At 34.5% G+C, this 72,089-nt stretch overlaps 1 protein-coding gene, 1 long non-coding RNA gene and 1 pseudogene across 2 annotated transcripts; all 3 read left to right on the plus strand.

The window, feature by feature from the left end:
- The first annotated feature begins 4,282 nt into the window (after positions 1 to 4,282).
- On the plus strand, positions 4,283 to 5,778 carry LOC125498380 (uncharacterized). Its single transcript, XR_007275365.2, has 3 exons — positions 4,283 to 4,398; positions 4,830 to 4,897; positions 5,084 to 5,778. It is a non-coding gene; the product is annotated as an uncharacterized LOC125498380 (long non-coding RNA).
- A 13,228-nt stretch (positions 5,779 to 19,006) lies between these two features.
- On the plus strand, positions 19,007 to 25,070 carry LOC125498646 (uncharacterized; annotated as a pseudogene).
- Positions 25,071 to 27,946: 2,876 nt separating this feature from the next.
- Positions 27,947 to 29,590, plus strand: LOC104896854 (uncharacterized). Its single transcript, XM_010683644.2, has 2 exons — positions 27,947 to 28,469; positions 29,241 to 29,590. Exons 1-2 carry the CDS (start codon positions 27,947 to 27,949, stop codon positions 29,588 to 29,590), a joined length of 873 nt encoding a protein of 290 aa, XP_010681946.2.
- Positions 29,591 to 72,089: the final 42,499 nt, after the last annotated feature.

Consider the following 72,089-nt stretch of genomic DNA (forward strand, 5'->3'; position numbering starts at 1 on the left):
CAAATAGTCCTTACAACCTACTTATTTGGAGTGGGTTTCAAGGTGTGAGAGGATCTTTGAACTTAAGGAGTATGATGATGCTAAGGCTTTCAAGGTTGCTGTAGCTAAACTAAAGGGGTATGCATCCCTTTGGTGGGAAAATGTTGTATTAGCTAGAACTAGAAAACAAAAGCCTAAAATCAAGAGTTGGAGTAAGCTAAAAAAGAAAATGAGGGAGAAGTTTTTACCATCTACTTACACCCTTGATTTGTATAACCAATTGGCCGAAATTTCTCAAGACCATAAAGGGGTAGAACATTACATCCATGAGTTTGAAAAGTTGTTAATGAAGTTAGATGTACAAGAAAGAGAAGAGCAAACAATGTCTAGATTTCTAGGAGGCTTAGAAAAGGACATTAAGAGGAAGGTGGAGTTACACCCTTATTCTACCTTAGATGAACTCTTTAAGTTAGCTCTTAAAGTTGAAAAACACATTAAGGAGAAGAAGAAGAAACCTTTTGTGAAGGGAACTACCTATTCTAAGGGAGTTTCTAATGTTAAAACACCATACACATCTCCTTACACCCCTAAGAGTGGCGGATTGAAAGTGGTTGATAAAGGGAAGAAAGTGGTGGATGAAACCTCAAAAAAATCTGATGTAAAATGCTTTAAGTGTCATGGTTATGGTCATTATCAAGCTCAATGTCCTAATAAAAGAGTAATGACTTTAATTGACATTAAAAACATTGAAGAATCACTTGAACAGGAGGAAAACCATGAAGAGAAGCTTGAAGAGGAGGCCGAATGTGAAGGAGTTTTAGAGGTTGGAGAGGTGACTCAAGGTGATCATTTAAGCCTTGTTCTAAGGAGGGTTCTTCATGCCAAAGAAGCTGAATTGGTTCCTTCTCAAAGGGATCAAATCTTTCAAACAAAATGCTTGATTGGAGGGAAGATATGTTCGATGATCATTGATGGAGGAAGCTGCACTAATGTCGCCTCATCTTCTATGGTGGACAAGCTCAATCATGCTACTTTCTCACATCCAAAACCATATAAGCTTCATTGGCTTAATGATGGCAATTGTGTGGAGGTAACAAAACAAGCTTTAATTAGCTTTTCTTTTGGAGATTCTTATAAAGATGAAGTTTTATGTGATGTATTACCTATGGATGCTGTCCATGTACTCTTAGGTAGACCTTGGCAATCTGATAAAGAAGCCTTACATAATGGTAGGACTAATACATACACTTTCATGCATAATAAGAGAAAAATTGTGCTTAGTCCTAGTCCATGGTCGAATACTTTAAAACCAAAAACAACACCACCTAAAACACAAAACAAAAAAACCTTAATCCTTTCTAAAACACAACTTGACAAAACTGTAGAAAAGGGGAAGGTTATGGATGAAAATGATGAGAATTTTGATGGAGTGCACGAAATGGTTAAGCTTCTAGTGAAGGAGTTTGGTGATGTCTTTCCAATTGATCTTCCATGTGGTTTGACAAGTACTTTCATGAGACTTATGCACGAGGTACTCAGGCTCTTCATTGGTATCTTTGTTGTTGTTTATTTTGGTGATATTCTTGTGTATAGTCAAAGTGAACAGGAACATCTAGTGTGGTTACATCTAAGGAAGAAAACAAGCTAATGCCACGAAGTGATGAACCTTTCAAAGTGCTAGAGAAGATCAACAGCAATGCATACAATGTTTGTGATTTAGCTCCATATCTTGCTGAAGATTTTGAATTACAAGAAGACCTTTTCGAACCTGAGGAGAATGATGCAGGAGCATCTAGCTTAAACAATCAAGGTCTTCTTCTACATGATCAAAAGGAGAACATGGTAAAGGAGGTTCAATTTCTTAGCCTAACTAGCTCGGTTTATCCTAAAACCTTACTTAAGCAACTTGATTAGGCTAATCCATTGTTAATCTCTACTTAAGCAAGATTAGTTAATACTTAATGACACCTTAATCATCATTATGTATTGGTAATCAAGTTTAGTAAGTGATTAGTAGCCTAATTACATACTTAAGTTAGTTAATCATGCTTTAAGAGCTAAGCTAGTTTAGCTTCATTGTAATCCGGTTTATTAGCTAGTTTAGGAGATGTTTTTGCTGCTTTTGGTTGCCACCTCCACTGAATTGAAGCCTATGGGAAGTGTATGAAGCCACATGAAGTTACATGGCAAGGGAAGCCAAACCAATGAGAGAAGAAGACTTCAAGTGAGGGTATGCTTCTGCCCAGTTCCCAGCGTCCTCCTAGCTTCACTTTGAAGCTTTTGGGCAGCAATCATTTGAGCTGCAAATGGTACAAGCTTTTGAGGAGTTATAGTTTAATATGTTTACTTTAGTATTCCATTGGTAGTTCGTCTGTTTTGTAACTTCCAATAGGGAATTAAGCTAGTTTTTAGAAAGTGTGCTGAACAGTTTGTAATATTTGTGTCTTGTAGTTTATTAGCTTAGTTGGCGTGGCAAATGAAGTCCAAATCAGCTGAAATTTGGACACAAGGTAGACATATAAGTTATCTTTGTACTCTTTTTGGAATTAAGTCATTTGAATGAAAATTGAAGCTTTTATGCTTGAAACACTAAGCTGTGTGCTTATTGTATTTCCGGTCAGTTTAGACCATTCTCAAATCTTTGCTTAATTCTTTCACTTAAACGTTGATTTAGTGAATGAAACTCAAAGTAGATGCAAGTTAGAAGCTTATTGTTATAACTTGATCTTAGATTGGTGGTATTTGGTTAGTGAAAGTGGTGGTTGTTCAATCTTGTTGAACCGGTTTGATACAAACTTTTATGTTCTCTTTCTTTGTTCTTGTTTCTTTCTTTGAATGCTCTTGAATGCTTAATCAATATGTATCAGTAAGTTCCATATCCAAAAAGGTAAGTCATAAGTCCCAAAGTCAGGTTCCATGAAACAGGTCACCCATGAAACGATAATAACTGTAACTAATAATTGGACACACTTTTCCTACTTTCAACTTATTCCAATTACAAACCTAACCAGAATTTTAACTTAAAACAGAACAATAACTTAACTAGTTAAACAATCTAATAAATTTACACAACTTTACTTCCTAATTATTAATTACTAATTACTAAAAATACAACGTACGTAATTATGAAAAACTGTAAATATAAAAATAATTAATAAACTGACATACTAAGTTAAGTACAAAAATAATACCGCTAGAACTCGCCGGCGAAAGAATTTCGGCGACCGAAAACCACACCACACACGCGCACAACACCGAGACCGTCTCACAACCCCTCGTCGCGCACGGACAGCCTCACGCAACCCTCGAAGACCTTCGACGGAAATCGCTCAAAGTTTCGAGCACCACTCCTCTCTTGCGCACAAAACCCTCGAACACCACGACCCTTGTCGCAGCACTCGACCCACTTTTCGCACAAGAGACTCTCGAACACCCTCGTGCTCGACGGAACTCGCACCACCACGAACACCTTCGCACCAACACTCTCGAACACCCTTTTCCGCACACACGAAGCACACACACGCCGCACGAAACCCGCAAACGAAAACCTCGACACACCCGCACGAAACCTTCGACCCTTCGCACCAAACCCTCGCCTGAATTCGCACAACCGCAGGCGACTAGAAGGAGGAAGCGAGAGGAAAATTCAGCGAGAGTTTGAGAGAGAATCCGAGAGAGAAAGAGAGAAGGAAAATTCTGAGAGAGAAGGGGTTGAAATCGGCTGAGAGAGAGGGGGAGGAAAGAGAAAAGTCGGCTGAGGAGAGGGAGAAGAAAGGGTTTAGGGTCTTCTGAAATTCCCTCTCCTTTTCTTTTTATACTCCCCTCAAAAGGTAGTAACCCTAGGTCAAGTGAAGATTAGGTTACTCTTTTAAAACTCCGAAAATGCCTAACAATTTCATATTAATAATAATTTATTCCTATTAATAATCTAAAATACCTTTTTATTAATTCTTTATACTTTCTTAATTAATACGAAATTACTACTAAAATACGGAGTATTACAATAGTTCCATGACTTACTCGGTTTTTCTACCAGTACATGTTCATGTTAGTGGAATTTAAGGAAAATCTGCGAGAAAACACCTTATTTGTTTAACTTTTTGTAAGAAAGCACCTTATATATTTTTTTTTGTGAAAAAAAACCTTATATCTTCTATATTATTAAAACAACCACCTTGCTTCCGGATTCCGGCAAAAAAAAGTCAATTTTCCGGTTTGACCTCATTTTTCTTTCTTCTTTTGAGCGTGTGAACTTCACGCTATACATAAGAAAGTATGAGTTTCTATTTGTCTTTGTTATAATGAGGAGAGAGAAAAATGGGAGAGTAACTAGAAGGTTCCCAGAGTTCACACCATCTCCATTGATAAGCATCTGGAAGGTTGATTCGATTCCGCCATTCCTTCATTGATAAGCATCAGGTATGTGCTCTTCCATTTTCTCTCCCCTTACCTCTTTCAACAATCTTCCCATTTGTTTGTTTGTCTCTTATCTACCTCCCTCACAAATACAAATTGACAGATGCATCTAATTTGATAATTACTAGCTTGTCAAATCTTTCATTTTCTCCGTAATTTCCAATTCAGTGTTTGAGACACTCGATTTTGAGAACAACAACTCAATTTCCAACTCAATTACAAGCTAGTAATGTGCAATGTGTAGTACTGTTGCTCTTCCCACTTTCTTAACTCACTATTTAATTGTTCTTAGTTTAGAAAATAATATTAGTTCCCAATATATGTGCCCCATCAACTTGTGTACTACTCTGCAAGTCTGCACTCTTCCACATTATTGTTGCTGATACTTTTACAATGTTGTGATATTAGTTATTTTTTTATTGATTTTAAAGCAGCAAGTGGAAGCATATAGTGAGGTCTATAGTGGAAGCAAGTGGAAAACCCAACCTTGTATTACTAATAGGTTGGTTGTATTCTATAATTTCTTACTTAATAACTTTGATGTGAAAAATTGCATTGTACAATATGACAGAGTCAATGCTTATACATGGGAGTTTGGCTTTTTGGTAAAGATGTACCATAAAAAACACATCTTTTCTCTTTCACCCTCACTAGGGATTCACTAACTTTTGTTTTCTCTGCTCCTCAGTTGCTAGCAAATAGCAATTACATTCAACAACATGTGAAACTTGTGCACTATATTTCGGTTCTCAAGTACAAGTCATAATGAGGTAAAAAACTACACAGCTTACTTTGTGTTATGTTTGTCTTACTTCTGTAGCTTCTTTCTGGTACATTATGAAGATCTGAGCATTGTACATTTCTACTCTCTTCTGCATTTGTGCTGTTATCTTTGTGCTGCAAACTCAAAGAACCAAAAATAGGAAGACTTCTATACCAGTTGATTTTCTGTTTCTTTTAATTCTTCTTTGAGTCTGATTGTATTATGTTAAATTTCTGGTATATTGCAATTTGAAGCTAAAGGAACTCTTTTTTCAGCCTTCTTGTGGTGGGTAAATTGTTGTTGTTGGGTTACTTGGATATATCAGGTAATGGTAGAAGAAGTTAATCTTTGTTTGCCAGCTTTGATTGAATGTTCATCTTTGACTCATTTTTGGGCTATTGGGAGAACTCAAGTTGGAAGTCGAACTTTTGAGACAATTGGGTGTAACAGTTTGATATCTCTATATGGAGTACTTTGTTGCTACTTAAGAGTTTCTGTTGTTACCTATATGATGTACTCTATGCTTGCAGTGTCTTCCTTTTTCCAAGACTGTTTTCCAACAGGAGTTATTCTATATATGGTGTAATATTTTGTTACATAATAATTTCTATTTGTACCTATTTGATGTACTGTACGCTTGCACTATATTTCTAAAACAAGTCTTTGCATTTTACTCTCAGAGAAGCCACTGAGTTGCAACTCTCAGAGATGATGCAGCTTAGGACAAGGACAGACAAGCAACATCACGGAAAAGCATCCCAAAGCACAACCAAAGTGATGCACTTCCTACCAGCTAACAAGGTATAAAACTAAGCAAAGCAGCGTTATTGATTTTTTGCTTCTGAAAACAAAGCATATCCAATGTAGTTTTATTACATGTCTATCAAAATCATAGAATTAAATCAAAAGAACACCAACTAACTCTCCAAATCAATTGTGTGATGATGGTGGTGTTTGGGATGAACGAAAATTTTGACTTTCAGGCTGATCACCACCATTCTTCGGTGGCCTTCCTCTCTTTGCAGGCGGTTTTGGGGGGGCTTTTGGATTTTTGCATGTTGATTAAATATGCCCATAGTTCCCACAATTCCCACATTTGTTTGGTTTTCTTTTTCTCAAAACCTGAGGTTCTTTTGGAGCCTCCCCTTCACCTTTCTCCTTAATCCTCTTCTTTTTTGATAGTCTTCCTGGCATCTTCTTAAACCCAGGGGGGTTGGGTTGTGGTTCCAGAGTTCTATCCCATTGTTTTATACCAGGCATTGGTTGAAACAAAGGAGAATATGCTAATAAGTAAGCCTCACTACTATAAGCCTTATGTACATATTTTTCTGGGTTGCCTCCGTATTTCATAATACATTTAAAGGCGTGACAACAAGGGATACCAGACAACTCCCATCTGAAGCAACCACAAGTTCTTTGTTTTAGGTCAACCACAAATCTGTCATTATTATGGTCAACCTCAAACAAATCAACATCAGATATAGTTTCAAAGCAATGTTTAGCTATATTAGATGCAATCTCTAGTTGCTTCATAGCGGTTGGCATTATACTTCCCTCAAACTTTATTAGCCCGTCACGCTTTTCAAAATCTCTTTTCATCACATATTGTCGTATACATTCCATCATGGTTAAAATAGGTTTGTCTTTAGCTTCCCTTAAAACATTGTTGAATGATTCACAACAATTATTAAGGAGCATGACAGATTGGGACTTTGGATTAAATGCATGTCTACTCCAATGCTTTGCTGGAATTTTGTCCAAATATTTGAAGGCATCTAATGACAAAAGCTTGATTGATTCCATTCCCTCTTCAAATCGAGCCTTCCATTTAAAACAACAAAGTAAGAAATAGTTAATATAGTTGTTAAAAACACATGTTTAATTGAATAAAGGATTTTGTTTCAAAAAAAAAACCTTTGTCGAAGCTCAATTGCTTTCCAAAAGCTTTGCCTATACGCTTCACCGGCAAAAGCCAACTTAAACTTGTCCCAGATATGCCTGACACAGTATCTAACATCTGCAGTTGGCACAACTCTAGCAAATGCTTCTAATAGACCCTGTATTAAACAATCACCAATGTGAATTTTATAATAATTCGTAAATTTGAATCATAGAAGATAAAAGTTTGGCATTAGGATATACCTTTCGTCGGTCAGACATGAAGGTTAACTCTTCATTCTCATGAACCCAGGTGAGAATCTTCAGTGACTGAACCAAGGTCGTTTATTAAAAAATCAAGAAACCATGTCCAACTGTCTTTATTTTCCACCTCCACCACTGCCCAAGCAACTAGAAACAAGTTGTTATTTCCATCTTTGCCAACAGCTACTAGACATACCCCCGGCCAAATCCCTTTTAAGTGACATCCATCCACCCCTAATATGTGCCAACAACCTTGTATGAAACCTTCCTTACAAGATTGTAAGCAAACATACATTCTTTGAAAGACAATTGGAGGTCATTCTATTCCGGTGACCATGACAAAAGCAAAACTACCGGGGCTGTATTTCCTAATTGCTGCAGCATAATCCCAAACTTTATTATATTGCTCTGTCGCGCTCCCATGAATCAGATACAAAGCCATTAACCTAGCATAATATGCCTTGTAATACTTCACATCAACACCAATATCCCTCAAAATAAGCTTTCTAAAGTACTTCAAACTCAAGTTAGGCTCATCCCTAAAATGGTTCATATATCTTTCCGCTAAGAATTCAGATGTGACCTTAGGGTTGGCATTATGGAAGCCACAAGTATGGTTTAACTGCATGCCTTTGATTTGAAAATTCTCTTCTAATTTTAATTTTTTACAATGAATCTTGAACATGCACTTTCTGGAATCATTACAACCACATTTCACCAACCTACCTGCCTTGAAGGGACATTTACATCTGTACCTACAGTAAACGCTAACTCTTGTAGCATCGTTATGAAGGAAGTAGTAGTCATACCCGTTTAATATCGCATGTTGCCTTAGTGCCTTTCTATAAACATTTGCGGAAGGAAATTTCAAGCCCTTTCTTAGTTCAACGGGATTCTTAAAGTTTACTTCTAGGTTGAATACGGGAGCCTTGTCGTGTTCCTCATCGGATCCAATGTCACTACCTTCCTCGTTAGAGTCTTCATTTAAGTCTTCATCTTCGGGAACATGAACTTCCTCACCTTGTACACTTTATAATCCCAATTGTGATTCACTTGCAATATTTGGTTGACTAAAGCTCACATCAACACTTTCAGTCAAGTCTCTATCAACTCCCTATGCAAAGAGATCATATTATGTTTTATCCTCGTCCACAAACTCATCATACACAACATCATCAACTTCAGGTCCCCTAAGAGATTCGATTTTCCTTCCTGATTTCTTCCTCACATCAAGTTTGGCAGGTTTATTACTAAGACAACCAATATCTCCTCTTCCGTTTGAACCAAAACTCACTTCAGTATCCCAACCGTCATTGGCGGCTAAATCACCCCAGTCATCTAAATTGGCACCACCAAGAATCCAACCTTCATTGTAACCTTCGTCATCACCACTGTCACCATATACTCTATCATTTTCCTCATCTTCATTGTCATACTCTACAAAAATAGTGATATACCCATGCTCATCCTTAGATTCAAACAAATCATATGGGTTTGAATCAATCATAAATTCCATTAGGCCATTAGTTAAACTTCTTCCTTTTTTCCTATACCATATTTTAACTCCATTTTTATCACAAAAGTAGTTTGTTATAATTTGAGCTATAGTAAAGTAACACAATCGAGATATACCTCCTTTAAAAAACATTCTCCCTCCATCATATATCCTTTCTTTTTTTTTCAAATACAAACTTTCAACCATACCATATCTTCAGTTGTACAGTCGTGTTAATCCCGATTTTAGGATTCAATATGGTGTTTGTGGTTTCCATCCTGTCATAAACTATAAATAATGTTATTAGTATATCAAGTACATTTTAAACAAAATTAAAACATGAAAAAGTAGATGACTCAGTTAGCAGTTAGGTGTTAAACTATGAACTTATTCTAGATGCAATATTATATACAACTTTTTGTATGAAAATACCCATAGCTTTTATGTAGCTTTTGCCTTTTTGTATGAATTTGTTTTTGACAGCAGATAGGTGTCAAACTGTGAGAGCACTCATAACTTTTCATATACCTTATCGTGCATCATAGTAGAGTATTGTGTAAGTATTCAATATTAATATAGTAGAAGCAATATATACCTTGGATTTTGATGTAGAGGAGACAAAGCACTGACACAATCTACTTTTCTTTGTGTAGAGGAGCATTAGAGACCAGAGGCAAGCAAGAAGCTTTTGGCAGTATTAGGGCTTAATTAAACGCAACAACCGTTGAACAGAAGAATGAACAAAAAATCTATTTTTTTTTTAATTGTGTGTTTAGTTCAAGCGTAGGGAGAAAGATATAATAGATGGGTCAATGCCGGAAAGTTGACTTGTTGGCTAGATTTCGACATCAAGGTGGCTATTTCAATAAAAAATATTATATAAGGTGTTTTTTCACAAAAAAAAAATATATAAGGTGTTTTCTTACAAAAAGTTAAACAAATAAGGTATTTTCTCGCAAATTTTCCGGAAATTAAATATGATATTTTAGCATAATAGCACTATATTAGGATGGAGATTTTTCTTTACGAACTAAAATATCAGTATGGTTTAGATTTGTTATACTAGAATGGTTTTTAGTCATTACTTTTTTTGGTACTACTGCTAAGAAGGTTTACAAACATATATATTAGTTATAACTTTGTCTTTTATGGCTAAATTTTTATATAAGAATTATTATTATTCCTTCAAAGAAGGATTATTTCCAAAGGAGTGATATGATCTTTTACAATCGCAATTATAAAGATGCAACGACTTGTTATTTATTAGCAAGAACGGTAGGTATTATATTTTACCCATGTACTTTTTGTATAAGTTATGTTGACAAGTTAGTTCCCCTCGTAATAGACTAAGCAAGAAATACTAAATTAGGGGGGTGCGCACACTTTTGGAAAGGTACCTAGGCAAGGAAAGGAGTTTTATCAAAGTTATATACTTTATAATATATAAGTAGTACAAGTATCCAAGGAAGGTTTATGAAAATATTTTGAATGTTTGATAAAGTGTTTTAATATTCCGCATATACATGTACTTACTAATTTTTTTAACTAACACGCTTTTGTTGTGTTTAATAGCTTTGTCCCCATGATGACCCTATTTTGCCGAGCAGAATTTACAAGTTGATATGCTGCATATTTCAAATTGGGGGTGGGGGGTAATGAGGACTCATAATTAATCTAGGAGTTGTTATTTATTTATTTTCTTAATTTCTATTGTCATGGTTGAACAATAAATTTTATTTTATATCAATAATGTGAAGTTATATAAGTTTTTCCGCTGCATTCGTTTGAAACTGAGTGAGTAGTTGGTATTAAAGCTTTTAACGTTATCACTTGGCGGTAATACTCTCAAGTTTCTCAATGAGTTTTATATGAAAATACATTTTTAAAAAGAGTGAAATTTTGAAGTGTTACAAAGTCTGTAATACTCCGTATTTTATTAAGTTAATATTTATATTTTTTAAAAAGGATTTGGTTATTAAAAATACTTTTATTTAATAAAAAATCTTTTAAAGAGGTTTTTATAAAATATTTTGGATATTTAAAATAAATTTTAGCCCAAATGAGTATTGGTCCTTAGTTTAATCACTTTTAAAATCAAGTGTTTTGTGTTAAAAAAAAATAACATTTTAAAGGATTTTACAAAGATTTACAAAAATAAAGAAAAAAAATAGAAAACCCATGGCCGCTAATACGTCACGGAAGTGGGTTACATTTATCAAGTCTTACGTCTTCTTCTTTTATTTCTTATCTTCTTAAATTATTTAACCTTCTAGAATTTTTTGTTAGATAACTTATACCTTTTCCTAATCTTAGTTGGATGATCGTAAATATTAGTTAGATCTTAGTTAAATTTGTTTATCTTTTTCCTTAAACCCTTCTTTTTGTTTCCTAATTCTATTCCGACTTTACTATCAAATAAAGTAGTATAGAGAGGGGTCTTCATTCCTCATATTCTTCACACCGAATTTGATAAATGCATCTCAAGTTTAAATTCTCTCTACCTCTTAGCTTACCCTTTCTCTTCTATCTTAGGAGTTATTAATTTTTAAGGTGCCAGTATATGTATATCTTTAAATATTGTTCTGCATACATAGTATCATGTTTTTACAGTTGATATTTTAGATTGAAATACATGTTTTATGAGTTATTAGGAGCATTATTAACTCTTGTTATTAGTTACATCACTTATTCGGTTTTTCTAGCAGTACATGTTCATGTTAGTGAGAAATCTAATGCTTTAGCATAATAGCACTATATTAGGATGAAGCTTTTTCTTTAAGAATTAAAACCACGATATGGTTTAGATTTGTTATACGAGCATGCTTTTTTGTCGTTACTTTTATTGGTACTATTGCTAAGAAGCTTTACATACATATATATTAATTATTTATACCTTTTTATTTTATGGCTAAATTTTTATATAAGAATTAAAGGATTGCACATGTTTTAGGAAAGGTACCTAGAAAAGGAAAGGAGTTTTATCAAAGTTATATACTTTATATTATATAGGTATTACAAGTATCCACGGAAGGTTTATGAAACTATTTTTAATGTTTAATAAAGTGTTTTAATATTGGGTATATTGCTGCTATTTTTGACCAAAACCGCAGCACTAGGTCATAATACAGCTAAAAAATTTCTTTTTTTTTTTTTGGAATTTTGTAATCAAATTTGAAATATTAAAACTATGCCATCAATCGAAATGACATTTTATACTCAACAACAAATGAGTAGATAACTTATAATCCAAAAAAAATAACTAAAAGATGAAAAAAAACAGACAATGAAATTATATAAACTAACATAGAATTTTTGATACATAGCAACAACAGTGATTCTGTAAAGCGATTCTGTAAAATTACATAGCAATAACATAAAAAAAAAAAGCCATTAAAAAAAACTGCAGAAGGACTAAAAGATCTGATCGCAACAACGAAATACGAAATTACATATACTTTCATACTTCTGTAAAATTTTTTAACAAGAAGATCCGACGATTTTGTGTACTTCTAGTCGTTAATATACTTTCATAGTCGTTCATATACTTTCATTAAAAAAATACAGAAGTATATGAAAAATGAAATTACATAAAAATAAAAGATGTGGCCGCAACAACGACCGACGATGGCGCTGGTACGGTCGACGGTGATGGCGCCGATTTGGTGAATGACGAGAAAAACGTAAAGAAAATCAAATCTGACGTATTTCATATTTTGATGATGCCAAATACTTAGGTTAATTTTACTATATAGTATTTATTTATTTATTCGAAAATTATAAAAACCAAAAAATATTGTAATGTTCCAATTTGAATTTATATCTTGTTGAGAAAGACCTATTATTTAATCTATGTCAAGATATTTATCTTATACTCTTTGAATCTTTATCGTATGGTATAATTAATATTCTAGTAACTTAGAAATCTTTGGGTAAAAGATTCTTTAAGTTGGTAGATATATTGTGGCGGTGATAATGCAAGGAAATAGATGAAATTGCGTGGATAATATCGTGGAGAATATCGTCGAGATGCTTCCTTGTTTCTCTCCAACAAACTCTCAGAGAGTGGCAAATGTTGAGGAGATGATCCCCTGAAACTCTCCAACTACCTCGCCACTAACGGCTAGTGTAAGGAGCTTATTTCCGTTGCAAAGATCGTGGAAGAAGTACAGCGAAAGCAAAGGCCATGATCTCCATCATTCCACTTGCACGAATTGAGGAGAATATGGAGCACATCATGTCCCAATGAAGGAAGTACTTCGACAGCTATTTAAAGAAGAGATTATTTGGAAAAAAAAAAAAAAACTTAAGAACTTTCATGCGACATCAAGTGAATATTTACTTAGAAAGTTTTTCTTAGAGTTTGCTTCTTCATTCAACATACACATTTGTAAGATTCTTAGAATGTAGGTTGAGAGAACAAAATCTTGTAATCAAGAGAGAGAAAGGAGAAAGAGAAAGAGAAGATAGAAAGAGAATACTTCTAGTGAAGTCGAGTGAGGAAAGTCACGTGTTCAGGGGGAACAAGGTGACTGGCAACTGGTTCCTAGAAGAACTAAGTGAGGATTGATTTATAATAAGTTGTAAGAAGTATAATAAATAAAAGAGAAAGGTTTCTTCCTAAAGAATTGAGGAAGAGAACCTTGTTAAAAGGATCTTCGTGTGTTCTTCATTATTATTCTCTTTATTAGCTTTCATTTTAGTTTATCCGCAAAAAATTTAAAAATCTCCCCAACTACAAATCGCCCCCCATCTTTTAGTTGACCTAGTGTTTATACTAGACTAACAATTGGTATCAGAGCAAGTTCCTCCAAAAATCAGCTAACACTGAGGAGCTACACTACTACAAAAAAGGGCAAACATAACTATTAAATAAGGCTTTACATAACAGTTTTGAGGTGTTATCCAAGTCAATGTAATGTAAAGTAAACATAACACCTGATGAAAGTGTTATGTTTGCAAGAGAAAACATAACAGTCATTTATAATACACGTTATGCCACTAGATAACACATTTTGTAAATAAGTGTTATCTTTGCTATTTATATGACAAACTAAAAGAAGGAAAATTTAACACTTATCTTGAATAACTGTTATGTTTTCCTATAATATATATAACATATATAACCTATAACTGTTATCTATGATATTTTTTTTAAAAAATAATCATATTATCATTTCATGCATATATTGGCAATAGGCGTGCAACACGCAGCACAATAATGTCGTATAGTACAATTTCTTTTCTTTTTTTACATGACAGTACAATACCTATATCTGTTGGATAATTAACCCTCAACCCATAAAATCTTACAACCAATAAATTGAATATGATATTCCAAACTTCCAAAATTCTTTATATCATAAAATAATTCAACTAATATTCATAATTCTAAACATCTAAAAAAAACTACTATATATACATATCAATATTAATCTAAATCGTAAACAAGATCAAATATAGCCTATAGCCACATCCACCTGATATCAATATCCAAATGCACAAATATAATGTATGTCCAAAAGTGGATTAAGGTAAAAAAAATTTAGGCGGAAAGTTAGAACTCATTCATCATTTGGGCTTCGTGTTGATCTCCAACGTATGTAATCCACAACTCCCTGAGAATAGGTTTGAGCAATGCCTTGATAGTACTACAATAAAGGTAATCACAAAATAAGTATTCATATATAAAAACTTGAAAAGTAATTAAACTTTATAATTACTCATGCACAAGTTAAAAGGAAACAAATGCAAGTATGTAGTATACCACATTTGTTGGTACATTATAATGATGATACATTCGGACTTATGCCTCTGAAGCAAAAAAAGAAGTTTGGGTATCGCATTCCTGACATAACCAGAATGACAATCTTTTGCTTTCACGGTGACAAACTTATATTCTGGGCCAGTCAAGTGCTATTTCCTTTGTCTGGACCATTGAGGACCTTGCCTGAACAGAACTAATTTTTTGAACTGGCGCGACATTGTTGATCCTAGCAATAGAACAAGATATCTAAGCAGCTATGAAAACTCTCCAGTATTAAACAAGGTATAAACATATTTCTTTCTTTCCATTGTACCTCTATTTACATTGATATATGTATTCTTTCACCTCCTAGGTAAGATATATAAAGCTACCTGCTTGTTAGATGTGCTTTGATATGTCAGTCCTTCAAAAACCTATCGTTACTCATACATATAAGTGCTGGCAGGAACGTATCTCTCGCTTTTAAAATATCGGTAGCTTTAAATTAGCGACTCTACACTTACCCAAGAAAGAACACAGACCACTTTGAATGCTACGTGTACGTGGATGATATTGGGAGAGGTAGTTTTCAAACCAATGAAATGAGGAGCTTTTCTCCTCTAGCACCACTTTCAAGAATTTTTTTTGATTTTTTTAAAGAATAAATATAGGTACACTTACTAGTAGAATATAAAGGCACATAATGGGTTAGGAAGCCACCAGCAGCAATCACCCATCGAGCATGAAAGCGAAGAACAAGCAGCCCCACACTATCAGGTGTGTCAAAATTAATTAGCCCCATTTGCGTTTTAACTGGAGCAAATTCTTCTTCTCGTAAAACCTGAGAATATAAATAAATGAATATCACATTCGCATTTATAGCCAGAGGTCTATTTTAAATAAGGAAGCGGATGAAAACAGATCACCTCAAAGAGTGCAGTAAAAGGAGAATATGCGAAGACATCAAATATAATTACCATGATAACCAGGCACTAGAGGGGCACCAGATGCTTCACCCATTATCCTCTTTGATGCACTATAAGCCAAATGAAAGGCCAATTAATCAAATATTAATAGTCTCCAACTAACAATACAAGCACATCAAGCCACAACAAAATTGTACACATTGACAATTTTAAAGACCTCATTGGGGTCAAAAAATAATTTGGCTATATTTGTAATGTGGTCCCGCTCATAAAAAAACTTATGTAGTAGAAACAAGGCAAATCATACATGAAAGTTGTTTGATATAGTACGTACATAATAGACTACTATGCATGCAAATCAAAGGCTTGAACACATAATAGATCAAGAGATCAGATGCTACTTTTGCCAGGGATATCAACCTCTTCTAAGGTCTTATCAATGAGTTTTCAACCTTTCTTACTGCGAAATGCCACCTTAACAATACCACTTTTTTCCATCTTCATGTAATTACCATACATGCTCTTCTTCTTTTTCGACGATAAAGATGAAGATTACTTAATCTTCTTGAGTGCTTTTACCTTAGACTTCATTGCTCCCACTAAGCTTTCCAATTTATTTCCCATTCTTTATGTATATTTCTCATGCAAATAGGATTATGATGGAGGTTTCATTTTTGGCAGTAGGGTAATTAGCATATTAATTATTGTACATGGGATTACGGTACGGTATGAACAGATTACAGACTGACCTACAACTAGTATATAATCTTACTTCTACTCCACTACTAGTTTTGTTTTCTGATGGTTGGTAGCTAAGTTGCGTTGCTTTTAAGATAAGAGTGGTTAGTATACTGCTATTAACGAGTCATGAAGCTTGTAGAGTTCGTTTCACTAGTCTTCGTATATAGGTCGGTGCAACTTCTGGTTGAAACAATCCCTTTATGAGGTACACTTATAACTCTTGAATATACAAATAAAGTTACATTGGAGAACATGGGAATAAGGCAGCCCTTGTTTTTACCTTTTGTCGCCCATATCCCGTATTGCATATGCTGAACGCCCTACAAAGAAAGACCTTCGTCTTCACACTATTGAGCAAACTCAGCATTTTCTGACAAAAATCCATAACCAGGGTGGATTGCCTACACGCCAATTGGACGACATACGTGTCTCTGACATGAGTACTTGAGTCTTGAGTTAGAATACCCATAGGTTTTACAGCATTTAGGAGCTAATAGATAGAACCATTTTGCAGTTCTTCAAAAAACTAAGTAACTCAATTAAAACTGATAAAAAAAAAAAACTCCCAGCAAAAAAGGCCTCACCTTGAGCAAGCAAAATACTTATGACCAATAAAAGGTTTTTGTCTTTCAGTTTCAAGCCTGATGATGATCAAAATCAAGAAGTATAAAGTGCAACTTGAAAACGATGATCAAGAATCGAAAAAAAAAACCTTCTCCAGTTCACGAGTTCTCTTCAAATCCGCAGCAGCAGGTCCCGCCATAGAAATCGGCTTCGTCACTCCAAACTGCATCACCAATCCCTCCGCAGTCCCGATCTAACTCAACATAAACTCCGTAATTTATTCAGAATCAAGCCGAAATTCACCAAATTAAAGAAGAAAAAAACCCTAATTATGCGATGATAATTGATATATCTAAATTCTATGAATGAATCTGAAATCGAGATCAAAATTGAAATACAAAATCGCGATCAAAGAAAATAAAGTAGAAAAGTGAGAATTGAAAAATCGGGGGTTTAATAATTGGAACCTTAATTTGAGGAATAAAGAAGTAGAAAGAACAACCCTAGAAAAATCGGAAGGAGGGACGAGTTGTAAGGGGGTTCCAATTGATAAAAGGTTTTTGTCCCACAGCCAAATTAACCTACCAAAAAAACCCGACTAGAAAGCTAGAAAATGGGGGAAAAGGGAAACTGATTGTGAAAATTACAACTTGAAGACTAAGAATTACCTGTAATGAAATTGCGAATTGTGATGTAGCAGTCGGTTCTCCCAAAACGATTTGCTAGGTAGATTGAAATTGCGAATTGTGAGGAATTTCCCACGTTGTCGGCTGCAATGGAATTGAGGTGTGGTGGGCGGAACGTCGTCGGAGATGAGAGCCGGAGGTAGTAAGTGATGATGCTCGCTTTCCCGGTGGAATTTTGTCTGCCTGAAATTCCAAGTAATTCAACTTATTCAAGAATCGTTTGTATAAGGAAGAAGAAGGGTTTATGCGTACAACTTAGAACTTGAAAACGGTTATTTAGAGCCAAAATGCAAGTTTTTAGCCATGAAAGTTTTTTTTAATTTGATTATTTTGACAGATTTATTATTTATTAATAATAAAGCAAAGATAACAGTTTTAATATTCTCATAAAAAAAATTAAAGCATCACTCATAATATTTTCATAGCAAAGATAACACATATTAAGATAAGTGTTAAATAATATATTATCAATACAACCTAAGATAACAGTTCTACAGTTAAAACGTTAAATTTAGACTTTACATAACGGTTGCTTAAATAAGAGTTAATTTAGGGGTGTTATGTTTGCCCTTTTTTGTAGTAGTGCTAGTTCCTGGCAAGCATGAACACTACTGGAGAAAGATTGGAAGAAGGTTACTTAACCCAACGTCCGCCTATGTTCAATGGCAAGCACTATCCATACTCGAAGAGTCGTATGGAAATCTTTATCAAGGTTGAAAATTATCAAGTTTGGAGAGTCACTGACATCAGTGACTTTAAAGTCACTGAGAAGGACGAAAAAGGCGAGTCAGTTCCTAAGCCTCTCTCAAAGTAAGACAAAGAGGACTTTGATAAAATGGAGATGAAAAATTTATCCAAGAAGATTCTCCACTGTGGCCTTGGTCCCCATGAACACAATAGAGTCATGAGATGCAAATCATCCAAGCAAATATGGGAACTTCTACAAGTTACTCATGAAGGAATAAGCGAAGTCAAGAGATCAATGATAGACATGCTCATGCATAGGTATGAGTTGTTCCAAATGAAACCTAAAGAGTCAGTTCAATATATGCTCACTAGATTCTCCAATATTATCAATGAGCTTGACTCTCTAGGAAAGACTATCACTCCATAGGAACAGGTTCGAAAAGTCCTAAGGAGTCTCCCACGGGATGACAAATGGATGGAAAAAGTTAGAGCTCTGCAAGAAACCAAGGACTTCACCACATTTAATATCGAGCAACTTGCAGGTTCCTTGTCGACTCATGAGTTGCACCTAGTAACTCATGAGACTGATCCTATTAAACCTAAAGCATTGGCACTTAAATCTGAAGATCAAGAGGACTCAAAAATGGATAATAAGGAAGCAGCACTGATCGTGAAAATATTCAAGAAGTTCTTAATATTTGCTATAAAGGAAAGAACACGAGAAAGCCGACAAAGCTAAGCTGCCATAAATGTGTAAGTCCTGACCACTTTATTAAAGAATGTCCGATTTGGGAAAATGACAAAGGTAAAGAAAAATACAAGGAGAAAAGGAAGGAAATGCAAAAGCCTTTCTCAAAAACAGAAATGAGAAAGGCCATGGTTGCAGCCTGTGGGGAATCCGACTCAGACGAGGAGCAGGAACAGCCTGAAGAAGAAACAGCTCATCTATGTCTCATGGCAAAGACAGATGATGAAGTGGACTTGCCCAAAAACAAGGTATGTATTAATGTTGTTAAAGAAGAGCTATTAGAAATCACAAAGAATCAACTTACAAAATAACTTTTGAAAACTTTGGATGACTACAAGGCAATATGCATAAGAGAGGAGAATATGGAAAATGCCTTGGAAGTCACTAAAGAACATTCAAACTGGTTTAAATCTGTGAATGCAAGTACTGAAGAACGATTCTTTGAAATTTTTGATGGAAACCGACGTATTCAAGAAGCATTTGAAAAGGTTAAAAATGAAACTATTTCTTGAATATCGAGATAGCAAAATTGAAACTATTTGTTCCTAAAGGAACCAGTTCCCCATCAAATACCAAAACAGATTTTGAAAAATTGAAATCGGAATACGATACAGTTTTAAATGAAAACCTAGTACTTAAAGGGAGATTAGAATCTTGAAGAACAAAACTTCCTGATCCAGTAAGCTGGATACAAAAGTATAAAAATGAAGGAATAAATGGATTAGGTTTCAATTATAAGAAGAAAAATAAAGTAAAAAAATATGTTGATCTACCAAGCAAACGAGTATGCTCTTACTGTGGGAAAAGTGGTCACCTAGTGTCTGACTGTTCCTCCAGAGAAGAACATATTGAAAAGAACACTCGATTAGTTAAGCAAGTATGGAAAGATAAAAGAAACTCAAGCTTGACAAAGGAACCCAAGTCAGACTGGGTTCCAACCATAGGATACAGGCTAAAGTGAGGGGGAACAACCTGTGGTACCTCGATAGCAGTTGTTCAAAACACATGACTGGAGATAAAATAAATTTCTCTCACTTTCAGTCTATGAAGGAGAAACTATGACATTTGGAGACAATCTTACAAGTAATATAGTAGTTGTAGGTAAGGTTGGTAAATCTTCGTCACATTCCATAGATAATGTATTTTTGGTCGAGGGTTTGAAACATAATTTACTTAGTATTTCTCAATTTTGTGACAAGGGGAATAATGTGAAGTTTACTGATGAATGTTATGTAGTAAGTGATGTAGGTACAAATACCAAGATTCTGGAAGGAACCAGGAAGGGAAATACTTATGTTGTTGACCTGAATATAGTTCATAGGAACAATCTGACTTGTCTAAGTGCGATTGACAATGAGCCACTCCTTTGGCATAAAAGGTGTAGTCATGCAAGTATGACCTTACTCCATAAGCTAAGTGTTAAGGACTTAGTTGTTGGTCTTCCAATAATCAAGGTCTCAAATCATGAAGTTTGTGGACCATGCGCAAGAGGAAAACAAGTTAGATCCTCGTTCAAACCAAAGAAGATGGTAAGCACACAAAGCCCACTTGAATTGATTTACATGGACTGATGTGGCCCTGTACGTATCCAAAGTAGATCAGGTAAGAGATATGTACTTGTTATGGTTGATGATTATTCAAGATACACTTGGGTTATTTTTCTTCATATCAAAGATGAAACTTTTAATGAATTTGTAATCTTTGCTAAATGAATACAAAGGGTAAGTGGTTTTAAAATGAAACATTTACGTTCTGACCATGGTAAGGAGTTTGAAAACTCCGAGTTTGATGATTTTTTCAGCAATGAAGGACTAGACCACAACTTCTCAGCTCCTAGGACCCCACAACAAAATGGCGTGGTGGAAAGGAAAAATCGTACTCTGGAGGACATGGCAAGAACAATGCTAATAGCCAGCAATCTTCTAAAGAACTTTTGGGCAGAGGTAGTGAACACCGCTTGCTATATCATCAATAGGGTCTTCAAGAGCTTCTCAAAGGAAGAAAACCCAACATCTCTTATTTTAGAGTTTTTGGTTGTAGATATTTTGTACATAACAATGGTAAAGACAATCTAGGAAAATTTGATGCTAGAAGTGATGAGGCAGTTTTTATAGGATATGCGTCAAATAGTAAAGCATATATAGTCTATAACAAAAGAACAATGTGTGTTGAGGAAAGCGTCCATATCATGTTTGATGAAACTAACTCTCTACCGGAACCATGTTATGAAAATGATTTTGAAATCGGATTGACTCGTCCTAAAGAGTCAACCAATGTTGATGAGGAACTAACACCAGCAGGTACTGATAAGAAGCATATTCCTGAAAACAAGATGAATGTTCCTGATCCTATTCCTCAAGAGGAACAGGCAGATGAAGGAACACACGAAGAAGAAATACAACCAGACATTGAAACAACTGGAGAACCTCAAGGCGAAGGAATAGGAGTAAGAGGTTTCGAACCAAGGCCCTGGAGACACCAAAGATCCCATCCACTGGATCTTATTACAAGCGACATTGAGAAGGGAACTCAAACGAGGTCCCAACTCAACAATATTTATGTGCTTTCCAAGTCTTTCTATCCATGACAGAACGTCGAGATCACAATGATGCCCTACTAGATTCTGATTGGATTAATGCTATGCAAGAGGAACTGAATGAGTTCTAGAAGAACAAGGTCTGGCATCTTCAGACCAAGCCTAGAAACCAAAAGGTAATTGGGCAAAGATGGGTCTTCAGGAACAAGTTGGATGAGCATGGAACAATCATAAGGAACAAAGCCTAGTTCAGTTTGATGAATAGAAACTTAGTGAATGGTTCAATGTACCTGCTGCTGGGTACAAGGAGTATGTGAAGGGGAAGGCAACACTCAACGTGGGTAGGGTTAAAAATGAAAAAGTTTTGAAATTTTTTGGTGGACATCCTACTGATTTGTCTATGGATTCAAATGTTTCATATAAGAAGGCCTTTGACTCGGTTCTCTCTTCAGTGATTGTGTGCCTCCGTCCTTTTATGTATGTTTTGCTTGAAAATATCCTTTTAAGTATCAGTGGAATGTTCTTTTGCTGACTTTGCACTTAGCTGGTTGAAGAATGACATTCCTCAGTTGTCAAATAATTGCTTACATAGTATTTATTCTCCATTTCATTGCATATAGTTGTTTTACAATTTTGATTCATTAGACCCCCTAACAAGATATTTAGACCTCCTTGTGTCATATTAACCTTTAATTTTGCTATTGAGGATGTAAATATGTTAAGATATGTTCTACAATTTTTACAGAATATCATTTTAGACCATATAATTATATTAATTTTGGAATGGTGGTAATTAAAGTTTGCGTAATTTGGTGTTTCTAGGAAATGGTATCAAGCTCGCATGTGCTGGCTATGTAGTGATTGGTATGGATTATGAGGGACATGGAAAGTCGAAGGGAGCCCGCTGTTATATTAAGAAGTTTGACAATGTTGTAAATGGCTGTTATGACTTTTTCAAGTCAGTTTCTAGTAGGTTTACCAATCTTTTATGCTGTTGATCCCATGCTCAAGTTAATGTTCACACAATGTCTTTAATCTGTTTCAACGGTTCACATAGCAGGATGAGTATATACATAAACGGAGATTTTTATATGGAGAGTCAATGGGAGGAGTTGTTGCATTGCTACTCCACAGAAAGGACCCCGCCTTTTGGCACGATGCATTCCTTGTTGCACCCATGTATAAGGTAAAAAAAATGCTTGATTGGCATGGATAATTAATTCATATCATTGATGAACTCTGGGTTCAACTTTCACTTAACGCCCTAAATAATAACAATCGCTTGTGTTACCATTTCCGTCATCTTAAAATATTAAGTTCCAAGCTGATCAGGTCTAATAAAGTGTAAACATATAAGGTATAATCAAGGTCCATTAGGTTCAATTAAGTTTAATAATATATTTAGGTGAGGTGAACAAACCTTAATTTGGTCATGCTTATATTCAAACAATAAAAAGTACCTGGTCATAGAATAAACATACTATAGACTTGAAAGAAAAGAAAAAATAGGCCACACTTTCTTGAATGGCTTTTTCTTAATGAGAAATTCAGTAAAAGTTCCCAAATATATTTTTAATTAAACTGTAACATCACATTAGCATTTGCCATGTAAGGGTTTCAAGATTGAGTTTATTTTTTTATGGTTGGGAAGGGGTGTGTGGGGGGGGGGGGGAGGTGTTGTTAGTTACTCACTCCTAGTGGAGTGTGAGAAGTGTGATTTACTATATGTTGGTGATTAACATTGCATTAATTGCTAGATATCAGAAAAGTTGAAGCCTCACCCCGTTGTTATTAATATCTTAACAAAAGTGGAGGAGATTATACCCAAATGGAAGAAAGTTCCCTCGAAAGATGTTATCGATTCGGCATTCAAAGACCCTATCAAGCGCGAAGAAGTTAGCTTCGAATACATAGTATGAGTCATCTATTACTTCCAAATTAGTATTAATGCTACTTGGGAAGTATATTCTATAGGTCTTCATCTTCTCTGCAATCTTTCTCACGATTTCTTTGTTGCCTTTTTTTGTAGGTTAGGAGTAACAAGCTCATATATTAAGAGAAACCCAGGTTGAAAACAGCTTTGGAAATGCTGAGAATGAGCATCAGCCTCGAAGACAACTTAAGTGAGGTTGATATTCTTCTACCTTGGACATATTCTATACTTCAGTTTATGTTTCTGCATTCATCTTCCGCTGTCTGTTATTCATGGGATCTTTTAGCATAAGGCAACGATTTCTTGCCTTTGTGAAGTGATAAAGAACTAGTTGGAATGCGTAGTTAGCGTCTTAGCAATGTAGGCTCTAGAATTGGAAAAGGATCTTTATGGCCCACCTGCAGACTCGCTGTCAGCTGTGAAAATTTTCAGGCCTAGATGGATAGATAAATTATTTTTTTGTAGCATATTTTGCAGCTTGTATGTTTATCTTTTTAATGTTTTATACCTTGCAGTACTTTGACGGAGTTACAACTGAATTTTCTCAAAATAAGCTTGATGAGCTCAGACACTTGTGAATCAAATATGTGGATGAATATAAACAAGTGGATGAAGAAGAATCGGAAGGTAATGACCATTTTAATTAGGATATGTGTATTTTCTTTTTGAGCGGGATTAGGGAGGTGCTTCTCTTTTTGTGCATGTGAATTGGAAGAAACGGGCCTAGGAGCTCTATTATTTTTTTATAACTTAGTTGAATTTTTGGAATCATCTAACATTATATTGATATGCAAGTGATTTTGTAGTGAATGATATTGAATGAATGAAAATGTATTCTAATCTTAAAGTCATCTCCATTATCTCAATACAAGCGCCTAGATGTTCTATATATATGTAAATTACTCGTAGATTATGAAAGGCACCTATGGAACAGGTGAGACAGATTAGAGAAGCGTATAATAATATTAAAATATTGTCATTTTTTTTTTTTTTAAAATAAGTTTAAAGAGACTACCTTTTCCTTTGACGTGGTGTTTTCAGGAGTGATTAAAATAATCGCCTAGATATTAAAAATAATTTCTTTGTAAGATAAAAAAGACCACCTATCTGTAAAATGTGGTGCATTATCCTTTTTCTTTTTTCCTATTTAAATTCATAAATAACCACTTATTTTAAGGAAGTGGTCTCTTCTATCAAATTAAGAAACCACCCACAATAAGTGGTTATTTATCCTGAGAGACCTATGAGCTGAAGACCACCTTTCATATGAGATTTTAGGGGGTCTCTTTAGCTTTTTTGTAGTAGTGGTAGTTCCCCTCATAATAGACTTTATGAAAGGTATGTACCTAGGCAATGAAAGGAGTTTTATCAAAGTTATATACTTTATATTATATAAGTATTACAAGTATTCAATGAAGGTTTATGAAAATATTTTGAATGTTTAATAAAGTGTTTTAATATTTCGCAAATACATGTACTAGTAATTTTTTTTACTAACACACTTTTTTTTATTGTTTTATAGCTTTGTCCTTGTGATGACCCTATTTTGGCACGCAGAATTTACAGGTTGATATGTTACATCCTTCAAATGGGGGAGCTAGTGAGGACTCGTAACTAGTCTAGGATTTGTTATTTATTTATTTTCTTAATTTTTATTGTCATGGTTGAACAATAAATTTTCTTTTATATCAATAAAGAGGAGTTATTTCAATTTTTCAGTTGTATTATTTTAAAGTTCAGTAAGTAGTTGGTATTAAAGCCTTTAACGTTATCACAAGGCAGTAATACTCTCAAGTTTCTCAATAAGTTTCATATTAAAACATGTTTTTAGAAAGAGAGAAGTTTAGAAGTGTTACAAAGTCTATAATACTCCGTATTTTTATTAAGTTAATATTAATATTTTAAAAAAGAATTTGGTTATTAAAAAGACAATTATTTACTAAAAAAGTTTTTAAAGAGGTTTTTATAAAAGATTTTTGGTATTTAAAATAATGTTTAGCCCAAATGAGTATTGGGCCTTAGTTTAATAAATTTTAAAAACAAGTGTTTTGTTTATAAAAAAACATTTTTAAAGATTTTTAGAAAGTTTTACAAAAAAAAAAAAAAAAAAAAAATCCTAGCAAAATATTGTCAGCTAATACCTCACGGCAATGGGTTAAATTCATCAAGTCTTCTATCTTCTTTTTTTTATTACTTATATTCTTAAATTAATTAACCTTCTAGAATTTTATTTTGTGGGATAATTTATATCTTTTCCTAATCTTAGTTCGACGATTGTAAATACTAGTTAAATCTTAGTTAAATTTGTTTATCTTTTTCGTTAAACCCATCTTTTTGTTTCCTAATTCTATTCCGACTCTACCGATCCAACTAGTATAAATAGGGGTCTCCATTTCTCATATTCTTCACACCAAATTTGATAAATGCATCTCTTTCTCAAGTTTAAACTCTCTCTCCCTCTTAGCCTACACTTTCTCTTCTCCCTTAGAAGTTATTAATTGTTAAGGTGCATGTGTATGAAGATCTTTAGATATTGTTTTGCATACATAGTATCATGCTTTTGCAATTGATATTTTAGATTGAAATACATTCTTTATGAGTTTTTTTGAGCTTTATGAGTTTTATTATGAACACTATGAATTTTCATGCGTATGTTAAATTTATGAACCTACCATCACGATATTATTAGTTTATAGCTAATCTTCACTCAGACCTTGATCTATTTGTTGACCGAAACTAGGAGTAGTATTCACTCTTGTTATTAGTTACATACTCAGCTTTCCTGACTACGTGTTTTATCTGTATGTGTTGATCATGGCTTTGCCTTATTGATCCTGTGATGATCCATTCTTGGTGAGCAGTTTCTCTAGTGCATTGACACCTACAGAGGTGCAGATGATGCATCACGGGGTTCGGGAATGGAGAGTTTGTGTAGCATGTTGATTTATTTACTATTTCATAGTTTATACGTTATTATTTAAGTTTGGTTTGAAGTTAACGTTAACAATGTTGTTGATTTTAAAGCGAACTTGGTTATTTATTATATTTCAATTCTAAAGTTTAATTATATGTTGTCCGTTGCAAGATTATGAATAAGTCGATACATTATCAAATGGGGGATAATGCTTTGATGATCCTCTAGTTTTATATTTGAAAAGTATTTTTGGAAAAGAGAGAATGATCGGGGTGTTACAAATTGGTATCAAAGCTTTAGGTTATTTTAAATATTTTAGGCGCCTAATTAGCTAATTATTTTCATGAATTTCTTAGAATCGAGCTCCTACTTATTCATGGTGTTTAACTTAATTTTTGAAACACGTTATTATTTTTAAATTAGCATTCGAAAAATTTTATTCGAAAAAAAAATAAGGCTCGAATTTTTTTTTAAAAGGTTCGAAATTCGAATTTTTTTTTTATGTGTAACATTTTAAAATTTTTATCTAATTATTTGTTGTTTTTGATAATTATACCTGTTATTATTTATTATTTTAATACTTCTAGTTTATTTTATTTTGTTGTATTCTGAAAATGGGTAGTATAAGAAGGACATATAGGATAGAAATATTATATGTCTGCATCAAATAGTTAGTTCAACATGATTATATTTTTCTTCCTTGCTAACTGTTTATATGCTTGTGCCTATGTTGTTGGTGGTAGCTACTGATTATTTATTATTGGGATTTGCATTCAGAGAGAGTACTAAATATATCTATTGGAATATGTTAATTTGTTGTAGATCCCTAAGCATGTCTGCCAGTCGATATAATAGAATAGGAAGCTACAATAATGCCATTATTATAAGTGATGATGAAGGTGGTGGGAATAACTAAACCAACCTAGAATATGTTATGCGTAATATATTAAGAGCATGTATGGAAAGCGATGATGAGCTCATTCTGGAGTTTGACCGTGCGAGAGGCCAAACCAGATCCGATATTTACATGCTGCCTTCAGATTTGAGAGTAATCCAAAATTAGAGGAGGACGAGCCTCGACCTAAAAGAAGATCCACCAGACCGAATATGTCTACTATAACACTGAGGACATAGATGAGTTTTAAGATGAGATTTTCACACCTGAACGGTAAAAAGAATCTAAGGATAAGAATGATAATGTTTCACCTTAGATGATTATTTATGTATTTGTGTTAAAGAAAAAAAAATATATATAATAATGTTGGATAGTTGGTCAACATTGATTAGATTTAATTTATAGTAATTTTTTATTTATATAATGTTATAGTTACAACAATTATATAATTATACCCTTTTGGAGGAATAAAAGTTAAATATTTTAGAGTGAGCAAGAATTTATTTTGGGCACATGGCAATCTTTTTATTATTTAATTTTTATTGTATGATAATATTCCTATTTGTTGTTTTCCATGTGTGTACTTTGATGTGAATATTTTCTTATGCATGATTATGTGGTTGCTAAAGAACATTTTGTGTTGTATTTGGAATTGTTTGAGAATTTGTTTGTTGATGCGATCTTATTCGATCAAATCAAATGTTGCCTTCCTAGTTTGGCATATAAGTTATATTGAAACATAAAATAGAGGTACATTAATTTCAGGTTGCGCAGTAGGATGGCTAACAACAATAACAACCTAGCTGCTACTATTCGCCTCTTGGTGGAAAAACTGACTCAGGAGAGAGCTGAGCGTCCCAATTCTGCTGGGGACATGTTTGAGACATTAGCTAAGGTTAAGCCACCATACTATAAGGGGCAAGCTGATACTACCTTCCTAGAAAACTGGATAAGGGAGTTTGAGAAAATCTTTAGGACTGTGAAATGTCCTGAGGGAATTAGAGTGGGTCAAGATGTGTTATACCTTAACGATGAGGTTGACTTATGGTGGAGAGAAAATGGAGCTAGACTGAGTGTTGTCGAAGGTTTCACCTGGGATGCTTTTGTTATTGCCACGTTTATGAGGAAACAGAAGGTCCAGGAATTCATTAACCTTATGATGGGTAGTATGACCATCTCGGAGTATTACAACAAGTTTATAGCATTGTCGAGGTTTGCACCTAAGGTTGTAGCTACTGAGGAGTTGAAGTCTCAGAGGTTTGAGCAAAGGTTGACTGATGAGATACAACTAGCGTTAGGAGGTGAGACCTTTACATCCCTAGACATTGTGTATGAGAGAGCCACCCACATTAATGGAGTTTAGTCGAGGCGGGATAAAGAGAATGATGTGGTAGGTGAGAAAAGGAAAGATTTTAAATGATGGGGGAAATCATGGGACTTCAAGAGGAACATGAATGTGAATGGAAACTTCCAAGGGAGGAATAACTAGGATAACGGCAACAAGGGTCGAGCTGAGAGAGTGTATCACTGCAAGAAGTGCAGCAACAACCACCCTGGTAGAGACTATAATGGAGAACCAATAACTTGTAACTACTGTCAGAAGAAGGGTCATAGAGAGTATGAGTGATTTATTAAGCAAAAGAAGGAGCAGAATGGCAATGGGAGTGGTAACCAGGTCAGATCGGGGTTCAACCAGCCGGGAAACCAAAGTTCTAAGCCTGTGGGGTCGCAGAACAACCAAGAGAACTATAATAAGCCTACTAGTGAGAATTTCAACCATAATGAGGCTCCAGTTAAACTGTACGTGATGAGTCGCAACGAAGCTGAAAGATCTGTCGACGTAGTTTCTGTTACTTTTTCTATTAACTCCATCCTTGTTAAAACATTGTTTGATTCAGGGGTGAGTTATTCTTTTTGTGTCGTCATCTGTCTTTAAGAGTCTAGGTTAGTGAAATGTGAAGAAATTGACTTACCTATTACTATACCTACTGGAGAGATCATAAGATGTACCAAATTATTTAAAATATTGCCTTTGAAGATAGGAGACTGTGTATTTCCATCCGATCTAATAGAGTTCAATTTGGGAGACCTAGATGTTATTCGTGGGATGAACTGGTTATGTTTCTACAAGGCCAATATAGACAGTAAGGTTCAGAAGGTAGTATTGAGAAACCCTTTGGGAAAATTGACCTTCTATAAACACTTTGGGAAGCCTAAGAACTTTAGGGTTATCTCTGCGATGCAAGTGAGGAAGTTGATGAAGAAGGGGTGTGAGTTATTTTTCTATAGTGTGCAGGATGTGAGTAAGGAAGTTGGGGTCAATATTGAAGATGTCCCAATTTTGAACGAGTTTATGGATGTATTTTCGAGTGAGATTTTGGGTATGCCGCCTCCTACGGCTGTTGAGTTCACCATAGACTAAGTCCTTGGAACTGCACCTATATCAAAAGCACCTTATAGAATGGCACCGCCTGAGATCAGTGAGTTGTAGATGCAATTGCAGGAGTTGCTGGATAAGGGTTATATTAAGCCTAGTGCATCACCCTATGAAGCTCCTGTATTTTTTATGAAGAAGAAGGATGGGAGTATAGGGTTGTGTATTAACTATAGAGAGATAAACAATGTAATCATCAAGAACAAGTATATTTTTGCCTAGAATATATGACCTATCGATTAGTTAAATGGAGCGAGTGTGTTCTCGAAGATTGATTTGCGTTCGGGGTATCAACAGTTGAGGTAGCTGATAAGGATGTACTTAAGACTGCCTTTAGGACGTGTTATGGTCACTACGAGTTCACTATAATGCCATTTGGGTTAATCAATGCTCCTACTATATGTATGGACTTAATGAATAATATTTTCAATGAGTTTCGAGATAAGTTCATTGTGGTTTTCATTGATGATATACTAATATATTCGAGGAACGAAGTAGATCATGTTGAGCACTTAAAAATTATTTTAGAGACGCTTAGGAAGAATCAATTATATGCGATGTTCTCTAAGTGTGAGTTCCGTTTGGAAAAAAGTAGCATTTTTGAGTCACTATGTGTCTAAGGAAGGAGTCTCTGTAGATCTTGCTAAGATTCAAGCTGTGAGTGGGTGACCAACTCCAAAGAATGTATCAGATATTAGAAGTTTCTTAGGTCTAACTGGCTATTATAGGAGATTTGTGAGAGATTTCTCGAAGATAGTGAGGCCCATGACCAATTTGATGAAGAAAGAGTCAAATTTTGAATGGAATGAAAAGTGTGAAAAGCCTTTATGATTTTGAAGGAAGGTTTAACCTCCACACATATTTTGACCCTGCCTGATGGGAATGAGGGATTTGAGGTGTATAGTGATGCTTCAAATAATTATTTGGGATGTGTAGTACAATAGAATAGGAAGGTAATAGCGTATGCGTCGCGTTAGTTAAAACCTTCTGAGGCAATTACCCTACCCACGATCTAGATAGCCGCCATAGTGCTTGCATTAACGATTTGGAGACATTACCTTTATGGGGCAACCTGTAAAATATTTACCAACCATAAGAGTTTGAAGTACATTTTCACCTCGGAAGACCTTAATATGAGGCAGAGAAGATGACTCGAATTGATTAAAGACTATGATTTAGACATCCAATATCATGAGGGGAAAGCAAATGTAGTTGTCGATGCTTTGAGTAGGAAGTCGAGTCATCGCGTGAGTGCCTTGGTAGTCCCCTGAGGAGTTGTGTCGAGATATGCATAAGTTGAGCCTAGAAAATCTAAATCATGGGGAAAGTGAGGCAACACTGAGCACCTTATCTTTAGTGTGTATCAAAAAACTATGAGGACCTTAAGAGACGTCTTATGGATGAAGGGCATAACTGTAACAGCCCGCACTTCCGAGCTGCTAACTAATCACACTTAAGATACACAAAACACAATCAACACTTAACAATCCTCGAATTTACATTTATTCACAGCGGAAACAAAACCTATAAAAACGATCCTGGATCGTGGGTCAGGGGCCCACAACATAACAACTTGAAAATCAAATAACAAATTACAAATAATTCCAAACAAAGCATCGAACTTTAACCTCAGTCCACCATCTCATAACTTAAAAATCTTCTTCTTGATCAATAATCATATTCCAAGTCCCCGACATCAACCCTGCAAAATCACTAACAATGAAACCTGCCCCCACCAGGACAGGTTCCAAGAACAAAATCAGAAAAACTGAGTACACACACTGTCCAACCAGAAATCTTTTAGTGGCTTAAAATATAGTTGTGCGGTTTATTACTCTCAAGTGGAACAATCCCAAACTTCAAAAATACTTAAAATCAAATAGTTAGAAATGTTTTATTACGACACCACAACCCTTAACTAGAAGTCCGATAAAGAGTACTCATACATATACTATAGATAATAAGTTCTTTGCCATAAGGACAAATTTCAACAACAGTTGAATACATAAGCTCATCCCAAAACCTCATTTTTGGTGGCTTAAGACCATTCATATACAATTCATGCTAGAATTCGACATGCTTCACAAGTAAGGTGCTTGCTTAAAAATTTCAGGATTACTATTTTTGCACAATCGCATTAAAGTAAGAATTTTTATCATGAAGATCACCATTAGATCATTCAAAACCCTTTGGGTCTATAGCATTTAATTTCATTGGGTAAAGCAAACACGAATAGAGAGGGGCTCCTTACACAAGGTGCCGACTGTCTCTAAGCTAATGGAGGTCGTCACCCCACCGTTTAAATATTTATGCTTGCAAGCCTTAACCAGGACATGTCCCATTTTTATTATCTGCTGGACTTCACCCACCCAGCGAGGGTTCGGAAGGAGATCACCCATCCTCCAAGGGTTGTTGTTCATACCGTACCTTATTTGGTATCGGCCTTTACCCACTTGTATCCATAGTTTATTTACATAAATAGTTTAAATGCACAGTTTATCAATACCACACGTGTTTCCAAAAACAACATATTATCCATGAAGAGGAAAAAGAATCACACTACTATTGTGTTGCTAATCATTGCAAGACTTGGATCTTCTTTTGAAATCTTTTGTTTTACGTCAACAATTTCACATATTAGTTACGTGTAAAGATATAAGGAAATAATCTTGTAAAAGTCGTATAGGCACTTAGTGTGCTCATTTAAACTTTACCAAAAGGGTTGAGTTAACTGAACATTTGGAACTTTTGTCAAAATAATTACACAAAAATACTGAACTTAAAATGAACATAACTTCCTGCTGGTACTTCGAATTAGGAATTTCCAAAACTTAACCTCAATAACTTTTGGATCATGACTACTCAAAGGAACAATACCGCTCCATAACACATATTGAGCATCTCGCTCCATAAATGTTGTTTATTTCCCCATAAAACAATAACAAATCATAATGCTTATTTCTCAATAACACAAACTTATATCTTTTTCAAAACTTATACTCTTCTTAATTCGTATCGCATACTCAATTCCAAAGTGTATCAACGACTTAAACTTCTCCGTAAATTAATATAAAACAAAAAAAGTTGAAATGTAACTAACATATCCAAAATACCTGAACCTCAATAATCTTATTATAACACAAACTCGAATCTCAAATACTCACTTACCTCAAATATTCTTTTAAAGGAAGTAATATACATAAAACGTATTCGAAATCAAATGTTCTCCGCAGTCGAACCCATAACATAATCAAAGTGTAAATATGTTTCTAAAGACTTATAAGATAACTATATGAGACCCAATTCTAAGCTCGTTGATTAATGTAATGTTACTTGTAGACTATAAGGTATCCTCTAACATGTTTTGGCAATTCCCTTCATCATAATAGTTTCTCTTTGTACTTGGACTTCCGTCTTTAACTTAAGCATCTAAACTATAGCATTCCAAAATTCTCATGATATGAATTTTCCCCTTAAAGTTTTCTTATTCCCAATACATGAACTTTCATTGCCAAATATAACTTATTACATTATCATAAATCACCTACAATTACTATGGCAAGTCAAAATATCTCACTCCATATTTCCCAATACTCACTCGTTGTCCTCATCCTTCTCAAATTTATAATTCACAACCATACGTCCCCATGTATTTGTACTGAAAGCTCATATTACCTTAACACCATACGCTTAGTATTTCATTATATAACTTAATTACCATGCTCTCTATTATCTAGATTTATATTTTTCTTTCCCAAATCCATTTATATAATCTTACTCATTCAATAGACGAAATTATGCTCCAAACTCTTTTACTTGACCCCTTTGCGGATATGATCTTTTATTACATAAGTATTGTAAATTATATCTCTCTAATCGATACTCCTCTAAACCCCACCAAGATTGGATCCTTTATTTCACTGATACACATTCATATCTCAAATCCTACACATCCTCTGAACTCACAATCTCGTAACAATCCATTAACTCATAAATTAATATTTGACCTTTGAAATTCACATCCAAATTTACTATTCCCTAACTATCTAATCTACGTCCAACACATAACATCTTCATTCTTAGTTAGAACCTCCCAACAATTACTTCATTCTTCAACATCACAAATCTTTATTCTTATATAATCAAGCTCCATATGTTTTCGGAGATATCTTCGAGTGATACCATTCGGCCTTGTTTATACGTCATAAGTAAATCTTTGGATATTTGACTACTTCTAATAATATCCTCAAAGCGACAATTGTATTTCTTAAACAGAACTTCACAAGTACCCATCTCACAGCAAACTCATTCTAACTTAGATTCCAAACTCCATATAACATAATTCATCCATGATATTCTGTAAAGATTTAACTTGTTTCACTAGACTTACTGTTTCCAAACTTAAATCGAAAATAATGTTCATTAAATTGACCCAAATTTGAGAGACTTTTTCCTATGAGAACTTCTTCATAAAAATTTAAGTAGGAGTAAAGATATCCCCGTCATTAATAGAACTAGAAAATTCTGATTTATAATTCACAGATCCATATTTGTTCATACTCCAAGTCATAATTTTCAAATTCATGATCATATATAATCAAAATCTCAAACCATAATAAAGAGTTTTTCATACTTTCAAAGTTCCATATAAAACTTATATACAAATATTTTCACAATTGTCTTAAACCTGAAATTTTAACCAACATCCTTGATCAAAATTCCTTTCTTTTTCTCTGAAACTTTCAAATATAACTACATGTTTAAATCGAAAGCGAGTTCATAAAGATATCGAGTCGACGTCCCGGCTTAGTTCGTAAATCGAAGTACTTGTTGTAAAACCACTTATATAGTTAGATATACTAAAGATCCTTGCTTTAATTCTCATAGCTACTTTCATATAAAAGATCAACTTACTAAGCATAAAAGCTTATTATAAATTCGATGTGGAAACAAGTAGGTTAATAATATCACACATCTATATTATTGAAGGATTCAACTACCTCCAATCAGTTCTTCATAAAAATATCACCAGTAAAACTCATCACATATAAGCTTTCGCTCATAGCTTAAAACCAAATATTAGTTAACAACTCTTGTAAACACACGAATAACACTTTGAATAATTTTGTATTTATTAAAAGGCTTATTAAGCTCAGCACATGAAATCACATAAAACACGAATATAGATTCAAAGGTGGAAGGACATGTGTGTACCTTAAACGATTCCCAATAATTCGACATTCTGGATAACCACTATAGCTCGAACTTCATAATTATCTCCATATACATACTCCAACAACGACCTCAAAACAATAACAACAATCATTAACCATCCTCACAACAATTTAGATAAACAAATTGAATTACTCATACTTTCTAAGCTCTTCCATGAACTAACCACCACAACTCTTATATACAACCCATTCTACTAATCCAACTCACAACATCAATTCATCTCTAATTAACATCATTCTGATTTCAAGAGTATTATCAAACAACATAATTTATAAAAATCATTTTTATAAACTTACTTAAGGCTTATTCATATTAGAAGCTTCAATCCAATAAGAAAGATAAAATATTCAATCTTTAAGTTTAACAACTCTTATCATAACTATATTTCTAATCAATAACAATTGAGAACCAAGTTTATTTCTAAAATCAGAATATAAAATCCAATTGCACCACACTTGAATTGGAATCAAAGGAGATGAGAATTAAGAAAAATTAGCTTATACCTTCATATGGAAAGGAATACCAACAATGGCAGCAACAAGGCAACAAGTTAGCAATGACAACATGGGCAAACAAGCCAACCACGACGCAGCGCAACACAAGTAAACAGCAGTGCTGAACTTGTGTGAGCGTAACTCATAGCTCCGAACTCCGAATTGAGCGATTTTTGTGCTCAAATTCATTAGCTCGAAGTGATCTACAACTTTGATTCAGCAACAAAGAGCAAAATTGGATTTTATGTTGTAGATAATTGAGGAAACAGATTGTTGGAATAAAAACAGAGGAGAGAGAAATGAAGATAGGAACACCAAACTTACAAAGACCATAACTCATAGCTCCGAACTCCAAATCAAGTGATTTTTGTGCCGAAATTCATCAGCTCGAAGTTATATACAACTTTGATTCAGCAACAAAGAGCAAAATTGGATTGCATGTTGTAGATAATTGGGGCAACAGATTGTCGGAATAAAAACAGAGGAGAGAGAAATTAAGATAGGAATACCAAACTTACAAAGACCATAACTCATAGCTCCCACTCCAAATCAAGTGATTTTTGGGTCTAAGTTCAATAATTTTCGAGATCTACAACTTTGATTCAATAAGTTTGGCAAATTCCGAATTCAAAATGAGAAATTGAGCATGCACAGTACGGGTATAAAATCAGAGGAGAGAGAAAATTATTGTTTGGGGTTTATATTTTTTTTGGGTTTCTCCCAATTCTCAACACTTGGGAATTAAACTGAAATATTGAAGAGAACATTGATTATGGGAAAATACACTTTGGACTTGATTGAGAAGTTATGAAGAAGAGAGAGTGATTTTAGCATCTAAGTAGATGATCAAGGAGAGATAAATTGTAATTAAAAATGGGTTTCTCTTTATTTCAAAGCTTGAAATCCTTAACTCAATATCTCTATTATATAAATCCATACTAACTTATTTTGTTTGGAACTTACTTTAGACGATAAAAAAATAATTCTCAAAGTAATTTCTTTACTAATATGAACATAGCTAACTTTGACTAAAACGTGTCTGAAAATATAAGCTATTATACTTATCAAATCTCATTTATAAAGTCGTTATCAAACCTGCTTAAAATATAGGCTATTACAATAACACTTCATATTCTGTGCACCCTGGGGGTGACAAATTGTATAAATACCTTAAGGGTGTCTATTGGTGGCCAAACATGAAGTGTGAGGTAGCCGAATATGTGTCTAAGTGCCTAACCTGTCAGAAAGTGAAGATAGATCATAAGAAACCCATGGTGAAGGTTCAATCCTTAGAGGTTCCTGATGGATGAAAGTGGCATTTTATTTCTATGGATTTTGTGACTGCTTTTTCTAGGACAAGGAGTGGCAATGATACCATTTGGGTTATTGTGGATCGAGTGACGAAGTTCGCGTGTTCATACCTGTTGAGGAGACATGAAAAAAGAAGCAACTTGCAAAGACGTACATTAGTCATGTAGTGCCACTGCATGGGGTTCCAAGGGATATTATTTGTGATCGTGATTCGAGATTCCTCTCGAAATTTTGGAAAAAGGTCCAACTAAATCTTGGGACAACATTAAAGATGAGTACAACCTTTCACCTTGCGACTGATGGTCAAACTGAGAGGACTAACCAAATCATGGAGGATATGTAGAGAGCGTGCATTATTGATTTCCAAGGTAGTTGGTAGGACCAATTAGACCTGCTCGAATTTTCCTATAACAATAGCTATTATGCGAGCGTTAAGATGGAACCTTTTGAGGTACTATATGGATGAAAGTGTAGAAGTCCCATTTATTGGAATGACTATAGTGAGAATATAGTCTTGGAGACAGAGTTTATTGAGGAAACTGTCAAAAATGTCAAATTGATTCAAGCTAGAATTGAAGCAACTCAAGATAGGCAAAAGAGTTATGCCGACTTAAAACGATAAGAAGATGAGTTCGCAGTAGGTAATAAAGTATTTTTGAAAGTATCACCAACTAAGGGCTTCATGAGATTTGGGAAAAAAGAGCAAGTTAAGTGCCAAATATGTAGGCTCATATGAGATTCTGGAGAGAATTGGAAAAGTAGCCTATAGGTTGGCATTGCCAATGGAGTTTGAGAAGATGATGATGTGTTCTACATTTCCTAACTGATGCGTATGAGGAGCATCAAGTTCGCAAGACAGTGCCACCAGCCACTGAGCCAGCCACTGTCCAAGAATCCTAGTTCTGTTAGGATTCATACATAGTGTCCTAGTTCTGTTAGGACTCATATCTTTATTGCTTTCCTAGTTATAGTTGTATTAGGAATCATGGTTTTGCCTACGTTCTTAAAACGATGGATTTTACATGATTCAAGGAGTCTAGGGAGTCTAGGACTTAGGGACTTGTCCTAAGCCTATTAGGAGTTGGTTTATGTCTACTAGTAGGAGTAGGATATTTGTTTTCCTACTAGGATTAGGGTAATTAAAGTAGTATAAATATGGAGTCATGTAGTCGAATAATTAACAGATTTATGAGATTAGAGTTTTAATTTTCTTTGTGAAAATTTTCGGACTTCTTTGTGATTTCCAAACCTTGAATCAATTACTTTGTGTTTGAGATTTAAGATTGATTGCTTAATTACTTTGTGTTTGAGAGTGAATCAAGACCCAATTCGTGAATTACTTTGTGTTTGATCGAATTGTTCTATCCTTAATACTTAAAAAAAACCCTAAAGATCCAGTCTTTCTTTCAAGATTCTTTGATTTCCATAAAACTCTACTAAAGTACATACACATTCATATCAAAGTGGTATCAGAGCTGGTCGAAAAAAATTCAAAAAAACTTGCAGTTTGTTCATCCAGATTCAAACAGTCTAGAGGTGCATTTTGTTTATTTTCGTTCTCCTAGTTGGAAACGAATTTTTTGGTGATTCTTAAGCCTAAACTGGACTACTACATGTCTAGTTTACTGTCCTAAAATTTCGTGGGAATTGAAGATTGTTTCGTATAGTTTCGGGACGGTTTTTGTTCATTGGTCTGTTTTCGATTGAATCTGGCACGGTTGTGATAAATCGGTTGTTGTGGTTGATATACTTGGAGTTTTTGAGTGAAATTTTGGTCGAGTGCTAAAAACATATTGGGCTAGATCTTGACATAATTTCATTGAATTTGGAGTTATTTTGATATGCCTGTGATATTTTCCTTGGGGAGCAAGTTTACGGGGCTGTTATTTGCTTTCCTTCAATTTCTTGCTGCATATTTCTTGCGGGGATCGAGATGGCAGGTGGAGAAGATTGGGCTAAGACTCTACGTGATATCAATGCTAATTTTGCTAAGATTGATGCTCGTTTTGATGAACTTACTAAGAGCAATCAAGAGCAAGAAGAGCGTCAGCAACAAGCTGATCAAAGAATCACTATCCTTGCAAACATGGTGCGTCGGAGGAAGGATCCGAATGATGTTTTGTATGAATCTGATCATGATGATCAATCAAAGCATTCGGTTAGACAACCAAGTATGAGAAATAGGGTTTATGAAGAAGATCGAAGTTTGAAACTTGATTTGCCGGAGTTTAGTGGAGATGTTGATCCAGAAATTTTCCAAGATTGGGTTAGAAGGCTTGATCGAGTTTTTGACTACAAGGAGTATGATGATCAAAAAAGGTTCAAGGTGGCTACCTTAAAACTCACAAAGTATGCTTCTTTATGGTTTGAGAGTTTGGTTATGGAACTTCGAAGGGAAGATCAAAGACTCACTTCATGGGAGGACTTGAAGAGAACGATGAAGAAACGGTTCTTACCTAGGTCTTATGAACAAGACCAATACATTAAGCTCACTTGTTTAATGCAAGACAACCTTAGTGTTGCTGAATACACTAGGGAATTCGAAAAACTTTCTATGATTTGTAACATGCAAGAACGAGAGGAGTTGAAAATGCTAGATATATCAAGGGGCTTGCTAAGAACATTGCTGCAAAGGTCGATACTTCTCAATTTTTCACTTTTGATGAAGCTTGCAAACTAGTAGAAAAGTATGAGAAACAAGTGAAGGACGAGAAGCCCAAGCATACTTATAAATCGTTTCAAAGTTCACAGCAATATGGGTTTGAGGAGGGTTCTCAAGGGAGCAATTTCAAGGGTAATTCTAATTCAAATATAGAAAAGAAGAATGGAGATAAACCAAAGGTGTTTTTGCCTAAACAAGAGTACTTAGACAAGAGATTGTGTTATAAGTGCCGAGGAAGAGGACATATTGCGAGTGAGTGTCCCAATAGACACACCTTGACTATCATCCAATACAATGAAGCTACTGCCTTAGAAGAACAGGGAGAGTTGACACCTTTAGAAGATGAAGAAGAGGAGAACGCATATCCTGAAGATGATATAAATTTTGGGAGTAATTAGGAGAGTGCTGCATGTTGAGTCTTCACCAAATCGAGAACAAAGGGAAAATTTGTTTCATACGAGATGTAGGGTGAAGGATAAGACATGTGATATGATCATTGATAGTGGCTCGTGTGCAAATATACTTCATCTGTTATGGTAGATAAGTTGCAATTGCCTACAAGGGAACATCCATGTCCTTACAAGATTAAGTGGTTGAATGATACGGCAGGTTTAAGTGTGAAAAGGCAAGCACTAGTTGCTTTCTGTATTGGTGGCTATTCGGATGAACTATGGTGTGATATACTGCCAATGAGTGCTTCACATATACTCCTTGGTAGGCCATGGCAATTTGATCGCAAGGTTAGTCATGAAGGTGAAAGCAATGTTTATACTGTGCGAGTGGGGAACAAGAAGATTCACTTGGCTCCATTACCTCCAAAGCTTTCGGGTGCTACTAAAGTTAAGGGAAAAGGGTTGAGTAGTACTTCCTCACCAACTAGTTCGTGCTTCATTTCTACTGTTGATTCAAAAGAGATGACAAAGAAGGAGAGAAAGGTTAGAAAGCAAGACCATCTACTACAACTTCGTCGAAAGGCACCATTTAGTGTTGGGGATCATGTATGGCTTTCCCTCGCTGCCCAAAAGCTATATTACGACTCAAAGGGGAAGGAAGAACCGGTGGATGAAGGACCCTTCCAAATTGTGCATCATGAGAATTTCGACACATATCAAGTGCTACTTGGCAAGGGATGTTGTGTTTCACTTAATGTTTGTGATTTGGTCCCATGCATAGATGGAACTTGAGGGCAAGTTCTTCTTAAGAGGGGGAGTATGATGCGTATGAGGAGCATCAAGTTCGCAAGACAGTGCCACCAACCACTGAGCCAGCCACTGTCCAAGAATCCTAGTTGATACATAGTGTCCTAGTTCTGTTAGGACTCATATCTTTATTGCTTTCCTAGTTATAGTTGTATTAGGAATCATGGTTTTGCCTACGTTCTTAAAACGATGGATTTTACATGATTCAAGGAGTCTAGGGAGTCTAGGACTTAGGGACTTGTCCTAAGCCTATTAGGAGTTGGTTTATGTCTACTAGTAGGAGTAGGATATTTGTTTTCCTACTAGGATTAGGGTAATTAAAGTAGTATAAATATGGAGTCAAGTAGTCGAATAATTAACAGATTTATGAGATTAGAGTTTTAATTTTCTTTGTGAAAATTTTCGGACTTCTTTGTGATTTCCAAACCTTGAATCAATTACTTTGTGTTTGAGATTTAAGATTGATTGCTTAATTACTTTGTGTTTGAGAGTGAATCAAGACCCAATTCGTGAATTACTTTGTGTTTGATCGAATTGTTCTATCCTTAATACTTAAAGAAAACCCTAAAGATCCAGTCTTTCTTTCAAGATTCTTTGATTTCCATAAAACTCGACTAAAGTACATACACATTCATATCACTAACTCAAGCGTTATATCCCTGATGAGCGTCATGTTCTGGAGCCTGAGAGGATATAGATTGATAGTAGCCTCACATATGAGGTTATTAGACCTGTGAAGATTCTTGACAGAAAGGTGTGTAGTACACGCAATAAGGATGTCCATATCGTGAAAGTACTTTGGTCTAACCACGAGTCTGAAGAGGCGACGTGGGAAGCCGAAGATGACATGAATAAATATCCAGTATTGCTCCTTGAGGTGAGTAACGAGGCCGTAACTCGTTTTCTTTAATTTAAGGGGGTATAATGCAATAGAATTTCGCACTTTTTACTTATTTTATGAGAATTGTATGCATTTTTATGCTTATTTTCGCGATTTGCACATGTTGGTGCAAAATAAATAGATTCTCCATAGAAAAATGTGTTCAAGAGTAACCTAAGTGAGTTTTAAAGTTGTTAAAGTGTGCACATGAGTAGTACAAATATTTTTCAAATAAAAATTTAGATCGTATTTTTCAAAATATGGGAGCTTTGTGTCAATTTTCGGGACGAAACTTCTTTTAAGAAGGGTAAACTGTAATGTCCCGTAAATTTATGGATTTTATAACTATATTTTAAATATATATATATATATATATATATATATATATATATATATATATATATATATATATTTTAAAAATATAATTGTTTAAAATAATTTATTTCTTTAAAGGTTTACTATTTTGAAAGTGAAAAGAATTATTTTAAGGATTTAATAAAGTTAAAATATTATGTTAAGGCATGTTTTGAAAAACATTTAAAATACTTTTTGTATTTGAAAAAGAATTTTAAATGGGCTTGAAGAATCCAAATACTAATTGGACTAGGTAAAGGGACTTACAGTGATATTAGGAGTTTTATTCATCAATCCTGTTCATCATTCAACTCTACTTAAAACCCAATTGTCATTTTCTAAGCCCAAAAAGAACACATACATATAAATTGCTATTTCACTAGGAACAATACAGGGCGGGGGGTGAACTGTATGTGTAGAAATAGATGTAAATTTTTGCGGAATATTAAACTTAAACAAAGAAACAAGTTAAAGGAACACAAAGGATTTTTACGAGGAAAAACTTCTTGGGCCAACAAGAAGAAACAACCTCGACCACTAGGGATTTTAAACTCAACTCTTTCACTAATTAGACCAAACAACTTTGTTACAACCTAAATCTACTCACGAGCCACACCTTGAGTTCCTAAACTCAAGTTCCTGAACAACTGTTCCTTTAACAGTTGTTCCTCTCAACTCACTCGAAGTTTTCTCACTTTAACTCGCTTTAGTCAAAGCTTCTCTCTTACAGAACTTCACTCAAAGTCCCCTTATCCCAAAAACTAAAATACAATTGATCAAATAAACTTAGTGGAATTAGAGTAAGAAGGCAAAGCAAAAATGGCTTTCATGAGAGAATGAAGGCAATGACACTTACTTAGTTAAACTCACTAAATCTCCTAGTTAGACGCTTAATGGAACTTCATTCGACATTAGTATTTATAGTGGTAATAACTTAGAACGTGGGATTAAAAGATGTAATAGTGGTAGAACCATTATCCCATGATGTTCCTTACCCGGAAGAACATGTTCCTTAATCATCCCATGATCTCCATGATCACTGTTAAACGTGGGACATATTTAAGTTACTACTCTATAATTTTAGCATACACTTTAAGCATTAATTTGAAAATCTGGTTTAGATTAAAAGCATTTTAATTTTTAAAACCGACATAAAATTCTTTTACCAAAAATATTATCTTTAAAATATTTCCTTAAAAACCGAAAAGAATTTTTATTATCTTTGGAAAAATAAAATCTTTTCCTTAAAAAGATTTTCCTTAAAATCATATTTTTCCTTAAACAAAAACGATTATCTAGAATCTAGGCATAATTTACTCAACTGACAATAGTGTACCGTTGTAATGCTTCATCCTAAGTCTAGTTCCTTTTAATTGTTAGTTCCTTTAACTTATAAGTTCAACGCCAGTTCGTCTGTTCCTTACGAAGGAACAAACGATCATTCTCATTCTTAATTGTCATAGTTTCATACCATTCTCACTTGTTCCTTTACAATGGAACTAGAAACAAAAAGCCGCGTTTTAGTCTTCTTGCTCCAATGCTGCTCCAATACTAAATATTGAAACATCTTTACATAGCCTTCGAAATCCAAACTTGATTTCTACCTTGACTCAGTATTCTCTTTGTTCATTCATTGATACCTTGAAATTCACTCACTTAAATAACTTGTAAGTCCATTACTTAGTTTGCATATTTGTTCCTTTGTTATCATCAAAAATAGGGTTCAACAATTTCCCCCTTTTTGATGATGACAACAAAGGTACAAACTAAGGAAATAACAAATAACATAAGAGAATGAAAAAGATAAAATAATAAAAGATAATAAAGACGGGATTAAGGATCTTAATTTTGATTTTTCATTTACCTCTGGTTTTTTTTTTTTTTTTGATTTTTCATTTACTTGTTTATGATTTTATAAACTTTTATTAACTTTTTAGTTTGTTCCGTAATCTTTTCCCCCTTTTTCATCGTAAAAAAAAATTAAACTCTTGGTGATTTCATGAATACGAATCAATACCTTGAGACCATTAACAAGCACCATAAACATGGTTAAGTTAGGATTTTCAAAGGGTAGACTAGCTCAAACATCAATCACATAATACTAGCCATTCCAAGTAAGAAATTATGCATGTAAGTCACAAACTAACGAAGACACATATAGCAAAAGTCATTGATTTATAGCACTTGGTCCTTTAAAGTGAAAAAGAAACAAAATAAAAGAAACAAAAGTTAAGAAGTCTTGTTCCTTGAAGAGAAACAAGAACTAGACATTAGGAAGGGAAGGGGAATGGTTTCCTCAACAACTTCTTCCTCAACCACATCTTCCAACTTCTTCATCACCTCTCCGTGTTTCCCATCAAGTTGCTGCTTCAAACTGTTAATGGCTTGGGCCATCGTCTCCATGGTCTTCTGTTGTTCAATCACGGTACCACCAAGAACTTTCATTAAACCCATCATCTTATCCGTTTTAGCATCTAAAGTCCAGTGAAGGTGATTGTATAACTTAATCATATGTTGAACAGGAAGACATACTTCGTTAACCCAACCACACTCATCTGAAGGAACTTGTTCTTGTCCCTTAAAGCCAGAGGCAGAAGATGGTTTAGGTGGAGGAACTAAGGTGGTTTCTTGTGAAGGACCAACTATTCCTGGAAGAGAAACATACGGGGATGTGGAATGGAAGGAAGAAAAGGTGGTGATGGTGGAAGGCCAGTAGAGGTAGAGGCAAAAGGATTTGTTTCATTCATCTCAACCGTTAATTGTTCAAAGCTGGAAGGAACAGAGAAGGATGAGGGAGAGATGGAAGAGATGTTGGTGAGGGGCACTAGTATTTTTGGTTAAGGTGGAGGAGTTGGTTCCTTAGGTGAGTTATGATCCTGTTCCTCTGCATGAGATAGGACTAAAAAAGAGTCCTTATCTGAAGGAACAGGAACAGTTTGAGCAATTTTGAATCTAGTGTTTTGTCTAACTCTTTTAGGAACAGGAAGGGTAGGCTTTTTAGCAACAGTTTTGCGCCTCTTGTTTATGTTCCTTTGGTTCCGTGGGGGCAGGAACTTGTTTCTCCAGTATAACTTCCACTACCCTAGGAAGTTTTCTCTTGCGAGAGGAACTACTAGCAACCCTCCCTTGAGTTAACACTCCCTCTTGCATAGATAGATCTAAACCATGCAAAGTCTTTTCATTTAAAATATTACCTTGTTTTATTCCCAAGATAGGCCAACTAGTAGTCTTTACTTTAAAGTGAGAAAGAAGAGAAGTGATCAATGCACCATAGCCAACGACACAATGATTTTTAATAAAATGCGTGAGATGTTGGATGAAGAGAGAAGGGAAGTTTATTTGAATGTGATGATCAAGGCAGAACATGTTACACATATATAAGAGACCAACCTCATTCCTCTTCTCAGTTCGAGGAATGAGTTCTCTCCAAAAAAGATTAAACAGATTTTTGTCAACGGGTGAAAGAAGATTGTGGTTTATTTTGTTTTGGCCCGCAATTCTTCCAAAAGATTCAACAAACTTGTCTTGGGGAAAATTGGGAAAGGGACAGTTTCCTTCTCTTAAAATACAAATCAGTTCCTTTGCAAGGAACTTCCCATATTTTTGCTAACGTTTCTTGAGAAAATTTTATTTTCTTCCCCCTAACTTTAGTAGTACATATTCCATCAGTGTTGATGAAATTTGCACAAAATTCATCCATAGCTAAAGGAACTAAGGCATTGTTAAATGCGGTTTCAAACAGGTATTCCATACCCTGTTCCTTTAGTATGTCGGTTAATTCATTGAATTTTACTTTCTTGGCCCACTCCAAATCAACACAAAATCCTAAGACATACCTTGATTCATGTATTTCCATTAGTTTCTTGGAGGAAGAAGCAACAGTTCCTTTGGAAGGAACAGGTGTAGCTTCTTCTTCCCCCTTAACTTGTTCCGGGGATTCTTCTTCATCATCTTTCCAAATTAGTTTTCTTCTTCTCATACTTCTCTAGGTGACTCCAATTTTTTGCTCTTCTACCCCATTGTTGTTTCTTGAGATTTTTCGATTTCTAGGGTTTTGGATGGAGAAAAGGGGTTTTCCATTTGAGAGGTTTGGGAGTTTTTGTGTTTGAAAAAGGTGAATTGAGTGAGGTTTTTGCCATTTGGGGAGAAGTATTCGTGGTTTTATTGTGTGTGAAGTGGTGTGAAGGAGATGAATAATGGTGAAGTTCAAGCGACTAAGGAACACGGTTTTGGATGGAAGGAAAAAGAAGAAGATGCATGTAACAGTAAATGAGGAGTTACACGCGTGAAAATTAAAGGATAAAACAAAATAAAAGATAAAAAAAAAATAAGAGAATCATGACTTGATTAAATTGATTCCTATTTTTTGAGATTTTCGGATTTTTTGATTTTTATGGATTTTTAATTTTTGGAAAGAAAATAAATCTAAGGAACTTGTGCTATAGGAACAACTATGTTAAATATCAACATTCTTCATACCATGCATGTTTCTTTAACTTGGAACAATAAGGGGAGTATTATGTCACACTTGTGAGTTGTTTTATTCCTTTGTATCCAGGTTCATGTTTTTAACATCTTCATCTGCAATGGTCTTAGGCAATCATCAACATACTTAATTCACATAGAGTAAGAAAATCAATTCAGACACAGGGGATTGGAATAGGAACAATTACTTAAGTTTTATTAAACCTAACTCAAGCCTTATTATTTTTCATACCTATCTCTTTGTAGAAGCTTAGTTAGTATATCAGCAATTTGATTTTTAGTTTGACAAAACTCAAGTTTAATCAAACCTTTTTCCACATTTTCTTTTAGAAAGTGATGTCTGATATGTATATGCTTAACTCTTGAATGATGCACTGGATCTTTTGAAATACTAATGGCACTAGTATTATCACAATAAATAGGAACACAATTAAAGTTTATTCCATAGTCACAAAGTTGTTGTTTTATCCAAAGCATTTGAGAGCAACATGCAGCAGCAGCTACATATTCTGCTTCAGCAGTGGATAAAGCAACTGTGTTTTGTTTCTTGGTGCTCCAAGAAACTAAACTATGACTAAGAAATTGAACCATACCTGAGGTGCTTTTCCTATTTACAAGATCCTCAGCATAATTAGCATCAGCATATCCTCTTAACTCAAATGATCACTTCTTGGTATAGATCCAAGATCATCTGTTCCTTTAAGATATATAAGAATTCTCTTCACGAAAGTTCGATGAGATTCGTTGGGATTTGCTTGAAATCTAGCACACAAACCAACACTAAAAGCTATGTCTGGACGACTAGCAGTCATATACAAAAGTGAAACAATCATGCCTCTATATTTGTTTGATCAAACTTGTTCCTATGAATCTTCATCTAATCTAGTTGAAGTTCCCATAGGAGTGTGATTTATTTTGAGTTTTCAGGCCATATTTCTTTAGCAGTTCCTTTATGTATTTTTGTTGGTGAATAATTATTCCTTTTTCAGTTTGCTTAATTGTAACCCAAGAAAGAAATTTAACTCACCCATCATACTCATTTCAAATTCATTACTCATGAGATTTGAGAATTCTATGCATAATGTTTCATTTGTTGCTCCGAAGATAATGTCATCAACATATATTTGAATAAGCAGTATATCAGTTCCTTTCGATTTTAGAAACAAGGTTTCATCCACCTTTCCTCTTAAAGTTGTTTTCTCTCATACCATGACCTAGGCACTTGCTTTAACGCATAAATAGCCTTGTCAAGCTTGTAGACATGGTTTGGGAAATCATTGTTTTCAAATCCAGGGGGTTGTTCAACATATACATCTTCATTTAAATAGCCATTTAGAAATGCACACTTAACATCCATTTGATATAATTTAAATCCCATATAAGCAGCAAATGCAATTAGAATTCTAATGGCTTCTAGTCTAGCAACAGGAGCAAAGGTTTCTTCATAGTCAATTCCTTCTTGTTGATTTAACCTTTTACTACAAGCTAGCTTTGTTCCTACAATTGTTCCATTTCATTATGTTTTTTTAAGCACTCATTTTAAGTCAATGACTTTTTGTTGTTTAGATAAAGGAACTAGATGACATACCTTGTTTCTTTCGAACTCATTTAATTCAGCTTGCATAGCAATGATCCAATTAGAATCAGTTAGGGCTTCTTCATGATTTCGTGGTTCTATCATTGATAAGAACGCATGAAATGCACAAAAATTCCTTAACTGAGATCTAGTTTGCATACCTTTGGATATGTCACTTATTATGAGTTCCACTGGATGTGATTTTTGATGTCTCCAAGGTTCTGGTTGAAACTCCTTCATAGGAACAGGTTGTTCCTCTTTAGTTCCTTGAGTGGATGAGGAGCTTTGATCAGTTGTTCCTCTTTTAGCAATGATTGACTCAGTTCCTTCAACTTCAGGAACATGAACAACTCCATCTTCAGGAACAGGAACATCATTCTTATGAATGTTTTCATTTTCTTCGTTCCTTTCTTCTTTTATTTCTTCTTCCTCAATTAAATATTTATCTTTCTCATTTGGTTGTACCAAGCCAATCTTAAAGTCATGAACCTGTTTGCTTGGATTAAATTTGTCAGATTCATCAAAAATTATGTGGACACTTTCTTCAACACACATAGTTCTTTTATTATAAACTCTAGAAGCCTTACTATGTGATGAATATCCTAAGAATATTGCTTCATCAGTCCTAGCATCAAATTTCCCAAGATTATCTTTCCCATTGCTATGAACAAAAAATTTGCAACCAAATGTTCTGAAATGAGTGATATTGGGTTTCTTTCCAAAATAAATCTCATGAGTTTTATTAATGATAGGTCTCATCATGGCATGATTTATTATGCGACAAGCAGTATTAACACTTCGCCCAAAAGTTCCTTGGAAGTTCACTAGCAATTAGCGGTCTAGCCATTTCTTCCAAAGTTCTATTTTTCTTTCTACAACCCCATTTTGTTTGTGGTGTTCAAAAATTATATCCAGGCCATGTCTCTGCTTAAGTCATCAAATTTATAATTTTCAAATTCTTTACCATGATGATCTAATATGCATTATTTATGACAGCTCAAATGTTGAACTCTTTTAGCAAAGACAAGGAACTCATCATAAGTCTCATCCTTACTAGAGAGAAATATAACCCAAAAATACCTAGAGTAATCATCAACAATAACTAATAAATACCTCTTTCCACTTCTAATTTGAATTCTTATAGGGCCACACAAATCCATATGAATTAATTCTAATGGTTTTGTGGTGCTCAAAACAGTTTTAGATTTAAAAGAGAATCTAATATGCTTTTTTCTGGCACATGCATCACAAACGTGATCAATATGAAATTTTATAGATGGTACTACCAAGACTAGATCTTTTGATCGAAGTTTGTCAAGTAATGAAAAGCTAGCATGTCCGAGACGCTTATGCCATAGGAGTGGATCATCTTCAATAACACTAAGACATGTCAGATTGTTTTCAGGAATAAGATCAAGATCCACAATATATGTATTTCCTTTCCTTATTCCTTCCAAGATGACCTTCTTCGATTTAATGTTAATGATCAAGCACTTTTCATTATTAAATTTGACAACATTTCCCTTATCACGGAATTGGGATATAATTAATAGATTGTGTTTTAAACCTTCAACTAAAAATACATTTTCATGGAATGTGATGGTGACTTACCAACCTTACCCATGGAAACTACGTTACCTTTCTTATTGTCACCAAACGTCACACTTCCACCTTCATAGGTTGAGAGTGGGAGAAACATAGATTTGTCTCTGTCATATGCTTAGAACAACCACTATCAAGATACCATGTTGTTCCCCCTCACTCCAACCTGCAAAAATCAACTAGTTGTTAGTTGTAGGAACCCCTTGTTTCGTGGGTTCTGTTCTTGACTAGGATTGATTTGACAACCCATTTCTGTTACTATCTTCACATTTTTGCCAATCTTTCAGTTTTAGTTGACATTGATTTATGTAATGACCTACTTTCCAATACATCAAAATTTATCACTAGGTAGGTCAACATATTTCTTGTTCTTGTTCCTTTTCTTGTAGTTTTCAAAACCAAGACCTTCTTTTCTTTTTTATGTGGTCTTCAATCCATTAGGAAAGCCATCATTTTGCCTCTGTTCCTTGCAACAACGAGTTCCTTCTTAAGATTACAGATATGTTCCTTTAAAACATTTTCTCTTTATTCAAATTTTCGATCTCAGATTGTATCCTTTCAAAGGGGTTGATCTAATATCAAAGGAACTTAGAATAGGGACAAATTTCTTTAAGTGTGAAATTTCTAAATTAATTAGATAATTTTCATTCTTCACACTCTCATAAGATTCCTTGATTTTTAAATTTTATCAAACAAATCAAAGACTAGTTTCAACATCCGATCTCATTTTCTTAAGCCATTTTATATGTTCTTTTTAAACTTTAAGAGCTTGTTCAGTTTGTTCACGTTTTTCACGTTCATCTCTACATTCAAGAATTGCATCATAAAGAAGATCATAAATTTCAGGCCTAGTTTTGCAATCTAAGTCTGATTCAAGTCCATGTTGGCTTACCTCAACATTTTCTTCATCTTCTTTTTCATCAATGTTTGCCATGAGGCAAAGATTTGCAGTTTCTTCAGTTTGTTGTTCTTCTTCCTCTTCCGTCTCTGAATCTCCCCAAGCAGCATATCATTGCTTTGAACGTTCGCCTTAAAAGGTGTAGTTCCTTGTTCCTTTCAGCAAACGTTCCTTGTTCCTTTCTTTGGTTTTATCATTTTCCCAAAGTGGACATTCCTTGATGAAGTGATCTGTACTACCACATTTATGACAAGCAGCTTTGTTAGAAAACTTTTTAGTTTTACCTTTGAAGTTCCCGTTCTTCATGTTCCTATACATCTTTCGAAATTTTCGAACCATGAGAGTTCTTCTCTTCTTCTGAGTCCAGTCATCTCCATCATCTGCTTTGAGGGAAATTGACTTGGAGCTTTCACCATACTCAGTATCAAGGAGAAGCTCATGAGTGATAAGTGACCCAGCAAGCTGGTCCAAGTTGAACTTAGTGAAGTCTTTTGTTTCTTGTAAAGTAGTGACCTCAGCCATCCATCTATCCTTAGGAAGACTCCTAAGAACTTTTCGAACCTGTTCCTTTGATGAAATGAACTTTCCAAGAGAAGCTAACTCATTAATAATGTTAGTAAAACGAGTAAACATCTCTTGTATGTTTTCCTTAGTCTTCATGGAGAACAATTGATATTGATTCATTAGTAAATCAAGTTTAGTCATATTCAGAGAAAATCCAATATTTGCTTTGCGGATTTGCATCCCATGATCTTATTGTGTTCATGGGGTCCAAGTCCACAATGCATCAATTTAACAGCTATTGCATTTACTTCCATTTTTTAAAATCGCTTTGTCATATTCAGAGAAGGGTTTTAGAATTACCTCATTTTTGTCATTAGTGGTTGTATCCTCGAAATCACCAACTTCAATGACTCTCTATACCTGGTTGTTTTCAGCCTCGATGAATATCTCCATTCGGTTCTTCCAGTCGGAAAAGAACTTCCCATTGAACATGGGAGGCCCTTGCGTGGAGTAACCTTACTCAAGTTTCTCGGTGGTATTCATTGTTCCTTGGATCTTTTTCTCAATAGGGTTTCCTATCTTTTGTGAGTTCTAACTCTTATACCAATTGTTATTTCACTAGGAACAATACAATAGGGGGGTAAATTATATGTGTAGAAATAAACGTAACTTTTTTGTGATATTTTAAACTTAAACAAAGAAAGCTAAAGGAACACAAGGGATTTTTACGAAAAAAACTTCTTGGCCCAAAAAGAAAACAACCTCGACCACTAGGGATTTTAAACTCAACTCTTTCACAATTAGGCCAAACAACTTTGTTACAACCTAATTCTATCACGAGCCACACCTTGATTCCTAAACTCAAGTTCCTGAACACTGTTCCCTTAACAAGTTCCTCTCAACTTCACTCGAAGTTTTCTCACTTTACTGCTTTACTCAAAGCTTCTCTCTACAAACTTCACTCAAAGTCCCTTACCCCAAAAACCAAAATACAATTGATCAAATAAACTTAGTGGAATTAGAGTAAGAAGGCAAAGAACAAATGACTTTTATGAGATAATAAAGGCACTGACACTTACTTAGTTAAACTCACTAAATATCTTAGTCAGACGCTTAATGGAACTTCATTAAACATTAGTATTTATAGTGGTAATAACTTAGAACATGGGATTAAAATATGTAATAGTGGTAGAACCATTATCCCATGATGTTCCTTACCCGGAGGAACATGCTCCTTAATCATCTCATGATCTCCATGATCACTATTAAACATGGGAGAGAATTAAGTTACCGCTCCTTAATGTTAGCAACCACTTTAAGCATTCTTTTGAAATTTTGGTTTAATTAAAAAAATTTAATTATTAAAACCGAAATAAAATCCTTTTACCAAAAATATTATCTTTGAAATATTTCCTTAAAGACCAAAAAGAATTTTTATTATCTTTGGAAAAATAAAATCTTTTCCTTAAAATCATATTTTTCCTTAAATAAAAACGGTTACCTAGGATCTACGCATAATTTATTCAACTGAAAATAGTGTGCCATTGTAATGCTTCATCCTAAGTCTAGTTCCTTTTAATTGTTAGTTCCTTTAATTTAACTTATAAATTCAATGCCAGTTCCGTCTATTCCTTACAAAGGAACAAACGATCATTCTCATTCTACATTGCCATAGTTCCTTACCATTCTTCCATATGTTCCTTTACAATGGAACTAGAAACAAACAACCTCGTTTTAGTCTTCTTGCTCCAATGCTGCTCCAGTACCAAACATTGAAACATCTTTACTTAGCCTTCAAAATCCAAACTTGATTTCTTCCTTGACTTAGTATTCTCTTTGTTCCTTTCATTAATACGTTGAACTTCACTCACTTAAACAACTTGTTAGTCCAATACTTAGTTTGCATCTTTGTTCCTTGTCATCATCAAAACTAGGGTTCAACATAAATTTTCTCTCTCCTCCCTCTCTCACAAAAAAATCGGCGCCAACCTTCTTTCTCCCTCCTTCACAATTTTTTTTTCTTTTTTCCTCTTTTGTTCTCTTCTAAGAAACACTTTCTTCCTCAAAAAGAAATCCCCCACTTCACACCATCACCACCGCCGACCAGCGTGTTGTCGTCACTGCTGTTGTCACTTCACGGGCGACGCTTTATGGTTCTTCCTTCTTGTATTGGTTTGATTACTTTTCTTCCTTCACAATTTTTGATTAAAGATTATGTTTTTATGATTTATTGTGGTACTAATTATGTTTAGAAGCTTTAATTTACTGTTTTAATGATGAATCTATGATTATATAGATTATGTATTTAAAGATAAAAATTCCAATTTGATTATTATGTTTAAATTGGATTTTTAATTATCAAAGCATCGATTTTTAGGGTGTTAAAGAATGGGAAATCATAGCAATATGTTATAAACTATGAAATTGATTAAACATATGAATTTAAGCATGTTTAAGTATTTTTAAAGGGCGTTTTAGTAAATTATATGTTGCTTAAATTTTAGAAAGGTTGTTATTAATGGAGGTTTATGGATCTTAATGACTAGTATAGTAGTATTATGCTAGGGAGTATAAGTAATTGAAGTTTTAATGATGAAAAAAACTTTTAAAATTTTTTAAAGGAGATTTAAAGTATTTTAAAGTTGTTGGAATTTATTTGGAGTATTGATTATAAATTTTATTGGTTGTTTTAGGCGGAGATTTCTCTGTAGGCGACTTCTAAAGTTGTTAAAGTGGCCTATCAATTAGTCTACACAAGGCATACGTAACCTATGGGTTGTTTGATCTAGTATCATGATTTTAGGAAGGAAAGCTATGTAATATCATGTATAAGAACTTTGTGAGTTCATATATGATTGTTATTATGTTGTATTTTACATGTTTTATGCCTATGTGCGAACATGCTAAGTATGAGATTTATTTTTTTTTTTGACGGGAAGTATGAGATTTATATCATGTTTGTATGAAAGATTGATGCAAGCATGTTGGTTGGAAACTTTATTATTAATTCTCATGGGGAAATTAATATATTTATTGGTTTGGATCATGATTGAATCATGTGTTCCCTTATATTATTATTTTCACTACTCTATGAGGATTGTGAGCCTTATTTGGTAAGATGATAATTTATTTCTTTAAAAGGTATGTTGATTGTTTGCTAGGTTCAACAAATAAGAAAGATAGGATTAAAGAAGAAATGAATCTTGGGTTGTAAGTTGTATGACCACTTATTTAATCCTAAGATAAATTAAATAAATTTATGGATGTTTGATAATATATTCTCTGTGTTGCTTTTGTGTCATAACAAGTAATAATTGGTAGCGCTAGCGCTTCGCGTTCTTTCTATCCCATTCCGGGATAGGCAGCTAATACTAATCTAATAAGTAGTCGTCTGATCAATCGGCTCGGACACTAGACCGCTAATCATATAAAGTGAAACTTGGATAGTAATAAACTTTAGAATGGTGCACGTCTGAAGTTGGACAATCAGGAGTTGGGGTACATGGTGGTCGTGCCATGATTTTTTTCTGGGAATCGGATTGATCATCATTCTTATTTTTATTTAAAAGGTTACTCTATATCGTAGGTCATTATGGAATATGGAGTCTCGCTCGTATTTCGTCATCCTAGGTGAATGCTGGTTTTTAGTTAGACAACTCGGTCCAATTACTATTATATTAAAGTAATAAAAAAGTTGTTAAAGTTTAGTTCAGTAAAAGTTATCTGCAGATTGTTATGTTGTTATTTATCCTTGCTTAATATTTATTAGTATCATGTTAGAAATATATATTTATTATTATGTAGTACTCAACTTTATTTGCTGACTACGTGCTTTGTTTGTATGTGTAGATCATGACATTGCCTTTTTGATCCTGTGATGACTCATTCTTGGTGAGCAGATTCTCTAGTGCATTGACATCTACAGGTGTGCAGATGATGCATCATGGGGTTCGAAAATGGAGAGCTTGTATAGCATGTTGATTTATTTACTGTTTCATAGTTAATATATTATTATTTAAGTTTGGGTTGAAGTTAACGTTAACGGTGTTGTTTATTTTAAAGTTAACTTTGTTACTATTGTATTTCAATTTTGAAGTTTAACTACATCTTTTCTGCTGCAAAATTCTGAATAATCTCATACGTTATTACACGGGTAATAATGTTTTGATGATTCTCTAGTTTTGTATTTGAAAAATTATTTTTGGAAACGAGACAATTATCGGGGTGTTACAATATTATATGTGTAACACCCGGATAATTCTCTCTTTTCCAAAAGTAATTTTCAAATATAAAACTTAAAGAATCATCAAAGCATTATCCCCCATGTGAAAACTTATCGGCTTATTCAAAACTTTGCAGCAGAAAACATATAACTAAACTGTAGAATTGAAATATAATAAATAACAAAGTAACTTTAAAACCAAACAATATTATTAACTTAAACTTCAAACCAACCTTAAATATAAATGTATTTACTAAAAACAATAAATATATCAATATGCTACACACGCTCTCCATTATTGAAACCCCCATGATGCATTATATGCACACCTGTAGATGTCGATGCACTAGGGAATCTGCTCACCAAAAATGGGTCATCACAGGATCAAAAAGGCAAGGCCATGATCAACACATACAAACAAAGCACATAGTCAGCAAAGCAGAGTACTACATAATAATAAATAAATATTTCTAACATGATACTATTAAATATTAAGTAGGGATAAATAACAACATAATAATCTGTAGATAACTCTTACTGAACTAAACTTGAACAACCATTTGATTACTTTAATGGAATACTCATTGGACCGAGTTATCTAACTAAAAACCAGCCTTCACCTAGGAAGACGAAATACGGGCGAGACTCCGTATTTCATAATGACCTACGATATCGATGAACATTTTAACTAAAAATAAGAACGATGATCAATCCGATTCCCCAGAAAAAAGTCATGGCACGACCACCATGTACCCAACTCCTGATTGTCCAACTTCTGACGTTCACCAGTCTAAAGTTTATCACTATTCAAGTTTCACTTTACATGATTTATCCATTAATACTGGTTATGACACACAAGCAACCCATATAATATATAATCAAACATCCAAAACTTTATTTATTTTATCTTAGGATTAAATAAGTGATCATACAACTAACAACCCAAGATTAATTCTTTCTTTATCCAATCCTTCTTATTTGTTGAACCTAGCCAACAACCAACATACCTTTCAAAGGCATAAATTATTAATTACCAAACAAGGTCCACAGTCCTCATAGAGTAGTGAACATAATAATATAAAGGAACACATGATTCAATCATGATCCAACTAATAAATGTATTAATTCCTCCATATAAATTAATAAATAAAGTTCCTAACCAATATGTTTGAATCAATCTTCGATACAAACATGATATAAATCTCTAAGTTAAATCTCATACTTAATATGTTTGCGCACAAGCATAAAACATGTAAATTCCAATCATAATAGCAATCATATATGAACTTACAAAGTTCCTATACATGATACTACACAACTTTTCCTTCCTAAAAATGTGATACTACATCAACAACACATATGTATGTACCTACCTTACGTAGACAAATTGATAGGTCACTTTTAACAACTTTTGAAGTCGCCTATAGAGAAATTTCCGCCTAAAATAACCAATAGAATTCCTAATTAATAATCCAAATAAATCCCATCAATTTTAAAATACTTCAAATTCCCTTTAAAAATATTTAAAAGTTATTTTCATCATTAAAACTTCAATTACTTATATTACCTAGCATAGCAGCCAATGGTGGTCGGCGGTAATGGTGGCGGTGGTAGATTTCTCGGTGAAGAAAAAAGTGTTTTTTGAAAGAGAACAAAATAATAATAAGAAGAAGAAGAAGAATAAGAAGAAGAAGAAGAAGAAGAAGAAGAAGAAGAAGAAGAAGAAGAAGAAGAAGAAGAAGAAGAAGAAGAAGAAGAAGAAGAAGAAGAAGAAGGAGGAGGAGGAGGAGATTAGAATAGGTGGTTGGCTATTGTGAGTGGGAGCGAGTAGAGAGAAAATTTGCGTGGGTAAAATATTTTAGGTTTAGTGTATTTATAAGCATGTTTTCCTTTCGATCATAGGAAAGAGCAATTAGGTTTTAAGTAGGATTGAATGATGAATATAATTGATGATTTAAAACTCCTAACATCACTCGAAGTCCTTTTCCTAGTTCAATTAGCATTTGGATTCCTCAAGCCCATTTTAACTCCTTTTTTAAATCCAAAAAGTATTTTGAAAAATTTTCAAAGCATGCCTTAACAGAATATTTTAACTTCCTTAAATCCTTAAAATAATTCCTTTAAGTTTTAAAATAGTCAACCTTTTAAATAAATAAATTATTTTAAACCAACTTACATTTAAATATAAATATATATATAGTAAAATATATTTATAAAATCCATAAATTTATGGGGGATTACAGTCTACCCCTCTTACAAAGAAGTTTCGTCTCGAAACATGACACAAAAATTCCTATATTTCGAAATATTTGATCTAAATTTTCATTTGAGAAATACTTGCGTTACTTTTGAACACATTTTTCTATGCGGAGACTCTATTTTTTTTGCATCAACATGTGAAAATCGTCAAAATAAGTATAAAAATACATAAAAATAGGTAAAAAAAATCGCATTCTCCCCCCCTCCCCTGAGAAAACGAGTTACGCCCTCGTAACTCACCTCATGGAACAAGTCTAGATATTTATTCTTCATCTCATCTTCGACTTCCCATATTGCCTCTTCAAATTCGTGGTTAGACCAAAGTACTTTCACGATATGGATATCCTTATTGCGTGTACTACGTACCTTTCTGTCAAGAACCTTCACAGGTCTTTCCTCATATGTGAGGCTACTATCAATCTGTATTCTCTCAGGCTCCAAAACATGATGCTTATCAGGGATATATTGCTTGAGTTGGGAAATGTGGAACACATCATGCATCTTCTCAAACACCATTGGCAATGCCAACCTAGAGGCTACTTTTCCAATTCTCTCCAAAATCTCATACGGGCCTACGTATTTGACACTTAGCTGGCCCTTTTTCCCAAATCTCATGACGCCCTTAGTTGGCGGTACTTTAAAAAACACTTTATCACCAACGGCAAACTCATCTTCCCATATTTTAAAGTCGGTATAGCTCTTTTGCCTATCTTGAGTTGCTTCAATTCTAGGCTGAATCATTTTGACATTTTTTACGGTTTCCTTAATAAACTCTGTCCCCAAGACTATATTCTCACTAAAGTCATTCCAACAAGTGAGACTTCTACACATCCGTCCATACAGTGCCTCAAAAGGTGTCATCTTAATACTCGGATGATAGTTATTGTTGTAGGAAAATTTGACCAGGTCTAATTGGTCCTCTCAACTAACATGGAAATTAATAGCGCATGCTCTCAACATATCCTCCATGGTTGGTTAGTCCTCTCAGTCTGACCATCAGGCGCAGGGTGAAAGCTTGTACTCATATTTAATGCTGTCCTACGATTTAATTGGACCTTTTTCTAACATTTCGAGAGGAATCTCGAATCACGATCGTAAATAATAACCCTTGGAACCCCATGCAATCTCACTACATGCCTAATGTATGTCTTTGTAAGTTGCCTCATTTTCCATGTCTCCTTAGTAGGTATAAATACGAAGGACTTCGTCAATCGGTCCACAATAACCCAAATAGTATCATTTTCACTCCTTGTCCTAGGTAAAGCAGACACAAAATCCATAGAAATAGACTCCCACTTCCATCTTTGAACCTTCCCCATGGGTCTCTTATGATCTATCTTCACTTTCTGACAGGCTAGGCACTTAGACACATATTCGACTACCTCAGGCTTCATGTTTGGCCATAAATAGACACCCTTAAGGTATTTGTACAATTTGTCACCCCCAGGAGTGTTATGCCCTTCATTCATAAGTCGTATCTTAAGGTCCTCACAGTTTTTTAGTACACACCACGTTCCCTTAAACCTCAAATTTCCATCATCACGGATCTTAAAGTTGGCTTCCTTACCTTGTTTTATTTTCTCTTTAATCTTAGCTAGGTGCTCATCTCCAACTTGACCCTCTTTGATCTCGTCGAAAACTGACAACCCCAAACATAAAGTGCTCAGTCTTGCCTCACTTTCCCCAGGATTTAGATTTTCCAGGCTCCACCTTTGCATATCTCGACACAACTCCTCAGGGGACTACCAAGGCACTCACGCTATGACTCGACTTCCTACTCAAGGCATCGGCAACTACATTTGCTTTCCCCTCATGATACTAGATGTCTAGGTCATAGTCTTTAATTAACTCAAACCATCTCCTCTGCCTCATATTCAAGTCTTTTTGGGTGAAAATGTATTTCAAGCTCTTATGGTCGGTAAATATTTTACAAGTTGCCCCATAGAGGTAATATCTCCAAATCTTCAATGCAAACACTATGGTGGCTAATTTTAGATCGTGAGTAGGGCAATTAGCCTCATAAGGTTTTAACTGAAGAGACGCCTACGAAACTACATTCCCATTCTGCTGTAACACACATCCAAACCATTCTTTAAAGCATCACTATACATTTCAAATCCCTCACTCCTATCAGGTAGGGTCAAAAAAGGTCTAGAGGTTAAACGTTCCTTCAAAATCCGAAAGGCTTCTTCACACATTAATTCTCAAGTGCTCATCATGCTCTACTTTATTCCTCGAATATATCAGTATATCATCAATGAAAACCACCACGAATTTATCGATAAACTCATAGAAAATCCTATTTATTAAGTCCATAAATATGGCAGGAGCATTGGTTAACCCAAATGGCATTACAGTGAACTCATAGTGACCATAATGCTTCCTAAAGGCAGTCTTAGGTACATCCTTACTCACATATTGGACACTACAAAAAAAACAACTCACAACCTTTTTTCATAAACTTCATCACTTGCATCGCAGAGATAACCCTAAAGTTCTTAGGCTTCCCAAAACGTCTATAGGAGGTCAATTTTCCCAAAGGGTTTCTCAACACTACCTTCTGAACCTCTGAGTCTATATTAGGCTTGTAGAGACTTAACCAGTTCATCCCAAGAATAACATCTAGGTCTCCAAAATTGAATTCTATTAAATCAGATGGAAATACACAGTCTCTTATCTTCATAGGCAATTTTTTAAACAATTTGGTACACCTTATGATCTCCGCAATACGTATATTGATAGGCAAGTCAATTTATTCACATTCTACTAACTCCAGACTCTTAAGGACAGATGACGACATAAAAATAAGTCGCCCCCTAATCAAACAATGTTTTAACAAGGACGGAGTTAGTAGAAAAAGTACCATAAATTACGTCGGCAGATCTTTCAACTTCATTGCGACTCATCACGTACAGTTTACCTAGACCCTTATTTTGGTTGAGGTTCTCATTAGCAAGCTTACGATAGTTCCCTTGGTTGTTCAGCGTCCCTACAGGCTTAGAACCTTGATTTCCCGATTGGTTAAACCCCGAACTGACCTGGTTAACACTCCCATTGCTCCTTCCTTTGCTTAATAAAGCACTCATACTCCCTAGGACCCTTCTTCTAGTAATAGTTACAAATGACTGGGTCTCCCTTACAGTCTCTACCAGGGTGGTTGTTGTTATATTTCTTACAGTGTTACACTGTCTCAGTTCGACCCTTATTACTATTGTCCTAATTGTTCCTCTTTTGGAAATTTTCATTCCCATTTCGGTTTCTCTTGAAGTTACCCTAATTTCCTTGAGAATTAAAATCTTTCCTTTTGTAATCCCCCACAATTTTAAAGGATTTTATAAATATATTTTAGTATTTATATATTTATATTCAAGCACAAGTTAGTTTTAAAATGATTTGACTATTTTAAAAGCCAAATGAAATTAATTTTCATGGCTTAGTAAAATTGAGAATATTTTAATTAAGCATGTTTTGATAAAAGTTTTAAGTACTAATTTATATTGAAAAAGAAGTCTAATGGAACTAAGGAACCTAAAAATCCTAAAATGATAAAAAGGAAAAAGAGTCATCATGATGATGAAAGTCTTAAGTTATTTATCTTGTTCATCATGAAATTTCATTAAACCTTATGTCTTTTTCCTAAGCCCAAAAAGGAAGCCTTTATATAAATACCTTATTACCCAATTATTTTATCCCACACAAATAATTATTTTTCCCTCTCTTTCACACGCCATTCACGTTCTTCTCTCCCTCTTCGATTTTTCTCTCTCCTCTTTGTGCGTCCCTTATTCCTCCTCTTAAACACTTTTCTTCTTGTTCAAGTAACGTTTCTTGTTCAACAAGAAACGTCACACAGTCCGAAACCACCGAGCAACGACCGCGAGGGCTGCTGCCGTGGACTATTCTTTGCCGACGCCTTCTTCCTCCTCCTCTTTGTTAGTTGTTTTCTTTTCTTCCTTCTTAAGATTCCATTAAAGACTATATTTTTTTTATGTTTTCTATTATTGTTAATCATGTTTATTAGTTTAAATTACTGTTTTTAATAAGTAATTTCGGTTATCTATAGTTTATATTATAAGAAAATTTCAGATTTGTTATTATAATTAGATTTTTAGTTTTAATCATGAAAACATGAATTTTTAGGGTTTAAAATTGCTAGAAAACCACAGTAGCATATTAGATACTATGAGATTAACTTAGAATATGATTTTAAATATGTTATACATGTTTTAAGGAGGTTTATTAATTTTTAAAGTTGTTGTAATTTCTGAAAGGGTTTATTTATAGAGTTTTTAATTGCTCGTATGGTAGTACTATGCTAGGAATTAAAAATAATTCAAGTTTGTTATTAAAATTTACTTTTAAATGTTTTAAAGGGGGTTTTAAGTACTTTAAGGCTACTGTAATTTTTATTTAAAGTTATTAATTTCGGTTATCTTGATTTCTAGGCGGAGAATATCTCGTAGGGGACTTTTAAAGGATTAAAAGTGACCTACAGACTAGTTTACACGAGATACGTACATAATTACGTGCTATGTGATTAGTGTCATGTTTAAAGGAGGATTAAATTTTAATATCATGTATAGGAACCTACTTTGTTCATATATATGTGATTTCTAGTAATTGATTTACATGTTTTATGCCTGTGTGCAAGCATGTGATTTGAGATTTATTATGAATATTAGATTGTATGTTTGTATGGAATAATTGATGCAAGCATGAAAAGAAAGCTTATTTATTAATTCGCATGAAGAATTAGTATATGTTATAGAAATTGAATCATGTTATTCATGTATTTCCTTGATGAGTATTATTTTATTATCTTATGAGGACTGTGGACCTTATTTGGTAAGTTTACAAGTTATGCCTATATAAAGGTAAGATTATTGTTGGCTAGGTTCAACAAGTAAAGAAAGTTGAGATTAAAAAGGAAAGTATTCTTGGGTTGTAAGTTGTGATCACTTGTTAAATCCAAAGATAAAAGAAGTTTAGTGTGAATGTCTAATTATTATTTATGTGTTACTTGTATGTGTGTCTCAACACAAGTGACAATATGTAAATAACGTAAAGTGTTACGAGAATAGTTATAGACTTTAGACTGGTGCACGTCTAGAGTTGGACATTAAGGGTTGGAGTACATGGTGGTAGCCCATGGCTTTTCTAGGAATGGATTAATCACCATCCCTCTTTTATTTCAAAGGTTCCTCGATATCGCAGGTCATTCCGGAATACAGAGTCGCGCCGATATTGTCTTCTTAGTGAAGCATTAGTAGATAAGACAACTCAGTTCCAATAACTATTCCATTTAAAGTGAGAAATGATGTTTAGAGTCTACTTCAGTAAAAGTTATCTGCAGAATGTTATATGATTATACTATTATTTATCCCTACACGTTATTATTAGTATCATGTTTAGGAATGCTTATGTTTGATATGTAGGAATCGAAGATTAACTTACGTTCAGGATATCATCAATTGAAGGTAGCTGATAAGGATGTACCTAAGACGGCCTTTAGAACACACGTTATGGCCACTATGAGTTCATTGTAATGCCATTTGGGTTATGCTCCTGCTATATTTATGGATTTAATGAATAGGATCTTTCATGAGTTTCTAGACAAGTTTGTAGTGGTATTCATGGATGACATTCTAATATACTCGAGAAAAGCTGAGCATGATGAGCACTTGAGGATTATTTTGGAGACATTGACGAAAAACAAATTATATGCCAAGTTCTCTAAGTGTGAGTTTCGTTTGGAGAGAGTAGTATTTTTTGGGTCACTGTGTCTAAGGAAGGAGTCTCAGTAGATCCTGCTAAGATTCAAGCTGTGAGTGAGTGGCCAACTCCAAAGAGTGTGTCAAACATTAGAAGTTTCTTAGGTCTAGCTGGCTATTATAGGAGATTTGTGAGAGATTTCTCAAAGATAGCAAGACATATGACCAACCTGATGAAAAAGGAGTCGAAATTCGAGTGGAGTGAAAAGTGTGAAGAAGCCTTTCAAATTTTGAAGGACCGTTTAACCTCTGCACCTGTTTTAACCCTGCCTGATGGGAATGAGAGATTTGAGGTATATAGTGATGCCTCGAAAATGGTCTAGGATGTGTGTTACAGCAGAATGGAAAGGTAATTGCGTATGCATCGCATCAATTGAAACCTTATGAGGCTGATTACCCTACCCATGACCTAGAGTTAGCTGCCATAGTGTTTGCATTGAAAATTTGGAGACATTATCTTTATGGAGCGACTTATAAGATATTCACAGACCATAAGAGCCTAAAGTATATTTTCACCCAAAAAGACCTGAGTATGAGGCAAAGAAGATGGCTCGAGTTGATGAAGGATTATGACCTACATATCCAGTATCATGAAGGGAAAGCAAATGTGGTTGCTGATGCCCTAAGTAGAAAATCGAGTCATAGCTTGAGTCCTTTGATAGTCTCTGAGGAGTTATGTCAAGATATGCAAAGGCTAAGCTTAGAAGTTTTAAATCCTGGGGAAAGTGAGGCTGGACTCAGTACTCTTTCTTTGGGTTTGTCAGTCTTCGACGAGATCATAGAGGGTCAAGTTGGTGATGAGCACCTACTTAAGATCAAGGAGAAAATGAAGCAAGGAAAGGAAGCTGACTTTAAGATTCATGATGATGGGAGTCTAAAGTTTAAAGGGAGGTCGTGTGTACCACAGAAGTGCAATGACCTTAAGAGACGCCTTATGGATGAGGGGCATAATACTCCATATTCTGTGCACCATGGAGGTGATAAATTGTATAAAGACCCTAAGGTTATCTATTGGTGGCCAAATATGAAGTGAGAGGTAGCTGAGTATGTGTCTAAGTGTCTAACCTGTCAGAAGGTGAAGATAGACCATAAGAGACCTATGGGAAAGGTTCAATCGTTAGAGGTCCCTGGATGGAAGTGGGATTCTATTTCCATGGACTTTGTGACTGCCTTACCTAAGACAAGAAATGGAAATGACACCATTTGGGTTATTGTGGATAGATTGACCAAATCCGCCGTGTTTATACCTATTAAGGAGACATGGAAAAAGAAGCAGCTCGCTAAAACTTACATTAAGCATGTGGTGAGACTACATGGAGTTCCAAAGGACATTATTTCTGATAGTTACTCTAGGTTTCTATCGAAATTTTGGAAAAAGGTCCAACTAAATCTTGGGACAACATTGAAAATGAGTACAGCCTTTCACCCTGCGACTGATGGTCAGACTGAGAGGACTAATCAGACCATGGAGGACATGTTGAGAGCATGCGCGATTGATTTTCAAGGTAGTTGGGAGGACCAATTAGATTTGATTGAGTTTTCTTACAACAATAGTTATCATGCCAGTATTAAGATGGCACCGTTTGAGGCATTATATGAACGGAAATGTAGGAAACCCATTTGCTGGAATGACTTTAGTGAAAATATAGTCTTAGGTACTGAATTTATTGAGGAGACCGTCAAGAATGTCAGAATAATTCAGGCTCGAATTCAAGCTGCAAGCTGCGCAAGATAGGCAGAAAAGTTATGCTGACTTGAAACGACGCGAACATGAGTTTGCCATAGGTGATAAGGTGTTCTTGAAAGTATCACCCACTAAAGACGTTATGAGATTTGGGAAAAAGGGCAAGCTAAGTGCTAAGTATGTAGGCCCATATAAGATTTTGGAGTGTATTGGGAAAGTAGCTTATAGGTTGGCGCTACCAATGGAGTTTGAGAAGATGCATGATGTATTCCATATTTCCCTGATGAGCGTCATGTCCTAGAGCTTGAGCGAGTTCAGATCGATAGTAGCCTCACATATGAGCAAAGACCTGACAAGATGACAAGAAAGTGCATAGTACACGCCATAAGGATGTCCACATCGCCAAAGTCCTTTGGTCTAACCACGAGCCGGAAGAGGCGACGTGGAAAGCCGAAGATGACATGAGAAAGAAATATCCAGACCTATTCCTTGAGGTGAGTTACGAGGGCGTAACTCGTTTTCTTTAAGGGGGGTTGAATGCGATAAATTTCGCGCTTTTTGTCTATTTTCATGAAATTTTCATTCATTTGTATGCCTATGTTGGGCAATTTGCACATGTTAGTGCAAAAGAAGTAGATTCTCCGCATAAGAAATTGTGTTCATAAGGAACACAAGTGTTTTAAAACTGGGAAAAGTGCACAAGGGGAACGTTTTTCTTCAAAACTTTCGAAAAAAAGAGTTCAAACTTTTGAAAGTATGTGGGTTTTTTGTGAAGTTTCGGGATGAAACTTCTTTTAAGGGGGGTAGACTGTAATCCCCCGCAATTTTAAAGGATTTTATAAATATATTTTAGTATTTATATATTTATATTTAAACACAAGGTAGTTTTAAAATGATTTGACTATTTAAAAAGGTTGACTATTTTAAAAGTCAAATGAAATTAATTTTCATGGCTTAATAAAATTGAGAATATTTTATTTAAGCATGTTCTGATAAAAGTTTTATGTTACTAATTTATATTGAAAAAGAAGTCTAATGGAACTAAGGAAAGTCTTAAGTTATTTATCTTGTTCATCATCAAATTTCATTTAACCTTATCTCTTTTTCCTAATCCCAAAAAGGAAACAATTATATAAATACCTTATTACCGAATTATTTTATCCCACAGAAATTATTTTTTTTCCCTCTCTTTCACACGCCATTCACGTTCTTCTCTCCCTCTTCGATTTTTCTCTCTCCTCTTTGTGCGTCCCTTATTCCTCCTCTTTGTTGGTTGTTTTATTTTCTTCCTTCTTAAGATTCCATTAAAGACTATAACTTTTTTTATGTTTTCTATTATTGTAAATCATGTTTATTAGTTTAAATTACTGTTTTTAATAAGTAATTTCGGTTATCTACAGTTTATATTAAAAGAAAATTTCAGATTTGTTATTATTATTAGAATTTTCATTTTAATCATGAAAACATTAATTTTTAGGGTTTTAAATTGCTAGAAAACCATAGTAGCATAATAGATACTACGAGATTAACTTAGAATATGATCTTAAATATATTATACTTGTTTTAAGGAGGTTCATTAATTTTTAAAGTTGCTATAATTTCATAAAGGGTTTATTTATAGAGTTTTTGAGAGTTTTTAATTGCTAGTAAGGTAGTACTATGCTAGGTGTTAGTCGAGTACAAACACTTGGACAACTACAAGAGGGGGGTGAATTGTAGTTGGTGAGATTTTCTATCTTTTTGCGGAAATAAAAATTGTTTATCTAAGAAAGATTAAATGTGTATACTTGAAAGAAATAATAACACGAGAATTTTACAAGGAAAACTTTCTAGGCCCAATAGGAAGAAAAACCTTGACCACGAGGGATTTTGACTCGATTCTCTTTAATAAACTTTAGGCCAAAAGACTCTCTTTTGTACAACCTAAACTTGGACCTTCTCTGTTCCTCTAGGAACTTGTTCCCTGTCACCTTGTTCCCCCTGAACAAGTGACTTTCTCTCTTGACTTCACTAGAAGTCTTTCTTTCTCTCACTTTTCTTTCTCTTTCTCTTTTCTCAAAATGATTACAGATTTTGTCACACAACCCAATCTCTAATACAGTGTATAATAATGAAAGAAGAGATAGAACCGAAAATACTTTCACACAAAAATATTACAATAAAATTCTGAAAGGATATCTCTTAAGTTTGTTACACACAAATGTTTGTAGATCACAACTTTTCCCATCATCTTCTCCACGAACATAGTGGAGCTGAATTTCAGCCTCACTTCTTCCACGTTCTATCCGTTGGTAAATCAGTTGGAAGTTATGCGTTGGTGTGGTGGTTCCGAAACTTCAGCTATCATCACACGCCACAAAAATAGGCGGGCTGTTGTGGGTTCCGAAACTTCAGCCATCATCAGAACGCAAATGCTTAATTTTAAAACCACTTATTCTTTGTGTTCTTTTAGCAAAGTTTACAAATTCATCAAATGTTTCGTCTTTGCTATGAAGAAAAAATAACCCAAGTGTATCTTGAAAAATCATCAACTATAATAAGTACATATCTCTTACCAGATCTGCTTTGGATTCGAACAGGGCCACATAAGTCCATATGAATCAATTCAAGAGGACTTTGTGTGCTTACCATCTTCTTTGGTTTGAACGAGGGTCTAACTTGTTTTCCTTTTGCACATAGTCCACAAACTTCATGATTTAAGACTTTGATTGTCGGTAGACCAACAACTAAGTCCTTACCACTCAGCTTCTGGAGCAAGGCCATAGTTGCATGACCACACCTTTTATGCCACAGAAGTGGTTCATTGTCGACATCACTTAAATAAGTTAGATTGTTCCTAGGAACCAGGTTTAGGTCAACCACATAAGTGTTTCCCTTCCTAGTTCTTTCCAGAATCTTGGTTCCTATTCCTGTATCACTTACTACACAACACTCATCAGTAAACTTCACATTGTTCCCTTTATCACAAAATTGAGAAATACTAAGTAGATTGTGTTTCAAACCCTCGACCAAAAATACATTATCTATGGAATGTGACTTTGACTTTCCTACTTTACCTACAGCTACAATATTACCTGTAAGATTGTCTTCAAATGTCACAGTTCTTCCATCATAGGCTGAAAGCGAGAGAAATTTGTTTTTATCTCTAGTCGTGTTTTTATAACAACCGCTATCGAGGTACCAGAGGTTGTTCCCCCTCACATTAGCCTGTATCTAAAACAATTAGTCAGTGGTAGGAACCCAGTCTGACTTGGGTTCCTCTGTCGGGCATATATTTCTCTTAACTTTCCACACTTGATTAACTAAGCGAGTGTTCATCTCAATATGTTCTTCTCTGGAGGAACAATCAGACATTAAGTGACCACTGTTCCCACAATAAGAGCATACTCGGCTGCTTGGAAGATCAACATATTTTTTCATTTTGCTTTTCTTCTTGTGATTGAAACCTAATCCATTCCTTCCTTCATTTTTATACTTTTGTATCCAACTCACTGGATCAGGAAGTTTTGTTTTTGAAGATTCCAATTTCCCTTTAAGCACCGGATATTCATTTAATATTTTATCATGTTCGAACTTTAATTTTTCGAAATCGGATCTGGTATTTATAGAGGAACTGGTTCCTTCAGGAACAAATAGTCTCAATTCAGCAATCTCCATATTCAAGAAATTATTTTCATTTTTAGCATTTTCAAACGCTTCTCGAATACGTCGGTTTTCATCAAAAACTTCAAAAAATCTTTCCTCAATATTTGCATTTACAGTTTTAAACCAATTTGAATGTTCTTTGGTGACTTCCAAGGCTTTCTCTAGATTTTCTTCTCTAATGCAGATTGCCTTGTAGTCATCTAAAGTTTCCAAAAGTAGTTTTATTAGTTGATTCTTTGTAAGTTCTTTTAACTCTTCTTCAATAACATTAATACGTACCTTATTGTTTGGCAAGTCTTCTTCATCATCTCTCTTCGCCATGAGGCACAGATGAGCTGTTTCCTCTTCAGGTTGTTCCTACTCCTCGTCTGAGTCTGATTCTCCCAAAACAGCAACCATGGCCCTCCTCATATCAACCTTTGAGAAAGGTTTCCGTTGTTCCTTTCCTTTCTCCTTATATATTCCTTTGCCTTTGTCATTCTCCCAGAGTGGACATTCCTTTATAAAGTGATCAGGACTTCCACACTTATGACAGCTTAGCTTTGCAGATCTTTTCATGTTTTTCTCTTTATAATTCTTATTAACGAATTTATAAAACTTTTTCACAATCAATGCAGCTTCCTCATCATCAGTTTCTGAATCATCTTGTTCATCCGATTTGAGAGCCAAAGCTTTAGGTCTTCCAGAGTCAGCCTCATGAGTTCCCAGATGCAGCTCATGAGTCAACAAGGAACCAGCAAGTTGTTCAATGTTGAAGGTGGTGAAATCCTTGGTTTCTTGCAAAGCCGTAACTTTTGCCATCCATTTATCATCCTGTGGGAGACTCCTAAGTACTTTCCGTACTTGTTCCTCTAGAGTGATAGCCTTTCCTAGGGAGTCAAGCTCATTGATGATGTTAGAGAACCTTGTTAGCATATCATGAAATGACTCCTTAAGCTTCATTTGGAACAACTCATACTTGTGCATGAGTGGTACGTGTCGTTATGCGCACAAATTGAAACCTTATTTTATCCACATTAATATTATCTAAGTTTAGTACAACGATAAATAAGGGTCGATCCCACGGAGAGGTTTATATAATCCTAAAATCCAAGTTCAACTAATTAAGAGCATGTAACTATTATATACATGTTATATACTAATATATACGTATTCACATTATTTTGGGGGATTTTACGAAATGTTTTTATGAAATTAAAAACTACTAAAGATAAGTCTATTCTATATTTACAAGTGATGACAAGTAATTCCATTTTACGCTCATATTACTTTCAGAGATTAATCATTTCCTGACCTCGATTATATTTCCAATTTCATAAATCCAAGATTGTTTAGATAGATTAACTGTAGGAATTCAAGTAGCTAAACTCCCCTATACTTCCATACTTTTAATCAACATTGAACTAGGCCGAATATCGATTCTAAACTAATCTAATCACCACAAGTATTTCGCACCTCCCGACGATTAAACTAGAAGCATTATAGAACGAGAAGTACATCATTAATCCCTAGTTAATCTAAACATAACATATCTTTATGTTTAAAGAACTAGTCCAAGTTATATTCTAGTTTGAACTTACAACCATCTTTACAGGCCTAAATTAAACTAGTTGCCACTTGTTGTTATACAATTTAGACTAGACTAAACTACATAACTAACAATAACCTCAACTTTATGCCTAATAAGATAGCAAATTAAGCATAAAATTGAAATATGAACATTAGAATCAAATATAATTTGAGTATTTAACAATAAACAATCTTGAATTCAACTTGTAATTCAACATCTCAATCCAAACATAATCAACTTTTCGAAACAAGCTAACAAATTCAACACTACAATCCAAACTTGAAAACAAACTTTTGAAATTCAATATCACCATTTAACAATAACCAAACTCAATTCAATCGTCGGAACAAACTACTAATTTCAATAACACAATACAACTTGATTCAAACAAGTCAATTCATACATACTATGAAATTCAGAAATTATAATCCAAAAACTTCAAAACTAATATGAAAGTACAAGAGGAAGAAAGAAGAACTTATGAGTCGCACGGAAATTCGCCTTTGGGTTTCGGATTTCGCACCTACGTCCAAGCTTGAATCTCACCCTCCTCGGTTGTGTGCTAGGACTCCAACCCAAGGTTGTCTTCCCTCAACCTCGCGCACCTCACAGTAGCCTCGAAATCTCACTTTAGTTCTCTGATTTTTTTCTCACTCGAAATTTTGTGGAATTCTTGCATACTGATTTTCGAACCTTGATGGGGTATTTATACCCAAATTCGCCGCCCAATTGAAGATTTTCGGCCAATTGGAGAAGAGGATTGACCTCCACGTTTTTGCCCTAGAAACTGCCTCTCTCGTTGCTTCTTTGCGGCGCTGCAGGTCGGCGGCTGGGCTTCATCTGATTGGTAGATTGAGGCAAGTGCGAGCTTTGCCATTGGTTGGAATGATGTGGAGGAGGTGGTGGCACAATGGCGGTTTGAAGGAAAGTGTGAGATGGAGAGTCGAAGAGGATGAGTTTCCTGTGTTCTTTTCTTTCTTTTCTTTCTTTTCTTCGTCCCTTTTCTTCTTTATTTTCTTCATTATTTATTTTTTTCCTTCTTTTTAAACTCACGTAGTTCTTCTAATTTGAATTCCTTTTTTTTCGTTTGTTTTGTTTTCTCTTTGTCTTTCTCTCTCTTCTTTTCTTGTTTTCTCTTCTTGTCTTCAAGTTGGGATCTATGTTAGGCTTTGCATCTATGTTGGACAAGGTTTGCATTTTGGGCTTGACTCTTTCTTCATTCTTGGACTAAGATTCATCATGAAATACAAATATTATAATCAAGTAATATTAGTAATTAATAAAAACCTAACATATTATATCTAATAGTATTAAAAATATATAAAATACATTAAAATCATAATATAAACATACTTATAATAATAAATTAAGGAGAGATAAATATATTATTTTACGTACTTATCAATGAGCATGTCTATCTTCGATCTTTTGACTTCGCTTGTTCCTTCATGAGTAACCTGTAGAAGTTCCAACATATGCTTGGCAGATTTGCATCCCGTGATTCTGTTGTGTTCATGGGGACCAAGACCACAGTGGAGAATCTTCTTGGCTAGATTGTTCATCTCCATCTTGTCGAAATCATCTTTATCATCTTTATCATATTTTGAGAGAGGTTTGGGGATGGTCTCACCTTTTTCATTTTCACCAATTTCTATCACTCTCCAGACTTGATAGTTCTCAGCCTTAATGAAGATTTCCATGTGGTTCTTCCAGTATGGATGATGCTTGCCATTGAACATAGGTGAACATTGAGTTGAGTAACCTTCATTCAATCTTTCTCCCATAGTGTTCATGATTACCATTTACTAGCTCCTCAAGGTTAGCTGATTTTGGAGGAACCATGCTCTCATACCAATTGTTAGTCGAGTACAAACACTTCGACAACTACAAGGGGGGGTGAATTGTAGTTGGGGAGATTTTCTATCTTTTTGCGGAAATAAAAATTCTTTGTCTAAGAAAGAGATAAATGCATAAACTTGAAAGAAATAATAACACGAGAATTTTTACAAGGAAAACTTCCTAGGCCCAATAGGAAGAAAAACCTTGACCACGAGGGATTTTGACTCGATTCTCTTTAATAAACTTTAGGCCAAAAGACTCTCTTTTGTACAACCTAAACTTGGACCTTCTCTGTTC

The sequence above is a fragment of the Beta vulgaris genome, chromosome 6, assembly GCF_026745355.1.
Source record: "Beta vulgaris subsp. vulgaris cultivar EL10 chromosome 6, EL10.2, whole genome shotgun sequence".
In the NCBI taxonomy this organism is placed as follows: Eukaryota; Viridiplantae; Streptophyta; class Magnoliopsida; order Caryophyllales; family Amaranthaceae; genus Beta; species Beta vulgaris.

Bases quoted from the DNA above. Each gene is read 5' to 3' on its own strand.
- LOC104896854 (XM_010683644.2), top strand. From the start codon at position 27,947: ATGGCTAACAACAATAACAACCTAGCTGCTACTATTCGCCTCTTGGTG. The intron at 28,470-29,240 runs GTGAGACCTTTA...CCGATCTAATAG, and splicing joins GATACAACTAGCGTTAGGAG to AGTTCAATTTGGGAGACCTA.